At 34.7% G+C, this 72,089-nt stretch overlaps 1 protein-coding gene and 2 pseudogenes across 1 annotated transcript; 2 read left to right on the top strand and 1 right to left on the bottom strand.

The window, feature by feature from the left end:
• Positions 1–30,484: 30,484 nt before the first annotated feature.
• LOC145064485 (uncharacterized) lies at positions 30,485–31,702 on the bottom strand. Its single transcript, XM_079011927.1, has 2 exons — positions 31,292–31,702; positions 30,485–31,207 (listed from the first exon to the last, which is right to left on the bottom strand). Exons 1-2 carry the CDS (start codon positions 31,700–31,702, stop codon positions 30,485–30,487), a joined length of 1,134 nt encoding a protein of 377 aa, XP_078868053.1.
• A 2,748-nt stretch (positions 31,703–34,450) lies between these two features.
• Positions 34,451–35,901, top strand: LOC145061978 (protein JINGUBANG pseudogene; annotated as a pseudogene).
• A 25,958-nt stretch (positions 35,902–61,859) lies between these two features.
• On the top strand, positions 61,860–63,487 carry LOC145062018 (protein JINGUBANG pseudogene; annotated as a pseudogene).
• Positions 63,488–72,089: the final 8,602 nt, after the last annotated feature.

Raw genomic sequence — 72,089 nt, 5'->3', positions numbered from 1 at the left:
ACTTCTTTTTAACAATTTCATTTATTTCACTGGACTGGTCGACCTCAACATTTGTGGGGAGAGATACATATGGATGAGTCCAGATGGTTTAAAAGTTAGCAAGTTAGACAAATTTCTCTTGTTTGTTAATTTCTTGAGTCTCTGGCCCAACACGAATTTCATTACCATGACTGAGCTTTATTCGGACCACTTTCCTTTGCTTTTTAACACAAACAACCATGATTATGGACTTATTCCATTTAGATTCTTTAACTCATGACTTTGTGAGAGTAATCTTGAATCTTTGATGAGAAACAAATGATTGAAACCTTTGGATGGCGAAGACAATCTTGTGGAATTGATATTTTGTCTAGGAAATTAAGGCGTATTAAAGTTGCGATCAAGATCTGGAAAAACAAAAAAAAAAGCAGAAAAACGAGGCAATAATGAAGGTCTGAAAACCAAGATTGTTGAAATAGATAATTTGGGTGAATTAACACAGATGGATGACCGTATTCTTGCTGACAGATAGAACTACTTAATTAAATTACAATAATATCATGTTGCCCACATTCTCAATCTCAAACACAAATCATGGCATCGATGGATATTAGAGAGAAATCTAGATTCAAGTTTATTTCATTGGATCCTTAACTCCAACTTAAGGAACTCAACAATAAATGGCATTAATGTCAATGGTTCATGATATAGGGGCATCCATGTCATTTTTAGCTAATTCTAGAGCAGCCCATTTCATGTTTCTAACTCACCTTGGGCTTGAATCAAATTATTATTTTGGGTTCAAAATAGTTAAATGGAGAAGTATTAATGTTTTTAATGCTTCTTTATTTGCCTTTGAATTGCATTCCAACTTTTGGTGTTATTTAAACTTTTCAATTTACTAGAGTTATGTTTCTTTTAGTTTTACATCCCTATATAAGGAGCTCTATCTTTTAGCGGGAAAGCATCTTTTGAATAAAAAAAATTGCAATAGCTTGTGAGACTGATTTTGAGTGTTCATTCATGAAAGGCGTCGATTCTTGATTGTCGTTAGTGTGGTGTTGTTGCTTTATCACTAATTAACATTAACCTTCACCAATGTGGTTAATCTTGATGGTGCTTAAGTAGTTTATCCTTAATCTATTTAGGTTACTTGTCCTATCCTTTTTTTATCCAATTCTTACCCACTTACGCATCAACGGTTATCAGAGAAAACCTATGTTATTTGTGGTTGTGTTCTTATCAATTTATTGGCTTCTCTCTTCCCAAACATCATGGTTGTAACATCCCAATGTTAAGGTACTTCTAAATTCATCCCTATAATTTTATTATACGACATTTTGGTCCCTAAGTCCAAGAGAATGTGCTTTGAAGCCCTAGTGGCATTCTCGTAAATTTGAAAAGAGAAGTACGGCATGTGTACATGTGTGTACATGGAGCGTACTAGGGCGCGCCCTAGTACGCTGGGCGTACACTTATGTATGCGGGGCATACTAGCTAAAAAAGGAAACCCTAATTTTTAGGGTTTGGGTGGTATTTAAGCATCCTTATGGCCTTATTTCTCATCACCTTAACAACCTCCACCATCTCTTTTGTGATTATATCCCTATAATCATCTTGTGAGGCCATTTCAAGCATTAAAGAATGTGTTTGTGTGATTAGAAGAAGAAGGAAGAAGGTCACGCTCAACTTGGAGGAGTGAAGCATCTTGGATCTGGAAGTTTTACACCATTCTCCATCATTTCAAGGTATAAAGTTCATACCTTGATGACTTGTTTGCTAGATCTCATTTTTAGGTGTTTTTATGTTACTTTTGGGTCCAAAAAGTCTCATCTTGTGAATGATTTGTTCGTGTCGATTTGATTTGTCCTTTCAGACCCTAGGAGGGGTCCAAAGCCATAAAAATGAGGTCCCATTTGTTAGAAATGCTTCATGCATCTTGTAGAAGGTCTTAATGGATTATGACCTTGACTTAAGCACTTTTTGGAGCTGTAAGGTCATAAAGTTGGAAACTTTATGACTCCAACGTGTATGTGGACCTTAAATCTGAAATATGGACTTAAGTGCTTAAGCCATTAAGCTCTTAATGGAATTTGAAGGATGCGAGGCTTCATGTTCGTCATTTGTACCTCCGGAGTACGCCCCGCGTACTCGCATTGGGTCAGCCTTGTTGAATTGACTTAGTGGGTTTGACCGGTTGACTTTGACTTTGGCCAAGTTTGACCTTGAGAGTATTTTGGTATTTTGATGGAATCGGTCGTTGGGTAAGAGTAGCCGTGGTTAGAGAGCTAAGATTTGGAGTCGGGAGCTTATCAGCTTCAGTTCAATTTGCGAGGTGAGTTTTCCTCACTGTACTTACGAGTCAAAGGCATCAAGTCCGGCACATCAGATTGATATCCTGTTATGCATGTATAATTTTGTTAGTAGAGGGATGCCTTAGGTACTATATGTAATATTGTAGGATAGATTGAGGATTCTTGATCTAGGTTTTCTTTGTTTTTCCTTGTTTGGATGTGGATTAAGAGTAGGATTGTCTGCTTGGGTGTACATCTCATCTCTGAGTACATATAGGTATGCATTCCTTAGATTGTTAGTATGTTGTTATGCTTTAGTGATCTATAGATCTGTTTCACTGGTTGTAGACTATTATATGCATATATGTTATTTGTGCACATGTTTGGTCGGTGGCTAAGGCTTCACTGCTTTGTGCGTATGCCAACAGGCCAGGGTATTCCAACCCAATGGTTAAATGGGCCCGAGGGTATTCTATCCTAAGGATGATTGCACCCATAGTGTATTGGCATTCCATCCTGATGGTTGAGGGCCTTGGATATTCCAACCCGATTGTTGATTGTACCCATAATATGTTGTTATTGTATTTGTTCATCTGTTTATGTGTTGGTACTTTAGGGATCTCACTAAGCTTTGGGCTTACAGTTTTGGGTTATATTTCAGATACTTCACGTGGGAAGGCGAAGGTGTGACCATACACATCCTTGTGTTTTGATTTTATTATTTTGAGAAACTCTAGTATGGAACATGTTTGAAAACTATGTTGTTAACAGTTTATGATTTTGGGTTGATTTTAAAAGTTTAAATTTTTAATGATTTTTATATGTGTTACAATGGCACTACCTCAGGGTATTAGTGCAAAAGAAGCTACAAATATCAAACGTGATAGACTGATTGAAGAACTCCAAAGAACTACCGAAATTATAACTTAATACCTTGCAATATCGTTGGACGAAAAACCAATAAAGGTCAATCATAAGGGTCAAGATGATTATGAAAGTGGTGATTCAATCGGCCCTGATGATTCTATTTCGGATGAATATGGTCAAACTTCCATTTATAGAAGAAGGTTTAGAGGTGATCTTAGGGATTTCAAAGTATATGTTTCGGAGTTCCATGGAGGATCAAACCCAAATGATTTTGTAGAATGGTTGAATGATATTGAGAACCTTTTTGATGTCAAGCGGTATTTTGATGAAAAAAGTTACAAAGTTGTTGTTTTGAAACTTAAGAAGTATACCTTGTTATGGTGGGAGAATTTAAAAGTTAAATGAGAACAAAGTGGAAAGTCTAAGATCCGGTCTTGGGGAAACCACAAGAAACTACTCAAGGAGAGATTCTTTTCAAATTATTACAAGCATGATATCTATGTGAAGATGACCTACTTCAAACAAGGTAATCTTGGTAATGATGATTACACTCGTGTTACGAAGTGGAACTCATGAGGAACCAGAACAAACTATGGCTCATTATGCTGGATGAATAAACCATGATATTGTTGAAAAACTTGAATTGCAACCTTTCTGGTGAGGAGGTTTGCAAGTTAGCTTCTACGATTGACAATCGTGCCAAGAATAAGAAGACAGAAAGGGAAGCCCCAAATTCATTTCCAAAGTATAACAGTTCTTTCTAGAATCCTTTTTACAAACAAAAACTTTCAGAAGGTGAAATATCAATACAGGAAAAGGGTAAAGGTTCCGCTAGTGCACTGAAGAAGAAGTGCTTCAAATGTCAGGGTTTAGGACACTTTAAACTTGAATGTCCTAATTGACGAGTTATAACATTGAAAGAGGTTGAAGATGTTAAAATTATCGAAGATGGAGAATACGAGACGCCAATCTATGATGAGGAATGTTACATTGAAGAGAGAGTTAAACCTAACCAAGGGGAGATTCTAGTGACAAGTATAGCTCTCCATGAAAAAGAGGTGGATCCTAATGATGAACAAAGAGAGAAAATATTCCATTCAAGGTGCATGGTCAAGGGGAAGGTATGCAACCTTATTATGTTAGTTGTTGTTACACTAAGGTTACATCCATAGCTCTTATCAATAAACTCAACATTCCGACCGCATCTCACCTTAATCCATACAAGCTTCAATGGTTAAATCAGGGAACAAACGTGAAGGAAACCAAGCAGGTCGTACTATCATATTCTATTGGTAAGTCATATCAAGATTATATTCTTTGTGATATTATACCTATAGATGCATGCCAAATTTTTCTTGGAAGACCTTGGAAATATGATATACATGTTTGGCATGACCTAGTCTTTTTTCATGAATAAGAAAAGGTAATCCTCAAACCGCTACCATCTACCTTGCTGCAAAAGAGTGAATCGGGTCTGGTAACACCGGTGGAGAAGAATTTAGTTATTAATGAAGCACTAATGAAGAGAGCTATTTACAAAGGTAAACATTTTTATGTTTTGTTTCTAGTTGAAAATAGATTTGATGATTTTCCTTTCTATGTTGTTGTCTGTCAACTTCTGGAAGAGGTCAAAGATGTATTTCCTTTTAATTTACGTCAGCAATTACCCACACTAACAGGTATTGAGAATCATATTTACCTAATCCCCGGAGCACGACTTCCTAACAAAACATCTTACTGATGTGACCCTAAAAAGACCTAAAAACTACACCGTCAAGTCCAAAAACTTGTTGAACATGGCTACATGCATAAAAGTATGAGTCCTTGTTATATCCTCGTTTTGTTGGTTCGAAAAAAAGATAGGTCCATGATAATGTGTGTTGATAGTAGAGCCATCAATAACATCACGGTCAAATATCTCAATCCTATTACAAGATTCAAAACAAAATGTGGGTTATATGAATTGTTGGTAATTCCGTTTGGAATTTCCAATGCTCCTAATACTTTTATGTTGTTTAAGAATAAGGTTCTCAGATCTTTTCTTTGTGATTTTGTTGTTGCATACTTTGATGATATACTTTTGTACATCAAAGGTGTTGAAGAGCACAATCAGCATTTGAAAATAGTATTTAATGTGTTGAGAAGTCATAAACTCTATGGGAAATTTAACAAGTGTGATTTTATTTTCTTTTAAGGTGATATTTCTTTGTTATTTTGTATCTAAAGATAAAACTTTGGTTGATGAATCAAATGTGGCAACAATTAATCATGGCTAGTACCCATGAATCCAAAAGAGGTAAGGATTTTTCATGGACTTGCTTCATTTTACAGATGGTTTTTCAAGAATTTCAGCACTATTATTGCACCCCTTTAACTATTTTGAACCCAAAATAAGAATCTGATTTAAGCTAAAGGTGAGTTGGAGACATGAAATGGGTTGCTCTAGATTTGGCTGAAAATGGCATTGATACCGATGCATCAACCTGCTCTAGTTAGGAAGGTTTTTCCCTCAAATCTTCCAATGGAACGTCTTCAAGATATGAAGAAAGATCCCCAACAATGAAAGTTGTCGATGTATTTGTGTCCCTCGGTAACTCCATTTTGTAAGATTTATCTCCAATCCTTTTTTGCGCCTTAAATGGTCCATCTCATATTGTCATTAACTTGTTCTTCCTCATTGAAGGAAATATTTCCTTCCTTAAATGCAACCATACGAGATCTCTCAGTTTAAAAAGAGACTTATTGTGATGCGTTTTTGCCTTTTTCTTGTAAGTTCATTCAAATGCTTAATCTTTTTGTTGACTTGTTCATGAATTTTCCACATTTATTTGGTTCGATTGGTTGCATCAAAGTGAACTTCACTACCCTTAGGTAGTTGTAGCAGACCAATACGGGTGAGAGGATTCACTCCATACTTCACTTCTAACGGTGTGCATCCAATGGAATAAGTTAGAGATTGATTATATGCAAACTCGGCAAAAGAAAGTTTAAGGTTGATGTAGGGGCATCCACATCATTTTTCAGCTAATTCTAGAGCAGCCCATTTCATGTCTCCAACTCACCTTGGGCTTGAATCAAATTCTTATTTTGGGTTCAAAATAGTTAAAGGGAGAAGTATAATTTTCTTGTAGCCCAATAAAATTGAAGAGTCTTCCTAATCAGCCACATTAATGTTTTTCATGCTTCTTTATGTGTCTTTTATTTGTCGTCCAACTTCCAGTCTTTCAATAGACTTTTGATTTTCCTATATTGATGTTTCTTTTAGTTTTCGAGCCCTAAGTTGTAGCAGGAAAGCATCTTTTGAATAATAAAAAAACAGCAATATCTTATAAGTCTGGTTTTGAGTGTTCATTCACAAAAGGAGTTTAGTCTTGATTATTGTTAGTGTGGTTTTGTTGTTCTATCAATAATTAACTTAAACATTTTCCAACATACTAATCCTTGATTTAATCAGGTTGCTTGTCCTATTGTTAGGTCTATTAAGTTGCGTCATGGGCTCGGTCCATAGCCTAGTTTGAATGCCGGTATTGGGCTTATCTAGCCGTGCATTATTGTGTATTAGGGTTTAGTATATAAGCTGCATGCATGCAGACTTAGAAGAGATCGTTTTCATTGTTTTTATTTGATATAGCTTGTAAACCCTAGCTCGCCTCTACAACGGAAGTTCTTCATCGAGCTCTGCTGAGGCGTGACTCAGTTTTGAATCATAAGCATAAGTTTGATTATGTTCAGTGTTCATACTCGTATTGATCTTAAACTATTTTATTGTTTCTATCGCACTTGTGAAAGATCTAATCGATCTTAGAGTTTTTGAACTCATCAATTGGTATCAGAGCAGGAGACTGTGTAATCCATACACACCTCTTCTATCGAAGAAATTCATAGGGTTTTTAATTCCGCATTGATTGATATTTATTGAGCCGTCACTCTTTATTGGCGTATCTCATTAATTGTTAATCTAACCCTAACGAAAAATTACAAGTCTGATATTTTACAAGTTATCGATCAAAAGTATTCAAAATGTCTACGGACGATTCACAAACCAATCCGATCAACATTTCCAACAGCATAGGGTCTACAACAAGAATACCGATCTTGTATACGCAAGACTATGAAGTTTGGACGCATCACTTTGAAGACTATGTGATTGGATCGGAGGACAATGGGTATTTAATCTGGGAAGGAATCACTTCAGGCCTATTCGCTCACTCAAGCACATCAAAGATTGTTAAAACACAGAAAGAATACAATCAGCTCGTCAATGACATCAAAGACATTCCTCAGGATGAAAAAGAGAAGTTTCAGTGCAATACAAAGCTCTACGGATGATAAGGTTTGCGCTACAATAAAATACGTTTCGTTTAGTGAGTTCTTGTGCTACAGCTAAGAAGATCTGGGATAGATTAAAGGAATTATATTCCACAGATGAAGATCTAGAACACTCTATCCAAACTCTGCTGTTATCTGAGTTTGGTGATTTTAAGCAAAAGGCTGATGAAAAACTTGTCCAAACTTTCGATCGTTTCAATCATCTTTTGAGTAAGATGATAAAGCATGGAATTGGAAGAAAGGTAATAGAACAAATGGTCACCTTCATGAACGGTCTCAGACCTGAATGGATGGCTGTTGTGTCAACTGTCAAAGCTCATGAACAGTTTAAATCTTACTCTCTGGCAAAACTGGTGGGTATTTTAAAATCTCATGAAAATGCCTTATCAAAGGAAACGAATGTGGTCTCGAGTCTGGGTTCTTTAGCTCTTGTCTCCAAAGGAAAGAGTTCAGTTGAAGAAGAAGAAGAAGAAGAAGAAGAAGAATTAGATTTTGCAGATTTTGATCTAACCGGCAAAGAATATGCCATGATGGTGTCAAATCCCAGAAAATTCATTAAGAAGAAATTCCCAGCCAACAAGAACCGAAACTGGCAGGGGAGTTATAGCGCCGAAAGGATCAAGGAGGAACCGAAGATGGGATCAAAGTCCGAAGAGTCAAAGAAGGAAGCTAAAGCTGGAGGAGACTCATGATTCGACTGCCATTACTGTGGAGGCAAAAATCATTTTGCTAAAGATTGCATGCTGAGAAAGAAAGAAGAAAAGACAAACGAAGAAGATGAGGAAGCGAGCCTCCTAAGAAGATTGGATGAAATAAAGAAAAGAAAGTCTGTTGTTAATAACTCCACCATGAATGCTTTAATTGTGCAGGGTTCAAATGACAGTGGTGAGTTTGGCGGTGTGGAGGTCTGGTCTACAGATTTTGAGGATGATGAAGTTAGGAAGCCTACTCACGGAAAAACCATGATGGCAAAAGTAGAGAAAACAATGGGGAGATGCTTTGCAGTTACCGAGGGTGTGTCCCAAATGAGAGGATACACAACTGATGGAGGAGTTGAAGAAGAAAGAGATCGAGAGGACAGATGTTTCACAGCCAAGCCTGTTAGCGCTCAGATCAACGAATGTGATGAGTTGATCAAAAAGGTACAAAATATTCTTGCTTCTCTAAAAATACCTGTTAATGATTATGAAAAGGAATTAAATAACTTAAAGTCAAAATTCTCTAGCATAAGTAGTAGTCTCACCCAAACCCGTGTCACAAATTCTAACCTAACTGATCAAATCAGCAGGATTTATTCAAAGAGTGAGGAATGAAGGATGTGGATAGAGTAAAAGGAAAAGGAGTTAATTAGATCTAAAGATGATTCTATTTATTTGCAAAGAGACAATCTGAAACTTCTTAAACAGAGAAATGTTTTTTGTTTGATTTCTAAGAGACTCTATTTTAACATCACTCAGTTGCATCTTGATTGTGAAATAGGAAAGAAGATACATCGCATGATTATACCTTTCCTTGAATTAAAGGAGGATGAAATCGATGCTGAAGCCTACAACTGTGAAAGTGTTGTATCTTCTAACGAAGTGTCACCAGCGTACAAAATAGGTATGGACAAAACTGAAACCTAAATAAAGTCCAAGGACCACAAGGACATGCTCAAAAATCTGTTAGATGAAAATGATAAATTGAAACTGAGAACCGAAACTATACAAAAATTTGACTCCTTAAATGCCAATTTAAGTTCAGAAAACAAAATTGATGTTGAAAATACATCTGGACTTAATGAGGATGATGATTCGAGTGAAATTTATGTAGAAGATTTGGTAGACTGTTCTGAAATGGCTAAAAACGAACCCATGTCCCATAAGAACTTAATTTCTGAAAACTCTGTTGAGTTTGCTCGTTCCTCTACCGAAAAGTCCAAAGTTCTCAAAGTTAAAGATGTTGTGTACCAAAAGGTTCAAATTACTCCAAACCAAGTCTACACAGTCCCGGGAATCACTCCATGACAAACTACAGAGTTAACGACTATGGTAGAAGAAGACAATGCTGGTGGATGTGATGAATTCTTTTGGTCGGCTCCAATAGACAATGCAGACGAGAAAAAGGGGCTTTCTCAGAAAACCTCATGGAGAGTGAAAGGTAGATACATACCTGAACCACTGAATGAGCCTACAAGGTATGATGTGCCGAGCACAAGTGGAACCAAAACCCCTTCGGGTGAACCGATGCAAACCACAAGTGATACTTCTTCAGCAAAAAGTGAATGTTGTGCCCATACTTTGAAACGGAAGGCCAACATTCATAGAAATCCAAAACAAGTAGCTGATCGAAAGCATCAAAGAAATCTGAGATATAAAAATAATCTCTCAGAAAGAAAACGGTTTTGGAATTCCCAAAATCCTGATTTTGTGAGAATAGAAAGGAAGAACAATTCAGAAGAAAACTCAAGGAACCAAAAGAGCAGCTTCGGTCCTAACTGCAGTGGTTTCGGTCCTTCAACCGATAAGAACCGAAAGGGTAGTTTCGGTCCTTCAACCGATAAGAACCGAAAGGGTAGTTTCGTTCCTTCAACCGATAAGAACCGAAAGGGCGGTTTCGGTCCAACTTCCTACAACAACCGAAAGGGCGGTTTCGGTCCTTCTTCCTACAACAACCGAAAGAGCGGTTTTGGTCCATTTTCTTACAACAACCGAAAGAGTGGTTTCAGTCCATCATCAATCAACAACCGAAAGAGCGGTTTCGGTCCCTCATCCAACAACAACCGAAAGGAGAGTTTCAGTCCTACATCCCATGGAAAACGAAATAGCAATTTCGGTCCTCATGCCTGCAGGTCTAATCATCAAAACCAAGAATCTAATGTCTCTCCTAAATCCAAATATCTAAATTCCAGTCCTTCAGTCAAAAACCCCAGTCCTCTTAAGTCAACAAAAATTAAAGTGTTCACCATTAAAAGAAAAGATGAAACAACTTTAGTTAAACGCACATATATGGTTGATATTTCTCTTACTATTCCATGTCATGTAAAAGGCTCACAAGGACCCACGAAACTTTGGGTTCCTAAATCTGCTTAATTTTTTGCAGGTTATACGTGACGAGCAGTTTGACGAAGAATGGTACATCGATAGTGGATGCTCGCGTCACATGACAGGAAGGAAGGAGGAACTAAGAGAGTTTCGCTCTCTCAAAGATGGTGGTATTGTAAAGTATGGCAACAACTCTTTTGGAACTATTAAAGGCTATGGAATGATCGCTAATGGCGAGTTCTCCATAAGGAAGGTTGCATATGTTGAAGGGCTCCAACACAACCTCATCAGTGTATCACAGCTGGTGGTTGGTACCACATTAAAAGTATCATTCGATGATGAAGGCTCAGAAATTGTCGTGAAGAGATCAAACAACATTCTGTTGAAATCAAAACGAAAAGGGGAAATGTATCCCCTGAACCTCAATCCAATAAGAGGTAAACCAGCAGTCTGCCTGCTCACAAAGGCTCACTCTGATGAAAGCTGGTTCTGGCATAGAAGGCTTTCTCATCTAAACTTCAAGGACATCAACAAATTGGTCTTAGGTGATCATGTTCGAGGGCTGCCAGTTCTGAAATTCGATAAAGAACATCTCTGTGCAGTGTGTGAAATGGGAAAGCAGAGTCGGCAGAGTCATCCTTCTATTATCAACACCAAGGTAATAGAACCATTGGAGTTACTACATATTGATCTATGTGGTCCATCGTCCATCAAAAGCATTTGGGGAAACAAATATATTCTAGTTATAGTGGACGACTTCCAAGGTTCACATGGACCTTCTTTCTAAAGCAAAAGTCTGAAGCAACTCCAAAGCTCAAGCTCTTCATTAAACAGATCGAGACGCAACTAAGAAAGGTAGTTCATAATATAAGGAGCGACAATGGCCTGAAATTCCAGAACAAAGATTTTGAAGGCTTTCTTGATGAAAAGGGGACAATTCATAATTTCTTAGCTCCCTATACTCCACAGCAAAACGGCATTGTTGAAAGTAGAAATCGATCTCTATGTGAAGCTACTCGCACCATGTTATGCTTCGCGTCCTTGCCATTATATTTCTGGGCTGATGCAATTGCAGCTGCATGTTATACTCAGAATCGATCATATTTAAATAAACGGCTCTCAATTACTCCTTACGAGATCCTAAACAATCGAAAACCAAACGTGAAATTCTTTCATGTGTTCGGTTCAAGATGCTTCATTTTCAACTCCAAGGAGAATCGAAACAAGTTCGATGTTAAGGCGGATGAAGGAATCTTCTTAGGCTACTCCCTGAACTCCAAGGCGTATAGAGTTCTCAATAAACGCTCAAAGAAAATTGAAGAAACATACTATTTCACCTTTGATGATAGTTATGTCAAGAAATTGCAACCAACAGAAGATGCATCGCAAGATATATTTCCAAAGAATGGTCAAGTTACTATCTCAATTTCAAATCTCTTCGACCAATTCATGCTCTTGTTTGATGAGCCTCAAAAGGCAATCGAATATGAATCAACTGCAAAAGACAACAAAGTTGATAATTTGAAACGAGTTATAGATGATGCCACTAAGAAGATGGCTGATGATCAATCCAATGGAACCTAAGGTACAGACGCAAGCGAACCTTCTGGTGACCGTCCTACTGTCCAGGGGGAGGGTCCCTCTCCTCATCATGATGAAGGTTCTTCATTCCAGGGGGAGAACTCATCGTCAAATACATCAAGCGCTACTGAAATTCCATCCAATGAAGGAAGTACAAATACTGCTCCTGAACAGGATTCATTCTTCGAGGGGGAGAACCCCAATGTTGGTGATGACAACATTTTGTCTGAGCTCGAAGAAGAAGTCGATGTTGAATTGAATCCTATCTATGATCCAAAGTTTCCTCCACTTATCAAATGGACGAAAGATCATCCTCAAACTCAAATTATTGGAGAATCCTCAGAAAAGGTGTTAACTCGCTCTCAAATCAAAGCAAAACAAGCTGCCCTATTTTCGAAAGTCAAGTTTTGTATGTTCAATTCATTCGTGTCCAAAATTAAACCAAAAACTATTAATTCAGCTCTTGATCATTCGAACTGGGTTCAAGCCATGCAGGATGCGTTAAATGAGTTTGAATGAAACAAGGTATGGCGTCTTATTCCAACACCAAAGGATGCTTCGGTTGTCGGTCTCAAATGGGTATTCAGAAACAAGATGGAAAAAGAAGAGAATGTCATTCGTAACAAAGCAAGGCTGGTGGTTAAAGGATATTGTCAGGAAGAGGGAATTGATTATGAAGAAACCTTCGCTCCCATGGCAAGATTAGAATCTGTTCATATCTTTCTTGCGTACGCTGCTCACAAGAACTTTGAAGTCTATCAGATGGACGTCAAATGTGCTTTCCTCAACGGTGAACTTGAAGAAACCGTATATGTTGAGCAACCACCAGGATTCGTGAATGAGAAGTATCATGATCACTGTTATATCCTCGATAAAGCTGTCTATGGCCTGAAACAAGCTCCCAGAGTATGGTATGAAACTCTCACTCGTTTCTTAAAAATGTCTAAATTCAAACAAGGTTCGGTTGACCCAACCTTCTTTCGTAAGCGAGAAGGTAACCACCTTATGATAGTCCAAATTTACGTTGATGACATCATCTTTGGCTCCACGAATCCTAGCTTAACAGCTGAATTCCGAAAGTTGATGGAAACTAAATTTGAGATAAGCTCAATGGGTGCAATTAATTTCTTTCTTGGATTGAACATTAGACAGGGACCCGAAGGCATTTTTATTAATCAGGAAGCATACACCAAGACTTTGCTCACCAAGTTTGGAATGACGGGAGACTCCAAAGTAAAAGTGTCGGTGGCTTTTGGAACCAAACTCACACCATCATTGGAGAAACCAGCCGCTGACACAACACTTTATCGGCAGATGATTGGTTCACTGATATATCTTACCGCCAGTAGACCTGATATCATGTTCTCTGTCTGTTACTGTGATCGATTTCAAGCCAACCCACGAGAACCTCACTTTCAAGCAGTGAAGAATATCTTTCGCTATCTGAAGCGAACCTCCTTTCTCGGCCTATGGTATCCAGCCAACTCCGGATTCTTCGTCCAAGCATTTTCAGACTCTGATCTGGGTGGATGTGGATTGGATCGTAAAAGTACCACCGGAGGATGTCAATTTCTGGATGGTAAATTAGTCAGTTGGCAATAAAAGAAACAAACTTGTGTTTCGTTATCCACTGCAGAAGCCGAATATATTGTTGCAGCATCCTGTACATCTCAAGTCGTATGGATACAAAGTCAACTCCGGGATTATGGGTTAAACATGAAGAAAATCCCGCTGTATTGTGATTCTGAAAGCGCAATCAGGATTTGTCACAACCCAGTGCAACACTCGAAGACCAAGCATATCGTACTAAGGTAGCCATTTCATCAAGGATCATGTCGAAGATGGTAACATAGAAATTCACTTCGTAAGAACGACTGATCAACTAACAGACATATTCACAAAGGCCTTACCTGAAGCAAGCTTCAATAAAATTCTACAAGGCCTAGGAGATGCAAGCCGAGTCAGTACCGAAATCGCCTACACTTCCATAAAGGTAACAAGCGAAATAGAGCGAACCTATATGAACCGAACGTTCAGTCTATTTCGGGTTCGGTCTATTTTGGGTGAAGTTCGACTATGAACCGAAATGAACCGAACGTTCGGTCTATTTCAGGTTCGGTCTTTCTAAACTTTTTTTCCTTTTTTCAAAGGCATTTCAACTGGTCTCTTATGTACACTTTTTCATTACTTCTTTTCTACTTATAAAATTCCAAAAATAATTTTGTTTAAAAAAAATGCTTATAAAATCCATAAATATTTTTTTTTCTTTCTTCTAACGTTGTTTTTTTATTCTGTATAAGTATGATTCTCGAAGGCAAAGCTAAGGCAGGTAAAAGGTTTTATTAGTTAGATGTCCCTAGAAGCATGCTGATGCATGTTGACTAACGCATCGACTGATTTTGAGTGAAGCCTTAATAACATGATATATACCAATCATGTTTTCCCAATCCAGGCTATCGAGTTCACTCTAATCATGAGCTACCTTACTCTACTCAAATTGAGTTTAGAGTTTTCTGCTTGGTCCTTCTTTTCTTTAAAAAGCAGAGGTACATTCGCTTCTTATACCATCTCCATCTTCTTTCTCCATTATAATTCATTTCCTCAATATAACCCTTGAGACTCTCAGTCTTAACCACTGGGGTTTATGGTTATACCAAGTCTACGTTCATGATCTTAGTTTCATACCACTATGTACTAAGTGAAACCTAAAATTCAATACCACTAATGAATTGACGGTGAATTCAAAATTCAAGCTCTTACTTGTTACCCAATGAAATCTCTTTTTCTTTTTAGTGATCTTTATGAGATTGTCTTTCACCAAGGCCTCTCTAACCCTAAAAGATCCAGTTTAATTTTTTTTTTTTTGAGATTTCTTTACTTCTCTCGCCACTATGAAATATTTCACACCTACTTGTTCAAAAAATCACAATGATCTCACAAGTACTTCATTTACGTTTGGTCTTATGTTACGCATCGAAATTTTGAATTGAAGCAAAAGCCACCCTCTTTAACCTTTAAAAGAAGCCTTTCAAAACTTCTCAAAAAGTTATTGATCGTTATTTCATGGGAAACCACGCAAGCACTTCAATGTCTCTCTTGACTTTGAAGGAAGTGATTTTTGCCCAAAATCAAGAGTTTTATGTCAGATTACGACATCACATATAATTCCTAAAATTTTGTTTTATTTCTTTATCTTTTACACCCTTTGCACGAAATTTTTTATTTTTCCAAATTCTTGTTTTGGTATAGATAGATCATTAAATGGCTAAAGGCAGAAACATTCAAGCGTCGTGAGGAGAAACGATTGGGATAAAGTAGTAGCTGACTCAGCAGATAACCAAACGGTTTGGCGATTTGAAAAAGTAGATTTTATGAAAAGGCGTGAAAAAGGGAAACGTTTTTCTCTCTCCTACGTCATCTTCGGCACACCAATTGTTCACCCATCAACTCTGACGCTATTTTTGAGATAATCCATGATTTCAGCCGGATTCTTCTCTCTCTTCCTTGTACGTATAAAAGCAATTGGATCGGTACTCTCTCAACCTTTATCACTTCCAAAAAGCTCTCAAAGAAACCCGACGATTTTCTGCAACTGTTCATCATCTTCTCTAAGTTCCTACAATGGCAGACTCATCATCAGTTCACGACACCTCCGTTCGTCAACCCCTGCTTACTATCAAAGCCCAACAGAACCTGATCATTGATCTCACTCCGTTCGTTTATGAGCCCTATATGTTGTATGTGGTTGAGTGTCTCAAATACTCACCACTCGTCGACGCACTAACGAAGGTTGAAGTTGTACCTATGTCGTTCCTGTCTCTTGTCTACTCTACTGCATTCTACGACAAGGCTAATGAAAGGATTCACTTTGAACTTCACAATGAGAATATCTCTATCTCCAAGAGTCGATTATGTGCCCTAATTGGTCTTTCTCAAGATCCATCTTTGGTAAGCCCTGATTCCATTACCACTAGTCAACTATTCATAATGTTCTATCAGATGGGGTATACTGAAACCCTAACGACTGTCACCAAGTTCAAGAAGTCATGCCTTCCTCCTCAATGGAATGACATCTTCACGCTATTGTTCAAAGGATTTTCTGAGAGGAGTGCTGGTTCTGACGGCATAGTAGATCGATCTATTATCGCTTCATGGTATAAAATGAGAACGGGTCTCTATGGAAGGAGTTTGTACAATCGCTTCATGGTACATATGATGGTATTGGCCATAATAGATCGATCTATTATCGGGAAAACACTTTGGGTACAATTACTTACATTCATGTAGAGCTCAAAAAGTATAATATCGATCTAAACTCCCTTTTCACTTGTTATGATATTATACTTGGATGAAATGCAAATGAGGAGGGGTGTTATAGTGTCTCTTCCTTACGAAAGACAATTGGCGATAAGTTTTTACTTAGTAGCCCACAACAAACTGTTTAGAATAGTATTGCTCAAGGAAAAGTGAATATTCTTATGTAGAGAACAAGACAAGAAAGACTTACCACCTAGATAAATCTTCAAAAATTTGGAGTAAACATCAATTCGGTCCTCTAACCTCTTTGCCATACTAGCCTTGAAACGGAAGACCATTTGTTTATTGGATGTTCCAAAGAAAGATAAGAGAGGTTTGTTTATAGATTGGGACAGATGGTGTTGTAATCCGAAGTCCGAATATTGTAATGCTCTTTAATGGCCTTAGCTTCTCACTAGTATTTATATACAATTTTGACGTTAAAAAAAGGTGTGTGTTAAACATAGATATGAATGTGAACTAGAAATTATATCAAATGAATATTAATAATGTTTTTCTTTATGGTTCCATTGAAGAAGAAATGTATATGTCTTTTCCTCAAAGGTATTTCACAAAAAATGATAATAAAGTATGCCATCTTGTTAAGTCGCTTTATGGACTTAGACAAGCACCAAGAAAACGAAATGGAAATTTGACTAAATCCCTTGAAGAATAAGGTTTCCAGCAAAGTAGAAATTTTTTTCTCTTTATATTTTAAAATGTGAAAGCGTGTATTTAATATTACTTATATATGTAGAAGAGATAACTTTAACTGAAAGTATTTTCGAAATACAAAACATAAAATTATATTTGAAAACAGAATTTCTAATAAAGGATTTGGGTATCTTGAAATATTTTTTAGTCATAGAAATTGTTGATACATTAAATGGTTTATGATTTGTCAATGAAATATTATTTGGAGTTATTATTTAAATACGGTCTCTTGTCCTCAAAACATATTAATTCACCCATTGATTTAAATGCTCTACTTAGTAGCGAAGGTGAGGAAAAAATGATTATGTTTTGGTAAATATAACTAAAAACTAGTTGGAAAACTTCTATATTTGACTAATACACGATCCAAACATTTTTTTTCCAGACTCTTAGCTAGTTTATGTATTGTTCTTGAAAATCATAATCTATAACATCAGTTAGGGTTTTGGGTTATCTAAAATTATGTCCACGAAATAGTGTTTTGAATTCTTAAAGTGACTGTCTTTACTTGTGAGCATGGACATATGTTGAGTGGGGGCATATGTGTTACTTCTAGTTCTAGATGGTATGTAACTGGATATTTTTTTTTCTTACAAATTCATTGATTTCGTGGAAAAGTAATTAAGAAGCAGTCTATTATTTCTAGGTCTTCTATAGATGCGAAGTGCTGTGCACTTGTAATTACAACTTGTGAAAATGGGTTTTAAATTTTTTTTAAAGATTTAGGTTTGGAATATAAACTACCACTTAATATGTTTTGTGATAATGCATTAGCTATTTTAAGTTTTGGAAATCCTATTTTATATGAGAGAACTAAACATATTAAAATACACGTTCATATAATTCGTGTTAATGTTTTAAAAAGGGTAATTAAAATAGTTAAAGGGGAGTCACTTCATCAAATTGATGATATTCCTACAAAGTGTTACAATACTTTCTTATCTAAGTTTGAGGAGGAATGTTGAAAATGATACTCTTATTCAAACTAAACACTTAAATAACTGATACACACTACAAGAGAAAAGAGTATTAATGCTAACAAAAATCACCGCTGCTCAGCAAAGTCGCTGCTATTACCATTATCAGCGACAAATCGCCACTATTACCATTATCAGTGACAAATCGCCACTATTGCAGCACATCTACAGTTCCGTCGTTATTGCTAAAAATAACACCGCTAGTGCTCAAAATTGTTGCTAATGTATACGTCGTCGGTATTGCACAAAGCCACAAAGTCTTCTGGCGCCGCTAATGCTCATGTCGCCACTAATAGCATCCCCGCCATTTTTTTCTAAATCATCCCTTTATGGGTGTTGAAAAACTGACACATAATAATGTTAAATGAAGAAAAACCTATACCTAAAATGCAGAAAAACAATTACATACCAACATCCACTTAAGTATAAAAAGTGTTATAATACCATACATGCACCAAAATATATAACAAAAGAGTAATAAATTTATGTCATACTACAATGTCTAACAAAAAATAAAACTAATTCGACATGTCATCGTATTCATTCCCGTTGTTCCCTTTAGTATCAATTGATGCATTATTTGCTGCAAGCCATGCTAGAAGTTCCTCACTATACAACGAATCGTTAAACATTGGTCGAATATTCTACAATTATATAGTATATACCAACATATAAACTTCTAAATTGCGAACTACCAAACTATAAATTGTCGTTTACCAAACTATAAAATTACCGATTACACATACACATACCAAATACAAGTACATATATATACTAATTACACAAACACATAACAAATACAACCAATGTTTCTAGCCAATAATGTTTATCATAACAATTAAAGTGTGGATGCACAACAATAAACAAGTCACTAAGAACATTTTACTTTCACTTTATAATACTATTTTAATTAGTGTCTACTCATTCTTTCAAATTGTATCAAATAGGTTTGAGACAATAGTAACTTCTTCTAATCTACTTATTATTTCTAGCTAATGATGTTTATCATAATTTTCACAACCAACATGAACATATAATGTATATGATTAGGAATATATGCCAAATAAACATACAAAAACACACATATATACAAGATCAAATACACACAAAAATATGTCCAGGTATACCAAATACACACACAAATGCATATACATATACAAGATCTAATACATACATACACCCATAAATACCAATTACACACAAACAGACAAATGCTCACATATATACAAATATACATACATATGCAATATTAAATACACCCATAAATACACCATATATACCAAATACACACACAAATAAACCCATAAATACGGAATACACACACATATCAAATACACATATACACAACAAATTAGGAAAAAATGCACTTGGGATAGCTAGAATTTGGCCCTCTTTCAACTGATGATTATGTGGTGGTGGTGGTAGTCGTTGGTGTTGCAACATTGGTGGTGGTGTAACTTAAACAACCAAAACCAACAATTAGGTCTGTAATAAAGAAAGAGAAAGAGAAAAGAGGGACAAGAGAAGAGGGAATATACATTCGTCGACCGGAAAAACGAAAGTTATCACCGGCAGATTGTGGTCACCGGTGGTGTATATGTGCCAGGAACTTCAATCATGGGTTTGGAAGTTGACATTGTCGGAGGACGAGTTCAATCGAGATTTTGTTGTATTGTGGAAATGAACATAGTAATGTCTTAATGTAGATGGAGAGAAGTAGTTGCGACAAGAAATAGCGACGACACAAGGATTTAACGGCGACAATTTGGGGTAATTAGAGGGAATTCTTTTGCGGTTCTTATTTATGGGCATTAGTGGCGATAAAATCGTCATATTTGTGTCATCAATAATGCTATCTAAGGATCACCATTCGTTCGATTAGGTGATATAATCAATAGACGGGGTTACTTCTTGGAGCGCGACTTGGATCGCTTTGTACCACCTTCAGTGGCGACGCCACCATTAATGTTGACAAATAAAATTGTCGCAGGTAATGCAGTTTTTCTTCTAGTGCTAGTTAGTTAGTTTGATTTTTTTGTCAATGCTATCAAAAGTAATGTATTGAATATGTAATACTTTTAGTTAAATAACTTTTAGTTAAATATTAAGGAATTGTTGAAAATGAGTCAAAGTTGTACATGTTAATGATAAATGAAGACACGTGGTTTTGGATACCCGACCCGAATCCGATGAACAAATAGGACTATTAATGTTGATGCTAGCCTCATTTATGTATACACAATTTAGCATTTTTCAAATTTTCTCTCTAGTTGTACTCACTTTATTATAGTGTATCATCTTCTTCATACTTTCTAGGGTTCCTATTTATTATCTTTTTGTACTTATATTTGAGTGTAGATCAAGATGAGTGATGTATGAAGATTCTTTCTAAAGAGTGAGAATAGTTCAGTAGTAATTCTATGGATTTTATTTGGTTGAAGTATAGGGGTAATTTTGGAAATTCTAAATGACAATGTTGGGTTTGTTCCGCTTTTGACATTTTGTAAGTTTTGTTTTGTTTTTCTTTTTTTTTTTGTGTCCATTTTTTTCCTTTAGGTCGTGGTTTTAATAATATCCGACGGTTCCTAAAAAATAAAAAACCAAATCGTTCTTCAATAAAAGGAGTTGTTGATGTTGTAAATTTACATGTGAATTTGTGTTTCTGTTTAAAACCCAATAATGATTATTATTTCTTCCAGATAGCTTATTGTTGATTTATAAAATTTAGGCGTTTTTTTTTTAAATCCTAAAATAAAAATAACGTATCTTGAAAAAACTCATATGGGAACATCAGAGTGAAACATTTTTAAAGGTGAAAATGTGTTTGACAATGCTATAAATGCGGAGACAAAACAATGCCATGTTTCTAGGTCTCATATGTTACAACAAAAACTGTTCGAGAACCCGAACTAAAAAATCAATAATCATACATACTTATAAAGCTAACATTTTTTCTTGAATCTCATGCATTTGAAACCCCCATAAAAATTTGCCAACACCTCATGCATTTGAAACTCCCACACCCTTTTACCTTTAAAGTAATTAATCACACATAATCTCATTCCAAGAAAATCACACACTCTATAAGTTCAACACCTCATGCATTTCAAACCCCCATGCACTTTCACATTCATTATATATAGTTGTATTAGTACATTTTTATTACAAAAAGTCGTCATTTGGTTGAAGATATTATGATTCAAAAGTTTTCATATAGTTGAAACATTCACGGTCCAAATATGATGATTTGAAGAAATAGGTTATGTTGCATCGATGATAATTGTAATATGATTTTTTATTCAACCAAAACAAATGAAGCTTTTCTATTCTTTCTTTATATTCAATTTCTCATTTGATCTTTATATGTGATTTGTATGTATTACTCAATCTTGAATGTGACTCTCCACACATCAATGTTTTACTTGGGATATCTTTCTCATTCTTCTTTTTCAAGAAAAACATTTTGATTGCAGGTTAGTAAAGAATTGTCATTAAGTTTCTATGGTTGAATGGTGTTCAATAAAGAAAGAAGATTCAGAAAACGGATATAGTTTTTTTTTAGCAAAGTAGACGAATGTTAGTTTTTTCTTTTGATTTAAACATATATTTATGTAACATTTTTATTTATATATTCAACCACCCAATGTTCTTATTTATTTTATTGTAGTTTTTCTATTTTGATTATGTTTATTTTCTATTATTTTTTTGTTGGGTTATCCTACGCAACATATTTATAAGACAATGTTTAAAAGATAACATAATTTTTAACATTTCATATGTACTTATGATGACTTATCATGATATATTATTCATATGAAAGTAATTTATTCATATTATTATGATAATAATTATATATGACATTTACGAAAATATATATTATATGTGATTTGTTTAACATATATATGCACTTATGTATGTTATAAATTTATAATTAAATATCTTTATGTTTAATAATTGAAGGGATTAAAATGATGTATCAAAACCAATTATTTAGAATATAATAATAATAATAATAATAATAATAATAATAATAATAATAATAATAATAATAATAATAATAATAATAATAAATACACATTTCCAAGTATTGTATTCATTTGAAACTCACACTACAACTCAAGCGTTTTCTAATTTCTGTATATTTATTAGTTACAACTTAAGAGTTTTTAACTTATGATTATTAATTGGTAATCACTAAGAACTTTTTTTTTTTTTTTTATAAGGTTGTAAAGTTTTGTTCATTAAAAACATTAATGTATTTGAATAGATTTGTGATTTAAATATGGAAAGTTAATATAAATGTTATAATAAATGTTTTAATGTTTTTATGTTATTAAAAGTTGTATTATTTATTTTTTATATTTTTTATTATTCGTTGTATCTATATCTTTTTTAATACAAATGTTATAATAGATATTTTTTCTATTTTTATGTTACTAAAAGTTGTAGTTCATATTTTTATTCATACATTTTGTTACCCATTATATATAGATTATTATACGTTTGATATATAATTTACACAATTTTAAACGGTTTATAAAATTATAAAATAATTGTATATGTCACAAATACTTAAAAATTAAAACTATAATCATCATATCATATTATATTATATTATAAAGGAAACGTTTTTTTCATTCACCATATTCATTTGAAACTCCCAACTTTTCATATTTCCATATAATATACTTAATTTATTAACTTAAATATGCTATTAGTTGTAAACATTATAATAAATGGAAGAATTTTTGACTTATCAATATGATATATACTTAATTTGTTAACTTCAAAATATAGTTAAATAAATAACCTACATTAATTTATCAAATAAGCTTAAAAATTTAGTGTAAAATTTAAAACCTAAAGTAAAATATCAAATAATGTTTAAAAAATTCAATATATATTTTTTAACATAGGTAAAAGGAAAACATTAAATATAATAATAACAAAAGAACCTAAACTAAAACTGGTGAATTGAATTAACTAAAAGGTGTCTGGAAACTATATTCTAACAATATATTTTTAACTTGTATCGCGCAACGCGCGGGAATTCGCTAGTTCCCTATATAAGGCTGAAAGGAGTGGTGTCGTACTATAACCGATTGAGCTCCACCTCAGCCTTCTCCATTGTGGTGAAGTCCATTGCCAACAATAAGGAATGGAAGAATGTAGAAAAGAGGTGGTTGTCGAGTGGGGAAGAAAAAGGAAGAAAAAGGGAGGAAGAATAAGAGAACTCGACATGTATACCAGTACCGAGTTTGGCCACTGAACTCGACATGTGTTCATCCGGTGTAGGTTGAGGACATGTCGGCAATTGTCAAACTCCACCCGAGACCACTCTGCCCAACCTAAGCAAGCACGTATCCCATGTTTTCAAGAAGAATAGTCAAAGAAACCCAAGTGAAAATTGTCTTCCTTCCTGTTACTCTAGATTTCCTACTTGCCGTTTGAATTAATTAATTTATTTTTATATACTTTATAATCTTATTGATTTGATTCAATAATTTATATTAATTATTCAACGTGCTTGATAAAATTTCACAAGAACGAGTAAACTCTAAATCAAAGAAAAGAAAATAAAACTTTGCTTGTTCCACAAAAAAAAAGTCAAAACTTTAACCACGTTACTAATTACGTTTTAACATGTAGAAGAGAATTATACAAAAAATAAAAATATTACCGGCGACGCCTAAAGGTCCAACATGTCGCCGCTAGAGGTATTAACGGCGACATGTCGCCGTTGTTGGCTCGTCGCTGATGCTCCATTGGTCGCCGCTAAAGTTGTGTCGTCGCTAATGCTCTCCGTCGCCATTAAAGACATCGCTGCTATTAGTATGTATTTCTATTCATACAAATACACATATACATACATAATACACATACACAATTCATATATACATACGAAAATACATACACATACATAATACACATATACATACGTAAATACATACACATACATATACATAAAAATACATATATACATAGGATTGCACATACAAAAACATATATACATACATAAAATACATTCAAAATACACATATACATACAAATACACATCCATGTCTACAAACACAAAATACACATCAATGCCAGAAATTTAGTAAGGAGAAGTGAAAAATAAAAGGAAAATGAGAAAAATGGAGCAGAGACGGGTGAAATTGCGAAGTTTTTTGTGAAATTCCGATGAGGTCGACGACAATGGTGAGCAGGTAGAAGAAGGAGAACACAAAAAAAATGGAGCAGAGAGGGGTTTTATTGTCGATGGCCTTTAGCGGTGACGCATACTCATTGGCGGCGACACATCGTAGGGAAAACAATGCAGGGTTTTTTACGTCGTTAGATCATCTCTTAAATCGACAGATGGGATTGAAATGACATGAATCGCCAAAATAAGCCTTTAACGGGACCAGTGGCGGATCTTCTTTAGGGGCCAGGGGGCCAAGGCCTCCGTGCTTTTTGCTCTCTTAGCGACTGTGTAATATAATCAAGTTGAAAAAAATACAAGAATCACAGGTTTGCACCCCCCCCCCCCCCCAAGTTATGAAATTATTGTATATACATAAGTTAGATATTTAGATATTAACTATAACAACAAATAGCCGGTAAGTTTCGGAAGATTACTAACCAAATCAAAACAATCTTCCTTCTTTAGCAATCTGTAAATAAGGAAACAATATTCGTATTAAAATCTATAATAAAACTCAAATATTTAACGAATTTACAACAATTTAACTCAAGCTTTTAAGCAAAACTGAAAATTATAAATCTAAAACCCCAAATCTATACCGGTCGTTGGAAAAAGCTTTTCAAAACTCACCGGAAGAACAACACCGTCCGTTAAGATCTTTACCGTTGTGTACTATTTTTCAGTCGTTGGATTGTTCACCACCTTCGTATCGTACACACACACACACACACACACACACTCTCTCTCTCTCTCTCTCTCTCTCTCTCTCTCTCTCTCTCTCTCTCTCTCTCTCTCTCTCTCTCTCTCTCTCTCTCTGCTGGTGATGGGGCCTGGACTAAGACTTGACCTCCGTCGTGCACTTGTGTGCTTAGTTGGCTGCCGATTTCCCTCTCAAATGTATCATACGTCCGTCTCTTATCCATTGTCTCTTTTTATCAATATTTCTTTCTTCTCTCTCATTACTTATACCACACTCCCCATTAAATAAGATAAAAGTAAATAAGATAAAAGGAAGGAAGAAAATGTGACCTAATTATCATGACTACATAAACCTATAAAACACATAGGTAATACTTATTGATTAAGATACATATCTTTAGTTTTACTTATCAGTTAAAGTTTATTATTTGTTATGAAATCCATTTACGTATAAATTTCATATGTTTATTAATTATTATTTCATATGTTTATTAATTATTATTTGTTGATTTATTAGTAAATGTACCTAGAAACAGTAAAATAACATTTACAATCGTATATATATTTTATTTTTATGATATGAAAGTAATTAAACATATGTATACATCTATTAGTTTAGAGATAGTTTAGAGAAAATTTACAAGACTTTAAAATGCAATAGATAGCTGCATTCCACAATAATAAATGATTAAACAATCTTTTATGTTACCTATTTTGTTCATATATATCTTTGCTATATCTTGATTTTGATCCGAATAAAACTTGTTTATGTATTTTTTGTTTCAAAAATTTTATTCCGGCCCCCTAGTATTAGTGTTTGTGTTCCGCCCCTGACGGCGACGCCTTTAGCGGCGACACACTGGAGGGAAAACAACACGAGATTTCTTACGTCATCCTAGTCGTAGGATTATCTTTTAAATTGACTGATGAGATTGAAATGACATGGATCGCAAAAATAAGCCTTTAGTGGCAACACGTTTAGCGGCGACAAAAACACGTTTGTTTGTTTTTTTTTTTTGTCGTCGCTAAAAGTCTCTGTCGCCGCTAAAGGCGTCGCTGCTATTGCCGGTTATTCTTGTAGTTTTAGTAGAGTATTTAATTTTATTTTGGGAAAATGACTCTTAAGGGTAATTAATTTTTACGTTTGTACTCATTTGGTCCTTTTTTTTGTATTCAATATACCATCGAACTTGTTGTTGGTGTTTACCATAGCCCTTTTGACCGGCTTTTGACCTGTGATAGCCGGTCAAAGGGTTATGGTGAGCACAAACAACAAGTTCGATGGTATATTGAGTACAAAAAAAGGAAATGGACCAAATGAGAACAAACGCAACAGTTGGTTATCCTCCTGATTCATTTTCCCTTTACTCATTTACAACAAATCTCACATCATCTCCTACTGATATTAATGACTTTATGAGATTCATTCTTGCTTCTCTTCAAAACATAACCTACGAAAGGACATTATTCATACATGTACAACTTTGTAATGCACTTGAATATTTATTAGGGAAATCTTGACTAAGCAGGCGCATTTCATGACTACATTTACATTTCCAATAAAATGATTTATCGTATCATGGATTCTAGATAAGTCTACAAACGAGTGGAATCACAAGTGCTGTGATTTTTGAGTTTACTTAGCTTTAAGATCGAACTCATGGGATAAGATACAACATCAGTATGTACAATATTATGGTGATGTGTCTACAAAAGCAGCATGATATTGTACATATTGATGTTGTATCTTATCTCATGAGTTCGATCTTCAAGCTAATTAACTCAAAAATCACAGCACTTGTGATTCCACTCGTTTGTAGACTTGTCTAGAATCCATGATACGATAAATCATTTGATTGCAAATGTAAATGTAGTCATGAAATGCGCCTGCTTAGTCAAGATTCCCCTAATAAATATTCACGTGCATTACAAAGTTGTACATGTATGAATAATGTCCTTTCGTAGGTTATGTTTTGAAAAGAAGCAAGAATGAATTGTTAGTGTTTATTAACTTATTCTATATATGCGGAAGCTTTCAAGACCAAATCTTAAACTTGAATCTGGATAAAAGAAAATAAGTGAAGGAGATTCTGTACCTGCTTCCATTGAAGCTTTTGGATCTGAAGAACAAGCTTGGTTTTCCAGTTGATCTCAAGACAACTCTAAGAACCCTTTGCACTCAAGAAAAACGAATTTGTGAATTAATTTCGTCCCATTTGATTTGCTCCTCATCACATATATTTATAGATGAAGATAAACCCTAATGTGAGAGATGGAAGGGATCTTGAGGATCTTGAGTCAAACCGGAACTCAAGCCACAAATGGTAAGTGAATATCGGTCCATCAACAATCTTATACACTTGCCATAATATTTGGATTTAAATGATAACATATATATGTTCATTTATAGAATGGTCCCATGATTTTCTAACAATCTCCCACTGGACCATGAATATATAAATGTACATATAACCATATTAGCGCTTTAATGTATGTTATCATGATATTGGTACCCTTAAACAGTCTTGCCCATTAATCATAACTATATAGGATCAATGCGGTCTTTGTTACAATTTACGTAACTAAACCATCAATGGTCACATATATAAGTATAACTAACGACATAGATTAAACATGATGCGTGGTCACAAAATCAAAATTGATTTCCGATGAGTTCTTCTTTAACTTGAAGTGAGATCAAACTTCAAATAAGTGCAACTAATAATGAAATTTACCGAATTCTTAAGTCTGTACAGAAAAAACATAATTGTTCCTAAACCAAAATAAAGCACCCAAAAATAAATTGTAAAAACTCCCACTAAAACAAAATATCATCAATATTTATCACACCCATGTGTGTAGTATGCTCATGAAAGACCTTGAGAGGTAATCCCTTCGTTAGCGGATCCGCTATCATGGAGTTTGTCCCGATGTGCTCTATTGCGATTTTTCCATTTTGCACTCTTTCTTTAACAATAAGAAACTTAATGTCAATATGCCTTGACTTTGTGGAACTTCTGTTGTTGTTAGAATACAACATTGCTGACTTATTGTCACAATACAACTTTAGTGGTCTTTCAACACCAATAATACGCAATCCTGTGACTAAGTTCCGCAGCCATATTGAATGATCTGATGCCTCGAAACATGCTACAAATTCAGCCGCCATGGTGGAAGAAGTTACTAAAGTTTGTTTAGCACTCTTCCATGAAATAGCTCCTCCTTCTAATAAGTAAATGTAGCCTGATGTGGATCGATAACTGTCTTGGCATCCAGCAAAATCATAATCAGAATACCCAATGATCTCCAAAACATCTGATTTCCTATATGTGAGCATGTAGTCTTTTGTTCTCTGTAGATATCTCAAAACCCGTTTGGCTGCTTTTCAATGGTCCATACCTGGGTTGCTTAGATATCTTCCCAACATCCCTACAATGAAAGATATGTCGGGACGTGTACACACTTGAGCATACATAAGACTCCTAACAACCGATGCATAAGGAATCTTCTGCATCTCTTTAACTTCAAGGTCATTTTTAGGGCATTGATCGAGACTGAATTTGTCTCCTTTTGAAATAGGGGTGTCTCCTGGTTTGCAGTTTTGCATGCCAAATCTTTCAAGGATCTTTTCAATATAGCTCTTTTGTGATAATCCTAGAATTCCACGAGATCTGTCTCGTTGAATTTGGATTCCTAATACAAATGAGGCTTCCCCAAGATCTTTCATCTCAAAATGCTTCGAAAGAAATTTCTTGGTCTCATATAAGACCCCTAAATCATTGGTGGCTAGTAATATATCATCAACATACAAGACCAGAAAAATATATTTACTCCCACTGAACTTGTGATATACACAATCATCTACTATATTTGCCTCAAAACCAAATGAGACAATGATCTGATGAAACTTGTGGTACCACTGGCGGGAGGCTTGCTTGAGTCCATAGATAGATTTATTTAGTTTGCAAACCATTTACTTTGATTCTTTCGATACAAAGTTTTCTGGTTGCACCATGTATATAGTTTCATCAATGTCACCATTGAGAAATGCTGTCTTAACATCCATCTGATGTAACTCAAGATTGTAATGTGCAACTAGTGCCATGATCAACCTAAAAGAGTCTTTTGTTGAAACTGGAGAAAATGTCTCTTTAAAATCAATTCCTTCCTTTTGAGTATAGCCCTTAGCTACAAGACATGCCTTATGTCTTTCCACATTGCCTTTTGAATCCCTTTTGGTCTTAAAAATCCATTTGCAACTAATAGGCTTCGTACCTTCAGGTAATGGAACAAGATCCCAAACTTTATTGTCTTGCATGGACTTATACTTCTCGTTCATGGCATCAATCCACTTTTGAGAATTTGAACTTTGCATGGCCTGAGAGAAGTTGATTGGATCATTTTCAATCATTCCATCTGGTTCTTCATTTTCTTGGAGATATACATGGAAATCCGAAGGGATTGCACTTCTCCTTTCTCTAGTGGATCTCCTAAGTTGAGGTTGTTGAGGTTGTTCATTATGAACAGGAGAGTGAATAACATTGTCTTGTTGAGGTTCCTGAATTACTTCTTCTCCGACAGGCACATTAATTTGTGTATTGTCAAAAGTAACAGTAGGAATCGAGATTGATTCCTCCTCAAAGACAATGTCTCTAACCTTATTTCTCCCCCCAAACTCAACATCCTCAAAAAACGTTGCAGTTCCTGTTTCAAAAATTGATTTTGTTGCAGGATCATAAAACTTATAACCCTTGGATCGTTCAGAATAGCCAATGAAGTAGCTGCTAACGGTTTTGGAGTCTAATTTCTCTTCATTCGGCCTATAAGGCCTTGCCTCAGCTGGGCATCCCCAGATACGATGATGAGTTAAACAAGGCTTTTTCCCTGTCCAAAGCTCTTAAGGTGTTTTAACAGCTGCTTTAGTTGGTACTCTATTAAGAATGTAAGTTGTAGTCTTAAGTGCTTCACCCCAGAGTGGCTCTGGTAAAGTAGAATGACTTATCATACTCCTTACCATATCCTTAAGAGTTCTGTTGCGTCTTTCAGATACCCTATTCATGCTCGGCGAACCTGGCATTGTGTACTGAGGGACGATTCCACATTCCTCTAGGAATTTAGCAAAAGGTCCTGGACGTTGTTCACCTGATCCGTCATATCTGCCATAGTACTCACCACCACGGTCAGATCTTACACATTTAATCTTTTTATTAAGTTGGTTCTCAACTTCGAGTTTAAAAGATTTAAACACTTCCAGTGACTAAGATTTTTCATGAATAAGATATAGATACCCATAAAATGAGTAATCGTCTATGAATGATATAAAATATTGTTGTCCATTCCATGAAGCCGAAGGGAATGGTCCACAAATATCTGTATATATCAATTCTAAGACATTTGAAGACCTAGTGGCATCTAATCTTTTGGTTTTTGTCCGTTTTCCCTTGATGCATTCAACACAAATTTTTAAATCTATGAAGTTGAGGTTACTTAGCACTCCATCTGACACAAGCCTATCAATTCTCATTTTTGAGATGTGGCCTAAGCGTTTGTGCCATAATGTTGCTGATTTTCATTATTTAATTTTCGCTTAGTACCACGTGAATCCACGTGCAAGGTTTCATTATATGAAGTAACAATATCAAGCATATATAACTTATCACAATACGTTAGAGAACCAGTACCGATAATATTTGAATTTAAAGACAAACTAAATTCACCATTTCCAAAAGAACAATAATAACCAGATTTATCTAATTTAGAAACAGAAACCAAATTGCGTCTAAAAGACGGTACAATGCAAGTGTCTTGAAAATCCAAATAAAAGCCAGTATCTAGTAATAAAAGAAATGTGCCAATTGCTTTGACTTCAACCTGCTTTCCATCACCCACATAGATATATCTTTCAACATCATTTGGTTTTCGGTAGTTCAGGCAACCCTGCATAGAGACACTTATGTGAGTAGTAGCACCAGAATCTATCCACCAAGTATTTCTAGGTACAGAAACTAAATTAACCTCAGAACAGACCAAAGCACGGATTATACCTTTCTTAACTCGCCAAGCGTGGTATTTTGGACAATCCGGCTTCAAGTGACTAGGTTCTTGACAAAGGAAGCATTTAGGAGGTCCCGATTCCTTTTTCTTTTGATCATTGCCTAAATGTTGTTTCTTTTGCACTGGTCCCTTAGTAGCAGCTTCTTTTCTCTTTCTTTTGCCCTTGCCTTTAGAGGTACTAGCAAAATGAGCACTTTCAGTTGTTTCCTACTTCATCCTTTCTTCTTCTTGCACACAAAAGGAAATGAGCTCATTAAGAGTCCATTTATCCCTTTGGCAGTTGTAACTGACCTTGAACTGATTAAATTGTGCAGGAAGAGAAAGCAATACCAAATGAACTAGAAAATCATCAGAAATTTCTAGTTTCAATGCCTTAAGTTTTGAAGCAAGATGAGACATTTCCATGATGTGCTCCCTTATGTTTCCTTTGCCTTTATACTTCATTGAAATCATCTTTTGCAAAAAAGTACTTGTTTCAGCCTTATCTTTTTTTGCAAAACGTTGTTCAATTTCAGCAAGAAAATCTTTAGCATTAATAGACTGCTCGTTTGCACCTCTAAAGGCTTCTGGAACGCCGCGCTTAATGATCATTAGACTCATGCGATTTGAGCGATCCCATTTTTCAGCATCCCTTTTATTTTCCACTGAACTTGTGGCAGTAAGGATGGGTTGCTCAATCCGAAGTGCAAGGTCAGGATCCATGCAGCCGAGAACTAACATAATGTTCTCTTTCCATTCCTTGAAGTTAGTCCCATTGAGAACTGGAATGTGATTCAAGTTGGAAGATATTATGCCACAATTAGCATTTGTGTATCTCAGAACAAAATATTAATTAGTTTTTATGCTCATTAAACCACAACTATATGACATCACAAGGTATCAACAGAACATTAATATCAAGTCTTTGAACAACAATATTAACTTTTTTAAGAGATATCTTGTTATAGTAGTAAAAATATTGACAATAAAACATGTTAATTAATAAGCCTCTATTTGGATTGACTAATTAATCACATGAAACCCAAAAATTATCATATATTTACCACTATATATATGTATGTTTATCCGACCAAATATTAACCTACCTTTGGGTCGATTAATATCCGCATTGACAAACACATAAACCATAAAATTTAATAATAATATTTGACAATAATTCATCTCGTTTAACAAGCCCCTCTTTGGATTGACTTGTTAACGACATGTAACCAAAAATAATTGTCGCATATTCATTATCATATACGTGTTTATTCGACAAAATATCAACCTACCTTTGGGTCGATTGGTATCCGCAACAATAAACACATAAACCGTAATATTTAGATTCTTAGAAAATTAATTTTCTAAGAAAATAAATAATGTCACAACTGAATTTATTGACGAACCATAAAAAAAATGACCGGGTAAAAAATAAAATACAGATTTATTAACTTGAACATGACAATAATAAACTGCTATTAAATTGAGTACTTTAAAATAACCATGCAGTTTTAATTTACACAATAAAGCCTTAAACAAATAAAACGCTAATAACATAGAAGTATTTTATTTATTTATTTTTCTTTTACAACGATACCAAAATAAATTAAACAAATAAAGTTGATTTATCAATGAAGGTATTCTATGTATAATAACTTAAAAGAGAATAAATGTTGCCGTTATTTTAATAAGATCGAATATTATACACAAAAAAATAATCTCACTGACAAATCTTAACCAATTACCTAAACAATATTAGTTTTTCACGCAGGACAATATTATGAACCATGAATTTCGCTAAATAGTAAATTCAACCAAAACATGAACCAAAGTCTGGTTATATATTAATGAAATTTAGTGCATATAGTACAAGTTTCAAGCATTGAATGGTCATTGTCAAAATCAATAATAGAAAATTGTTTATTGACAATTGAAAAACAACGTCAGAAAGCAAGCAGAAAAGCAAATGGGTTGTCAAACAAAGTTGCTGCATTGAGTACATACAGTAATAAAATATTTAACGAAGCGTGCGATCTCTAGTACAAATATAATATCTCACACCCTTCTTTCAATCAACAGTCAAGAAAAATCAAGCATATGATGAAATATATAATTCACGACGTAATGAAGAAGAACCGGGTATGTTTAAATATAATGTTATAGATCTTAAACCAACATAAAATTTCTAGTACCAAATTCGAGAAAGCTCTGATACCAATTGTTAGTGTTTATTAACTTATTCTATATATGCGGAAGCTTTCAAGACCAGATCTTAAACTCGAATCCGGATAAAAGAAAATAGGTGAAGGAGATTTTGTACCTGCTTCCATTGAAGCTTTTGGATCTGAAGAACAAGTTTGGTTTTCCAGTTGATCTCATGACAACTCTAAGAACCCTTTGCACTCAAGAACGAATTTGTGAATTAATTTCGTCCCATTTGATTTGCTCCTCATCACATATATTTATAGATGGAGATAAACCTTAATGTGAGAGATGGAAGGGATCTTGAGGATCTTGAGTCAAATCGGGAACTCAAGCCACAAATGGTAAGTGAATATCGGTCCATCAACAATCTTATACACTTGCCATAATATTTGGATTTAAATGATAACAATATATATGTTTATTTATAGAATGGTCCCATGATTATTTAACATGAATCTCATAAAGTCATTAATATCAGTAGGAGATGATGTGAGATTTGTTGTAAATGAGTAAAGGGAAAATGAATCAGGAGGATAACCAACTGTTGCGTTTGTTCTCATTTGGCCCCTTTCCTTTTTTTTGTATTCAATATACCATCGAACTTGTTGTTTGTGTTCACCATAACCCTTTGACCGGCTATCACAGGTCAAAAGCCGGTCAAAAAGGCTATGGTAAACACCAACAATAAGTTCGATGGTATATTAAATACAAAAAAAAGAGGGACCAAATGAATACAAACGCAAAATTTAATTACCCTCAAAAATCATTTTCCCATTTATTTTTAAACAAATAATGAAAGAGAACATCCGAATGAAGTTTAAGGAGTTTTGTTTTGTTACGTTGCAACGTAAACACGCTATCAGAAAAAATAATATCTCATTATTTAGATATTTTGGTAAATAAATAAATGATAATTACAAAATTGAACTTTAAGTCTTTAATATTCGACAACCCTAGAGCCTAGGCTAAAGTTATTTTTTATCATTTATGGGGCGCACATAAGTAGAAAGACTTTATTCCATATATGCTAGGACACGTGTGGGATCTTTCCACTAATGGTAAACCTACTTTTAGCCACCCAATCTCCAGCTTTTCAGTTTTCACACCCTCGCAACACAAATCCAATTAAATAGGACTCTTCACATTATCTTTCTCTTTTTATATAGAAAAGATACTCTCTCGTTGTTCCTTTGTCATCATCAGCAAAACATAGACAATCTTTCTATATATAAAAGATACTCCCTCGTCTATTTGACTATTTCAGCTTCCTTCAATCTATCTATTCAACTTAAACAAAATGACGAAAGAAATGGCTGGAAAAACCTTCTTTTCGAAGAAAAACAAAGTCCGAAATAAACTCGCCATTCTCCTTCACAGCTCAGAACCAAACGTTTTCATCACCACCCACCATCAACCAGAAAACTCCGAAAATAATTTTAATCACCGCAGTAGCAACGCCTCGTTACCTAGCCCAGTCTTGTCTTCATGTTCATCACCAGTCTCCTTCATGTCTCCAATCAACCATATGCCATCACCCTACTCCGAATCTCCTTGGACACTTCCACATGGAACCAATGGCGAAGATGGTATCATATACAACACTGGCTTGATCGGATCTTTGATACGTGAAGAGGGTCATATATATTCGTTAGCATCGTCCGGGGATTTGTTGTACACAGGTTCGGATTCTAATAACATTAGAGTATGGAAGAATCTAATGGAGTTTTCCGGTTTCAAGTCGAGTAGTGGATTAGTGAAAGCAATCGTCGTTTTGGGTAATCGGATTTTTACCGGCCACCAGGATGGGAAAATTCGGGTTTGCATGTGTTTTGATGAAGAAAATGGGCTATTGTATTCTGGATCGTGGGATAGAACAATGAAAGTTTGGAGGATTTCGGATTTGAAATGTTTAGAATCTGTAAACGCTCATGACGATGCCATTAATTCCGTAGTTGTTGGGTTTGACGGTTTGGCTTTTACTGGATCCGCCGACGGGACTGTGAAGGTGTGGCGGAGGGAGTTCGTCGGGAAGACCAAAAAACACCTTTTGGCTAACACTCTTTTGAATCAAGACAGCGCTGTCACGTCTGTGGTGGTGAACGCCTCTCAGGCCACCGTGTACGCGGGATCATCCGATGGACTGGTGAACTTTTGGGAACGCAAGAAGCAATCGTTGTCACATGGCGGAGTTCTGAGGGGTCACAAGCTTGCCGTGCTTTGTCTTGCGACTGCCGGAAGCTTGTTGTTGAGTGGGTCGGCGGACAACAGCATCTGTGTGTGGCGGAGTGAAGGTAGCGGCGTCCACACTTGTTTGTCGGTCTTGAATAGTCACACTGGTCCGGTGAAATGTCTCGCCGTTCAGGATCGGAATGAGGATTATGATGATGATGATGATCGGAAAGATGAAGAATGGATAGTTTACAGTGGCAGTTTGGATAACTCGTTGAAGCTTTGGCGGGTTTCGGAACTGCTAGCCTGAAACACGTAGAGATCCATGATGGCACGTTAACTGCAAGAAATTTTGTGTTTTTGTCGATTGAAATGACGAACATCACAATTTGGCATTTCGGGAGAAGAAGGAGAGAAGGTTTGATCAGATATTTGGTAGTCTATAAATGGTGATGAAGATCGTTCACCATTGTGTGTGTATCTATATGTCTATATGTCACATTGTGTGTATCTGTATCTCTATAGTCACCAACATAGATCCAAGAAATTGGGAACTGCTTATTAAAATATCTACTTCTGTGTTTTTGGATCTTTTTTTCTCTCTCTCTATGCTCTCATTTCAAAACAATCTACTAACCAAAAGTCTCCTAATGTTATTTAGAATTCCCAAAGTAATATTTTTTGAATTAAAAAGTACACTCGCTAAAATTAGAATTTTAATTTCAACAACAGAATTTTGAGAATAAAAAAAAAAAATAGCATCCACTGTCGTCATTTAGACACAGAATTATGAATAAATTTTTGAGATTATTGCCGGTTTTGATTGCCCTACTTATATTAGTGCTTGAGTGCATCATGACGCCAACAAGAGTCTTTGTGGTTTGTGGTCCTTTTAGAGTGATTTATCGTTAAATATAGTCATGGATTTTTCAATGAATATGTCGATTCATCATACAAAATATCTTATCTACTTCTATATTTTTATTATATTTTGTGTGCTACTCGCATTCGTTCTTATATTTCATGTAAGGCGATAAACCACAATTACTTTTTTTAACAGCTAGACTTTAATATAAACTCAACAACAAAATATTGGAGTTACAAGTTACAAGAAGGGGTTGTTAGCCCATGCCTCCCATAACAAATCTCTATCCCATTTGGCTCTACTCTTAAACCATAAAAACGCCAAAGCTTTAACCTCATAAACTAAAATATTTGGTCTCTTCCCTTTGAAAACTAGATCATTCCTATACATCCAGATCCATAAAAATGCCCTTGATGTCACTTTAAGGATTTTTAGGGGTCTGGCGGCCATATACCACTACAAGGAAAACGATCATTAGCGGCAACAAAAGTCGCCGGTAATAAGTCAAGTTGTCGCCGGTAATAAGTCGCCGCTAATACTTCGTCGTTATTGATGAACTTGTCGCCGCTAATCATAGATGTCGCCGCTAATGACAATGTCGCCGCTAATGACCATGTCACCGCTAACGATAGACGTCGCCGGTAATTACAATTTTCATTTTTTTTTTAATTTTTTTTTTTTGTAATTAACGATTTTGGTTGTCGGTAATAATGTACTCGGTAATTACATAACAACATTCGATTAAATATAAAAAATAATAGTGTCGACGTTAATTACAAAACAAACATCCAATTATAATTAATTAAATATCAAAAGTAATAATGTCGTCCGGTATTAGTGTCGCCGGTAATTACAAAAAACAACCAACGTTTTACAATATACCAAGTAGCAAAGCATCACAACGTATGCAAATAAAACTCATCCTGACCTATATACCATCATCTTCATTCTCATCGTTTCCTCGATTATTTTGGGATTGAAAAAACGAATATAGCTCATCACTACATGTCGGGTCGTTCAACATTGCACTAAGATTTTCTAACTACATAATTAATAACAACATATATAAACTTATAAGTTAAATTATCAAACATAAACAAAAACTATCAAAATACATTGCTATTTTTAAACTAAGACAAAAAACCAAAGTACGTTGTTATTTTTTGCACTTGGGACAAAGACCTAATTACCAAACTTTTTAGCAAATAATCACCACAAAACCAAAGTAGATTGTTTTACCTGTGATGGTTGTGATGGTTGTGGTGATGTTTGCGAAGGCTGTGGAATCGGCGGGAGAGCAGAAGGTTTACGGCCAATGCCTCTAATATGGCCACGTCGCTCTCCTAATACTTTCTCAAACGCAGCTCTTTCTTGAGCGAGTGTTAACTCACTTTCACCTTGAGTTTGTTCTAACAGCTCTTCAACTAACCGATTCTGTAACTCCAAAAGTGAGTAACAATTAAGTATAAATAAACATTTAATTATATGATAAAATTATAATTAAATACTTACATATTGTTGTTCCGCCTCAACATAACAAATACACCATTCTTATCGGTATGAGCTTTGCGAAACGTTTCCACTCTCTGAAGGTTATGTTTAACTTTAAAAATTAGATTATATTTTAAATAAATAATTACATGTATCGTACGTTACCTTCTTATAGCAAGTACTGTTATATGAGCTCGACCCCCCACGATTCACATTTGTTTGCTTTTCACGGATTTATTTGTTCCTTTTTTAAGCAATTGTGTGTTCGTTCGTTTGGAAATACTCAACTGCTTTCTTCCAGTTATCAACTTCCATACCCTTTTTCAAGATTTATAATTTTCGCTTTGCCTCGAACTTTCCTTCGTGCATGTTGCTCAACTACAAATGTAATTAAAAATTATTAGAAACGGTATTTAATTTATAATAATTGAACAAAAATAGTAAATAAAAATTCATAATAAGACTTACCGTCCTGCTCGTAATGACCAGCACCTCTACCACCTGGGAGAGGTGGGTCCTCAGCTCCATCACCCCCATGTCCACGACCCATAACAGCAGCCATGGTATACACAAACAAAAGCCAAACTGACAACATTTCCTGAAAAATTATAAGATATACAGATACAATTTTTATTACAAATACACATTTAATTATAGCATTCATATATAAGTTTTGGAAGTTATTGGTTAATATATAAGTTTTAGAAGTTATTGGTTAATTTGGGGTTAGTTTGGGAACAAACGAGAAACTAAATGTATTCGTATATAAGTTTTTAAACAATTTTATTACATTTTTTGTTTTTTTTCCAATTATAACAATAATTTATTTTTATTTTTATTTTTCAATTATAACACTGTAACAAATACATATAATTTCATATATATACCACACATATAACAAACATACGTAGATTCACATTCACACATAATAATATCATACTTATAACAAATACATATAATTTCATATATATAGATAATAACATCATACTTCTATCAAATACTCATATACCACATATACATCAAACACATACATTGAGATATTTACACCAAATATATATAGATTCACATACAAATATCAAATATACACATATGCCAATTTTCACATAATTTATACAACCACACATATTTTGGAATTAAACTCAATTTCACAACAAATAGAAGTAAATAAAACCTGTGGTGGCGGAAATCAACGAAACTGATCCAGTGTTGGCGGTAGTGGCAGGTTGTGGTCGGGAACACAGTCAAAAAACTACAATAAGTTGAAAAAACTACTAAAATTGATAATTTTTTTTGAAATTAAACACTACAATAAGCTTAAAATCCATGTTACAAGAGAAAAGGGAAAGGAAACTAACCTGGAAATACCTCTCAGTCGCCGGAAATTGAGTAATGTCACCCGAGAAATGGTCCTCACCGGAAAATACAGTCTTCGCCGGTATCTTCTTGTGTGGCCGATTCAGCCACTGGAAAATTAGTAAGGTCGTCGTTATCACCCACTTAATTGACGAGGATCAATGGAAGTAAGTAGAAGAGGGAGGTAGAAGAGAAACGCAGCAGTAGCGAATGGAAACAAAAGAGCAAAAGGAAAAAAAAACGTCAATTTTTTGGGGTTAATTGTGTCGACCTTTAGCGACAACACCTTTACCGCCGACGTTTTGGTATTTAGCGATGACTTAATATCAATAGCGGCGACTCTCCAAAGGGAATTATTGCACCCGCGTCATTTTTCGATCTTTAGCAACGACATCTTTAGGTCTTTAGCGGCGGAAAAAGTAGCCGGTATTGATTTTGTGTGTTCCACGAGCACCCCAGTCGTTGGATTAGTAATACGATCGGGCGGTTCTTGTTTACCAGAACGTCGTCAAAGTGTGGATCCGTGTCATGGACCTTTAGTGGCAACACCAATAGCGGCGACTTTTCAATACTTCTATCAAATACTCATATACCACATATACATCAAACACATATACATTGACATATTTACACCAAATATACATAGATTTTCATACAAATATCAAATATACAAATATGCCAATTTTCATATAATTTATACAACCACAGATATTTTGGAATTAAACTCAATTTCACAACAAATAGAAGTAAATAGAACATGTAGTGGCGGAAATCAACGAAAATGATCCAGTGTTGGCAGTAGTAGCGGGTGGTGGTCGGGAACACAGTCAAAAAACTACAATAAGTTTAAAAAACTACTAAAATTGATAATTTTTTGAAATTAAGCACTACAATAAGCTTAAAATCGACGTTACAAGAGAAAAGGGAAAGGAAACTAACCTGGAAATGCCTCTGGAGAAATGGTCCTCACTGGAAAATACAGTCTTCGCCGGTATCTTCTTGTGTGGCCGTTCAGCCACTGGAAAATTAGTAAGGTCGCCATTATCACCCACTTAATTGACGAGGATCGATGGAAGTAAGTAGAAGAGGGAGGTAGAAGACAAACGCAACAGCAGCGAATGGAAACAAAAGAGCAAAAGGAAAAAAGCGTCAATTTTTTGGGGTTAACTGCGTCGACCTTTAGCGGCGACACCTTTACCGACGGCGTTTTGGTATTTAGCCGCGACTTAGTATCAATAGGGGCAACTATCCAGAGGGAATTATTGCACCCGTGTCATTTTACGATCTTTAGCGACGACATTTTTAGGTCTTTAGAGGCGACAAAAGTCGCCGGTATTGATTTTGTGTGTTCCACGAGCACCCCATTCGTTGGATTAGAAATACGATCGGGTGGTTCTTGTCTACCAGAACGTCAAAGTGCGGATCCGTGTCATGGTCCTTTAGTGGCGAAACCAATAGCGGCGACGTCGGCCTTTAGCAGCGACTTTTCAATATGTCGTCACTAAAAGTCAATGTCGTCGCTATTGGTATTGCCGCTAAAGACTGTATTTCTTGTAGTGATAGTAAAGGAAGAATTTAATCTCAAAAGTTCGTCGAAGGAATCATTCATAACGAGAAGATCTTTCCACCAATTGAGAAGGTGACCACGTATCTCTTTTGCAGTTGAGCAATTGTTAAAAATATGAACCTCATTTTCCTCAAAAGCATTGCAAAGGGGACAACAAATGGTGGGAATGTTAACCCCCCTCCGAGCAAGGTTGAATCTGGTGGACAATCTCCCAACGCCAAGTGAAAACATTTATCTTCCTAGGAACCAGCTTGGACAAGATGGTGGGTAGGTTAGTGCTCTCGAATAACTTATTGTCAATTTCCTTCCTTAAAGATGAGACTGTGAACTCTCCTCCCCCATTTAGGCTCCAACACCAGTTACTCATATTCGAGTTCACTCTGGTGTTACCATATCTATAAAAGAGGTTGATTAAATCTATACTTAGATGTTTCATGTCGATATTAATGTTGTTGATTCTGCCCCAAACTGTTGTCCTGCTATGGGTAAAAATTGACACTCCCAACCCTCCATAATCGCCATAAATACATTTAATCACTCTTTTCCAAACCGAGTTCGTATTATCCTGAAACCGCCACCACCATTTCGATAACAGAGCAAGGTTGAGAGCTCATAAACTCTGAATTCCCAATCCTCCGAGTTCTTTGGAGTTCATCGTTTTGTCCCATGCAATCCAAGTTATGCTCTTGTTACCCGAAGTTTTACCCCAATGAAAACTATTTCAGATACTTTCGATCTTTGCTAAGACTAATTTGGGAACTTTCTACATCGAGAAGAGAAAAGTACCAAGGCTACCAAGGACAGATGTAACAAGCGTTAACCGACCTCCAATAGAGAGGGTTCTTGCTTTCCACATCGAATGTTTATTGTTGGATTTATCGATACGTGGAATCCAAGAAGACACTCCACCCAACTTTCCTCCCACCGTCATTCCAAGGTTAGATAATGGTAGATCACCTACAAGACATTTGTACCACTTAGCCATGGAAGAGACTTCCATTTGGGGGACACCAATACCTATTAACTTGTTTTTTTGAAGTTTGACTTTTAAGCCGGAAGCAAGGTGGAAACATGTAAGGATTCTTTTATGATTTTTCACATTTTCCCTAGACCATTTGTTTAAGAAAATTGCATCTTCCGCATATTGGAAAAGGGAAACACTAGGACCGGAGTTAGGCATCACAATCCCCTCGAAGATACCGTTATTAGTAGCCTCATCCAACGCCACTCTGAGACCCTCGGCGGTGATGATGTAAAGAAAAGGGGAAAGAGAATCACCTTGTTGTATGCCTTTTTCCATGAAGAACTCCTTCGTAGGAGAATCGTTAACCAACACCGATACCTTTGAAGAAGAGAGAATAGCCCTTATCCAAGTTCTCCATGTAGCCCCGAAACCCTTTTGAGTCATGACGTCTTCCAAGTAACTCCAACTAATTGAGTCAAAAGCTTTGTCAAATTCAGCTTTGAACAAAAGAAATTTTTCTTCCTTTTACTAGCCCATGAAATAATTTCATTGACTACCAAAGGACCGTCCATGATGTTCTTACAACTAACATAAGCCGATTGCTCGCATCTCACCACAGAACCAATAACCTTTTTTGAGTCTACTGACAAGACATTTGGAAATAATTTTGGTGATGCACCCAATAAGATTAATCGGTCTGTATTCAGTGAGGTTTAGAGGATCTTTGGATTTAGGTATAAGAGATATGAAGGAGGTGTTGCTCCCTGAGTTTAGGACCTTATGTTGTTCGAAAAACTTGACCCCTTCCACCACATCATCCCTAATAATGTCCCAAAAAGTGTTTATGAACTTGAATAAGAACCCATCCGGGCCTGGACATTTGTCATTCCCACAACCCCAAACAGCACTTTTAATCTCATCCATAGTGAAAGGTTCTTCCAAGAAAGTACGATCATGGTCCTCTAAAGTATGAAACTTAGAGCTTGTAAACTGTGGTCTGCATGTAACATTTTCTTTGAACTTGTTTTTAAAGAAGTTAAAAACCTCATTTTTAATTATATCCGGATTAGAGATCCAAACCCCGTTTTTTTTAAGCCATTGATGCGAGAATTCTTTATATTCATGTTCACTAAGCCGTGAAAGAAACTTGAATTTTCATCCCCTTCAAGCACCCATTTGCACCTTGCATTTTGCCTTAAGTCAAGCAATCTGCTATTTTATAAATCTTGAATTTTTAGAATAGTATCTGATCTTTCTTTGAAAGACACGTCATCAAGCCCAATGACTTCCGCTAAGACATCTAAAGCAACAATTTTGGTCTTGAGAGTGTGAACTTCCTCCTCTCTCTTTTTGTTGAGAACAAAACGCCACGCTTTTATGTTCTTTTTAAGGATTCTCAACTTCCTCGACAACCTCACTATCTTAGAGAAAACTGTTAACCTAATAGTAAGCGTTAACCAAGAAGTCTTGACTATGTCCGAAAGGTTGTCGTCGAAGAACCAGGAAGAAAAGAACAGGAAAGGAAACGGACTGAACTCAGGGCTATTGTTGTTTAACAACACAGGACAATGATCTGAGTTTAACCACGGTAGGGCGAGAGTGCTGGAATTAGGCCACCAATGAAAAAACTTGTCAGAAACCGATCAAGTTTGCTGAACTTCGAGACCTCCTAATTCATCCATGTGTACTTCCTCCCACCAAGATGGAGTTCAACGAGACCACAAGTAGCAATGAAAGAGTTAAAAACATGAGCACCTGAGATTGAGAAAGAATAACATTTCCTTTTCTCCATGGACCTGACTTCCTTAAAATCGCCACACATAATCCAAATCCTCTCTGAATCCGCATCCATCAAGGAAGAGAGGTGATCCCATAAGGCTACATTTTCTTGATGATCTCGTGGGGCATAAATATTGATCAAACCACATTCCACTTTGACTGCTTTCCAAGTTCCTAGGATGGTAAGGAACCTTCTACTTCTTGTAACTGAGCCAATTTCAAAATAGTTAGGATCCCATATGGTCAAGATACCACTAGAGTTTTCGGTCGATCCCACATCAGCCCACATGAAGAACCTATGTCCCCAATGTGAACGAATACATGCATCATTGACATTTTTACTTTTGGTTTCTTGAATACAAAGGATATTAATGCATCATTTACATTCTCACTTTTGGTTTCTTGAATACAAAGGATATTAATTTTATGTTTCCTGACCAAATCCTTGACCCAATCTTTTTTTACCTCCTTGCCTAACCCATTAATGTTTAACGAGAGACTTTTAATCTTGGAATTGTAGTTGCACCTTGCTCTTTCATTACCTCATGAATCATATTAGAAAACCCATCCATATGAAATTCAATGATGTTATCGGTCTCAATAGTTTCACGCGTTCAGGCCCGGCCCAATACATGGGCGAAATGGGCAAAGGCCCAGGGCAACATTAATGGAGGGGCATCAAATTAGTCTAGTAAGCAACTATATGTATATGTGTTTTGGCCCAAAAAATTTAGATAAATAGTCTTTGTGCAAGGCATGTGATCAGAGAAGGAAAAAGCAAAATAATTGACAACAGGAAAGGCACGCAAGGTGTATTCGTAAGTGTGATTGGCTGATTACCAAGAGACGCCTCGAAATCCAAAAGTTGTAGAGATCGAGAAGCCTCTTAATCAAATTCAAATCGACTGAATCTGTGTTTTAAATCTAATTTCTTTTTTCATTTCTTCTATTCTCTTATTCTCCAATTTGTGATAACATTCGTGGCTTTTGTAAGTATATGGCGATTTCTTTTTTCTGATTTGGTGATTCGTTGATTCGTGTTTGAGGTATACTGATTTGGGGATTCATTAATTCGTGTTTGAAGTATATTGATTTGGTGATTCCCTGATTCTTGTTTGAGGAATATCCTAATCTGGTTTGGTGGTTCCTTTCTCTTATTCTTCTAAGCTAATAACTATTCTAATTTGGTATTTTCCATTTCCCGATTCGTATGTTAGTACACTTGGAGTTCGAAGTTGGACTGTTGGAGACTAGGAGATCGAAGCCTTCATTTCATATTTCCTGTTTTGAAAGAGTTGCAAACTAGAATTCGAGGCCTTGTTATTTAGTAATTTCCAAATCCTTTTTCTCATCACTTTTCTTATTCCCTTTTAAGGTAAACCATACATTAATAAGTTGAACTTTTGAATCTATGTGTTATGTTTTATGATTTAGGAGCTGGAGGTACACCAAATACTAATCAATTGAACTTTCTGATTAGTTTGATTCCTAATTAGGAGGCAGCATGCATATAACTTTCGATTGTTGTTTGTTACACAATAGTTATTTTAAAAAGGGTTCTTACTTTTTATTTTATTATTCATTTTTCAGATTATTTTGCAATTTTGCATATTGATAGTGTAAACAAAAACATAAAATTTGGATATCTATCTTTGCTTAAATACTTTTTTTTGTTAGAAATCAAAACGTTAGTAAAAATAGTTCTATTAAACTGATTAATAATTTTAATGATCCACCTAATACTTCTAATAATCTAATTAGAATTTTCAATTATTTGGTTAATAATTCTAGTTATTGTGAAAATAATGAATATATGGATAAAAGTTAAGCCAAATGAGTTTAATATTTTTTTTTTTGCAGAAATTTTTTGTTGGATGAAACGGACAAAGATGAAGTTCATGAATATCTATTCAAATAATGGAGTTTTAGAAAGATTGAATGAATTAACGCATTCATGTATTGAAAGTCAATTTTTACAAAGTTTTAATATATATATATATATATATATATATATATATATATATATATATATTTGTATGTGTTGTCTATTGTATGGTATAAACATAAGGGCATAAAATTCTTTTTTCGCCCTGGGCATTAAAACCTAATGGACCGGCCCTGCACGCGTTTCATAACTAGAACATAAATGATCAGTTGAACTCTCTCCAGGGGCGGATCCTTGTAGGGGCCATAGGGGGCCATGGCCCCCTTACTTTTCAGCCTATATATATATATATATATATATATATATATATATATATATATATATATATATATATATATATATATACACACACACTACTAGAAAAACAGCCTTTTACGACGCTCATTGCGCGTCGTAAAAGGCTCAGACGACGCGCAAATGCGCGTCAAGGAAGGCCCTGTCATAAAGAGAGACGACGCGCATTTACGACGCTCATTTACGACGCGCAATTACGACGCGCGTTTACGACACGCAATACGGTATCAATGAAGACCCTGTCATAAAGGAAGACGACACGCATTCGCGTGTCGTAACCTTACGACGCGCATGTTAATGACACGCAATGCGTATCAAGAAAGACCCCATCAAGAAAGGCCATGTCATAAATGAAGATGACACACATTTTTGCGTATCATAATTTTAAATGTTTAAAAAAATATTATTTATAGATTTACTTATTTTCAAATTAAATTTGTATTTAATGTTTCTGAAGAGAAAATAAAATATCATATACAAAAAATAAAATCCATTGCATTAATTTAATGTCATACAATTCTATTTCTTACAATATATAAATTTCCATCTAATCTACTATGTACATCAAATTCCAACTAAGTAATGTTGCATCTTGCCTTTTATAATTCTTTAAGACTAATGCTCCAAACAGCTGATTATATGGATAAGCATTTGTGCATTGGCTACATCCCGGTTGCTGATATACTTCTACATATCTTTGCACCACATAAAACTAGATCATACCTTTGCACCACATAAAACTAGAAGATGGAGAGAGCTAGACTCCATATCCTTAACAGCCCCACCTAAGGAGATGGAGTGATCCTTTTCATTTTGATCCCATTCTTCCAAATAAGGGAAAATCAATAACAAAATGAAAATGAAAATGAAGTGAATTGACATTCTAACTTGTTTCTTGAGGATAGAGTGCAACTTTAAGTCCTGATTCAGCTGTTGTATCTGTAATCTTTTGGATATGACTGGATGCCACATCTTTGAGATAGTCACCCATGCGTGTCTGAAAGAAATTGTAATTATTTCAGATAAAAGGTACATAAATTAGCACTATAACTCTAAACAAACAAACCTATGTCCCTGTAGCTCGGGACATTTTTTCTTGCTCCTGAAGATCCATTCGAAAAAGATTTGTTTAATAATATATTAAATCTTAACATATTAAATAAAAACAATAAAAAATAAAATTAAATAGACCATACCAATTTCCCTGAAATGACACAAAGTGATTCAGTCTCTACTGCCCTGCTTTCCCTACAAAGTTAATCTCAACAAGTAGGTTTGGTTTGGATATATCTCTTTTTCCATGAATCTGTATAGTATAATTGTTCTGAAGTGTTGTTTCTTGTTTACATAATACCTTAATTGGTTTCTGCAATCCCAGAATTGGTGCTTTCTGTCTCTGAATTTAATCTGCTGCTAGTGCTAGATGATGATGTCCAACAGCCTGAGCCTGAGAATATAAACAACAGTCTATTGTTCATATTAATTATTTATCTTTTGAAAGGCGATAACCTGCCTATCTGTAGTAATACTTACTAGAGGTAGAGGTGTTTGGCTTTGGAAAGAGCATTGTCAGGTATTCAACTTTTAGGCTGCATCTATTACACTGTGCAGGAGCCATTGATGTCTGGTCAGTTGGTTGCATCTTCACGGAGCTCATGAACAAAAAGCCTTTGTTTCCTGGTAAAGATAATGTCCATCAAAAGCGCATATTAACAGAGGTATGTATATGTTATATGTATATTTTTACTGGTGTAGCCTTGTTTCCCTCCAAGGGCAAACCAGAAAGTTGAGTTTTCAGTTCCTTCTTTAGCAAATTTCACAGTGGCGCCAGGCTGGACAACAAGACAAAATAAACTTAAATTCAACCAAAACAAGATACGATACGATTCAAACTTATCATCAAAAACTCAATCTTCTGATAAAATGTATGTCATTGCATATAACTGCAAATGGTGATCGATTGTTGCAAGTATGTCATTGCATATAACTGCAAATTCATCTTCTATCATAAAATGTATGTTTCTTTTAAATATCACAAATACTTTGCTAAATAACCTTTGTGATTTTATTTTTTAAAAAAATTTAATATCATCAGGAAGGGTGATTACTTTCGTTCTTTTGTATTTAAAAAATTATTTTTAAACCAATCAGGGCATCCCATACCTTCAAAAATCCGGCGATTTTTGCAGCTATGTTGTGCTGTTCAACACTACTCTGGTTTCCATGCCAGGTGAACAATGAAGAACCAGATTGAAGAAGAAAGCATTCATACGTATTCAGTTGCAGTAGAACTTTTAGCCAACTTTTTGAGCCCAACTCCTTGTTGCTTTAACAAAGCTAGTAATATACAAAAATAACACTGAAAACTTCATCCCATTTGTTTTCATTCTCTTTCCATAAAGGATACACCAGTAAAAAAGCAGCAGGCGTTGACTTGGCCATCAAACCCATGATTTGACTACATCCCAGTAGCTGATATCCCTTCTACATATCCCTGATATAATACATGTCTTCTTGTTTTAACTCCAATATGTTGTTCAAGATATTCCTGCATAGATACATGGGGTGAGGTTCAAACTGTATGTAGGATTGGATAATGGATAATGGATAATGGATAATACAAGCATCATCATCATATGATATGGTATAAAAGAATGAAATCTAACTTGTGTGTAATGAGTGTCCAGATCAACAGCTGCCCTTTGCTCTGGAGTTTTGGCCATCAAGAAACGCATTGCAATGGATAAGGTTTGACGATCAAACTGCATCAACCATTTTCACCATAGTAGATGATGATATCAATAATCAGTTAAATATATATTATATTATTTTATTAAAAACAAAAAGAAAAAAAGGTGATCTAGGAAGGAGTGGCATGAATTAATATTTTATTTGGTTATGTTATGCTATTGCCACCACCTCTGCTGATTGGTCATGATGTAAACAGTAAAAAAAATACATACATACTTCTTTCATACATATTTTTTAGTCTTTTTCCATATTGTTGTGCTTAATCTGTATAGGAACATATAGGAAAAACCCTTTCTATTAATTAGATACAACTTTGCTGAAAGTAGATCACATAGGTGTATGGATTCAGAATATTCCAATGGCATATTTGATTTTGTCATTGTAAAACTGTACAACTGGTGTTTTGTTTTACCTATACATATTTTTGTCATTGTAAAACTGTACAGCTGGTCAGTGATGATCCAACTGCCAAAAGCTAATAAAAATTAATGAATAAATTTTATGCTTTCTAAATGAGTAGATTAAGTGCCTCATCACCAGGCCTCAAGAAAGCAAACAGGGCACATGTAATGGCATGGGTGCCTGAGAAGAACTGAACTAAAGTTTGTTAAGTAAATTGAGAACCTAATAAAAATGGTGGGAAGAACAAATTAATGATTAAAAATGGAAAACCTGTTAACAAACAATTGTTGATTCAACACCAAAATTTTCAACAAAATCTTGGTCTAGGGCTTCTCTGCCACCTGCTTCCTGTCTACAAAATCTTGGTCTAGAAAAATTTAGCTGGGAAAAAAAAAAGGATTTAGCAAGATAGGGTTCTGGTAGAAGAATGAAAACATAGGGAAAAAAATCAACCGAAACACACCTTAATAAGAAATAGTGCTTGTAAATTAGAGCAATAGAAGAAGTAATCCTAAGGTCGTCGAACCTGATGTTGCCGGCAAGGGGAGAGGAGGTGAGATCTTGTAGTGATAGTACCTGAAGGTTTCTAGTTCGAATGATTTGGGCTCTGTGGAACCTTGATGCGAGGCCAATCATAAAGCATCCTAGTGCTTCGTCACAGTGGAAGGTGCGTTATGAGTGTCGATTCGCTTATGTGGCGAAGCAGCAGCAGTGGTGAGAGTTAAAACCCTAACTCGTCGGTTAATAGAGAACAACATTACATGCTTCCTTCTGCAGACATTTACCCCAATTTCCCCTTTCATCTCTCACTCTAGAAACCCTAATCCCTCCGCCACAATGAACACCATTACAGTTTCCACGGCGCTTTGAAAGCCCTACCCTGAATCTCTCGATCAAAAGCTACTAAACTCCACAACCTGCACACACACGCTGACCATGCTAGATCTACCACCGGAAGCTTTTCGAAGATCGTACGCGGGATATATTTACAAATTAAAGCCGCAAAATTGGAATTCATCGGAGATATGGTGGTATATGACATCGTCGGTAATTGACGACGCCGTGGAAGAGGATGAGGGGTGTAGGGTTGGGGTTTGTTGTTGTTGGAGTTATTTGAAGAAGCGTATCTAGAAGGAAGCAGGTCAAGGAATAGTGCAAGAAAACTGTTGGCGAGTATTCTCAAGAACAACAGAGAGATGAAGAAGGTGAAATTACAGCAACGATGAAGTATATGAATGGAAATCAGAAGCCCTTTTTCTTGATTGAGATGATGAAGACGAGAGATGGAGATGAAATCGTAACCTTCGATCTTTGATTGAGAAGTTGCACAACAGTGTGAGGAGGATGAAAGATGCGTGAAAATGCTTAGGGCAGGGAGGGTAGCGGGCTTTTCTAATTTGTTGGCTTTTCTTTTCCCGCTTGTAACTAAGGAATGCGCGTTCATTAAAAGTATAAAGCGACACATATAAAGGGCGCGCATTTAAGGTACAGCGCCCATCTGTTTTTTATTTTTTTTTTCTTTTGACACTAATTTAAAGGCACGCAATAATGCGTGACCTAAATCCTTAAATTTTCTGAAGAGATGACACTTTTTTAATGTCACTCTCGTTTGCGTAACATAAATTAATGAGCGTCGTAAAAGGCTATTTTTCTAGTGGTGATATAAAAGTTATATCTTGGATATTAAACAAAAACGAAGCCTTGGAGACTCTGGAAAGGAACTGAACACCACAAAATAAAAAACTAGAAGTTTTGTGAATATCTAGAAGTCCTAATTTCAAGTAATCACGATCCACCAAAAGTAAAATGTAAAATGTCAAACTATTTGATAATAACTGTGAAAGAAAAGAAAAAACTAAAATGTCTACACAAATATGACTGAATGTGCCGCCATTCTCCATCTTTGTTGATTTCATCTCTGGTGTTGGTATCACTGTGAACCCAACCTTCATTAGTCGTTGAATGCTATCACTAGTTGGGTTCTCAGCCTCTGCGTCGACGAAGATTCACTTTTACCGCTCCACTTACTTGTAACTTCAGACTTGTTCGTTGTATCTTGTTCCACTCTCGGTGGTTGCTTAAGTTTTTTTATGGTATAGTGTTATTAAAAGGAGTCAAAGACTACAATACATTGTGTGTGTTTGTGTGTCTCTATATGAATTGTCTTTTCTATCAAACACTAGGAACTATAGACTACCTTAGGTATAGTACCTGTAGCTCAGAATCACTGTATCCTTTATTAGCCTTTTGGAATAGATGTGTGATAGTATATATATATATATATATATATATATATATATATATATATATTTGTTACTAATTTTTTCAAAACATATAAGATAGTGAGGTATCTTTATTAACAAATGTATAAACCATTAGTCTTGTTCATTTTTATTTTTGTATCAGTATATTGTTTTACTATTTAATTGTGTAAGTTAGATTTGAGGAGAAATAAAGAAATAGTTTATTAGAAAACCGTTTTGAGAAAAATCTTTATCATCAAGGTATTTTTTCTAAAAGATAATGTTAATATATTATTATAGATTCATTAAAATAGTTGTTAGTTGTTTGATAGTTTAGATTCAAATATCTAGTTCGTAATTGTTAGAAAAATGACTAATAAACATAATGTATAAGAATTTTTTTTGATATTTTATAATCCAAAGAATTTATTAAACCAGTTTATATTATTCTATTTTGAAGTTTAGTTTCGGCCCCCTCCGACTTTAGTGTTTGTGTTCCGCCCCTGACTCTCTCCAACATTAGCTAATGACTGTGTCATACTTGTACTGCGTTTTATACAGGAGTTGGCAGAAATAATTAAATTTTTTGAGTCGGATGAGCTATCAACATCCCTAGGTGAAGAGAAAGAAGCCCATGTAACTCTCCCTGAAAGGAGAGCATATTTGCAGCATGTACCATTTTTCCTGATTTTCCTTCGACATTCACAGGGTTGTGCAAGAGTTCTCATATTGTGTTGTCTTCTTTTTTTTTTTTTTATATTAATTCTAGCATCTTTCTTGTTCCATGTAATATTAGACTCTGAAAAAAGATCATCTTCATCGTTGAAAATCGCATCTTCTTCATCGATCAAAAAGTGGTCATCTTTTCTTTCTGAGTCGTTGAAAATCGCATCTTCTTCATCGATCAAAAAGTCGCTGCACAACCAGACTCAGTAACCGGGTTTATGTTGTTATTTGATTCGTTTACGTCAGCATCACCAGATAGATCCAGGAAGATTGTGTTCAATATTAGGTTCCATGTTAATACTACCTCCCACCAATTTTTCATGGCAGCCGATGATGTTATTTAGTTGGATAAAATTTTAATAAGATAGTTTTGATGTGCCACTATATCATGTTTTTTTGTAGTATGTTATATGTGTCACTATAGAAATTAATGTATATAATGGCACTTAACATTTTATGTCATTAATATTCATAACTAGCATGGCATAATGTCTTAATATCCACTGAAAGTTCTATTTTATTAAGCTGTATAGTATAATTACTACAATAATATGAATATTACAAAAATGGTCCCTAATCTTTTATCGAAATTAAAACTTTGGTCTATGTTTTGGATATTTCTTATAGTTGTCCAATGTTTTTTTACATTAATTATAAAATTTATCCCATAATTAATAGTTATACTATTTCGCTTTTAATCCCCTAAAATAAATGATTGATTTTACATATCAACATTTTCCAAATATAATTTTATCACTTCCTATATTATAAACTTTATAGTCCCATTCTCTCTCTCTCTCTCTCTCTCTCTCTCTCTCTCTCTCTCTCTCTCTCTCTCTCTCTCTCTCTCTCTCTCTCTCTCAAAACCCTTCCCAAACAACGATTCAAACAATGGATACAATCAGCTATTTAGCTTACACCACCGCCCTTGCTCCACCACCACCATCGTCCTTGTTGCATCGATGCTGTCATCCCATTTGTCCACTATCTTTGTCGTATTCGTCCACCATCACTGCATGCTCCATCGTTATCGGCTTATTCATCCACCATAGTCTCGGTTATTCTGCTCACCTAAATGGTTATCGATTTTTTTCCCTTGAAATATTTGATTTTCGATTCTACTCTATCATGTTTGCTTGTTATTCTTCCTTGACTTGTGCTGATTGATTATTCAGAAACCGAACAAAATTTGCTTTTGATATCAATAAACCCTATATCAATTTTGAATTCTAATGAATGTTGCACATGCTATTTTAGCGATTATTTGGAGTATTATTCTCTTTCTTTTTGGTAATCATATTGATTTTAAACTGTAATCTTCTTTCATTCTTCAACAATGTTGCATATGTATGCCACATGTCATTTATGATTTTTTTTAACTTACTTTTAATTTTAGGAATCCATTATTCAAATTGTTCATGTATGGAACTATGATTTTTTTTAGGAATCTATGAACCTAAAAGTGGAAAGCCATCTAGGGAATTTTTAAAATTGACAAACAAAGATTTTGTTTTGTTTGAAGGGCTAATCAATGAGTTCAAATCAACTGCCACTACCTACTTCTGTTCTGGTTAGGCTTGGTTTTTATGTAGGTGTTTGTTAAGCTAAAGTTTAAAAAATAGAATGTATCCATGTTTTCACCAATGTTTTAAAAACCGGTTTGAACCGGCCGGTCGAACCGGTTGGACCGGAAACCGGGGAGGGAACGGTTCAACTATCACCGATTTTACATTGATTTCTGAACCAAATTCAACCGGCCGGTTTTTAGAAAAAACCAGTTGAACCGATAAATCCGAATAAAAACACATGGAAAATAATTATTTACATAATAAACTTTGGTATTTTTTTTCAAGTATATTTAGTTTTCTCTAAATAAAAACATATGTTAAATGTTATAAGTTTTTTATGTGGTTGTATTTATCTAAAACTATATTTCGTTTCGGTATTATATTTTATTTTCTTTTTAGCGTATATGGATTAATGTAAAACACTAAAACTTATGGTTATGTGTTATTTTAATGTATTTTGATTCATTTACAACTTATTTTTATGTGTATTTTTAATGTTTGAACTTGTAAACATCAAATTCATAATTTATATATGTATGTATGTGTAGGAAAATAGAAAAAAAACATGAAAAATATAGAAACCGGTTCACTCGGCGGTCGAACCAGTTAAACCGGTTGAACCAGGAACCGGTCACCATACCGGTTCAACTAAAAAACCGGTTTTTAAAACATTGGTTTTCACATTTCTACTGTTTTTCTTTATAGACAAAGAACATAAAATTAACGTACTAAATGCAAGAAATCCACGTCCATCCGAGGTGGACAAGAAGCTTGTTTCCTTGAAAAGTCCAAATGCAGTTAATACTCTCGTTCTGGAGTACTATGTGAGTTAAAGTAAAAATAAGATTTATTTTTTATTATTGTATTACATATAAAATATGTTAGTCATTACAAAAAAAATCGTCATTTTATGCATTTAAATAATCGTTTAGAGTTTTTAACTATTTTATTTTTCTATAAAAATCATTTTTCAAATACCAGATTTATATTTTATTTAAATCAAATGTACATGAGTTTCAAATGGTAACAAAAAAATATTTAGTAAGTGTACTTGGTTATATATACTAATTAGTTTATAACTCGTGTAAACCGCAATTACTAAATTAATTAAACTTTCATAGTAAAAATTCATACTTATTAATCAATTAATTTAAATAAATAATTTTAAATAAATTATTAATTAAGAGATATACCCAAAATTTAAAGTTATTTATAACTTCAAAAATAACATTTAATTAAAAAAGTAAATGTTTTTGTAAAAAGTTTAAATTATATTATTTAAAACTTTATCGTCATTAATTGTGATAGTGATTTGCCTAATATATCTTCGTAACATGTGTCATAATATTAATGAGTTTAAATTTTAATATTTAAAATTTTTATCGTCATTAATTGTGATAGTGATTTGCCTAATATATCTTCCTGACACATGTCATAATATTAATGAGGCGTTGTATTAGAGTGACAAATGTTCATAAATAAAACATTTACAATTTAATTATATCATTTTGTTTTTTTAAGTTGGTTAATTGTCCATTTTAAATGTAGATTCGTGTTTGAATTAAATATTTTCCATCAAATCACATAAAGATCAAATAATTAATTACAACCCATATCAAATTATTATAAAATCCATAAAGTGTTATATCTTTTATTTAAATGATATTACTTTTTAAATTCTTATCAGATTCATAAATATATAGAAGAAAATGAAAAAACTATTTTCAGATCTAGTAGTTAAATGAGTCTAGATAATTATTCATGAAAACAAACATTAAGCTACTATATGATCTAATATCACAATAACCTAAATAATTAAGACTTCCATATCTTAAGAGTATCAAACATAAAACTAGACTGTATAAGCTATTTCATATAAACATTCAATACTGATCAAAAACATTTATCAAATCTATCCTTAACGTTAACATCTCTAAACCTGAAAACAAAATTATAACTAAAAGATCTTGTATATTTTCTATTTATAATTCAGGAAACTATGAACAACAAAAACCAATGGTAAGATCTGAAAAACAAAAACAAATTGTGAACATCTCAAATTAGAATAAATGAACCAACATACAAAACCCTATCGTATACAATATATATCTAAATCTGGAAGAATAACTACAAACTGTAGCTGATCAAGAAGCATAAATTTATCACGAAGATGTGGTTGTGACAGTGATGGCAGTAGATGTGCTTATTAGATCTAGGGTTTCTTTAAGAAAACACACGACCTGCATCAATTCAAACAAAAACAACATAAGTCAACCCAAAATGGCAATTATTGAACAAATCAACCGAAAATGATAAAACATTACAAAAAACTTGATTGTTGTTTTCAGTTCTATAAATTTGTAATGTACCTAAAAAAACAAAACAAAAATAAATGCAGATTTTCATACATGTTAGGAAATCAAACATTTTATAAATATTTCTATAGAAAAAACATAAATCAAATAAAATAAAATTGAAACACTCAATATAATATGTTAACAAAGATGAAAACCTATATATCACATCGGTTGGAAGCCTACGAGTTCATTTGAGCCCTAGCACGTAAAATCAAAACACACTACAGGTTACGACACATGAAAAAGTAAAGAAGATGTTGAAACCGGTCTCCAGATCCACCGATTTCATATATTTGTGGTGGTAAGGTAGCTCAGTTGTTTCCGGAAGGAGTGTGACGATTCGGGAAATAGATTTGACGATGGTGAAGCGGGAATGATTGAAGGACGCGCCGAACAGTATAACCTCAGTTAGTGGTGGCTATGAGGAAGGATTTGATCGTTGACTTTGGTGGTGGCGTAGATGCGACAATGTATTCATAGATGGCATTAATAATAACTGGTGAATGGGAGTATGAGGGTTGGGTCAAATGGAATCGTTGATGTATGAATGAGATAGCGGTTGAACCTAATCAAAATTTTAGGGTATCAACATAATTATATGTATGTGAGTGTTTATCCGTGTGTACGGTGAATATTAAACACTCTATTTTGATTGGTTGTAAGCAAGTCAAACGGATCACCAAAAGTACAATCCTCACCGTCCAATCTAGATTCAAGGGTTTTGATTTATTTCCTTGAATTTTAAGATAGTTGTTATAAACTGTAAAGGGCCCACCTTTAGAAATGTTTTATAAAATGGTATATTGTAGAGTTGGGATATATATATATATATATATATATATATATATATATATATATATATATATAGAGAGAGAGAGAGAGAGAGAGAGAGAGAGGTGTAGAACTGGTCTACGATCACTTTTATTTATAGTAAAGTTGTGGACTGTACGCCTCGTAAATTGTGTCGTGGCTCCAACTGGGTGTTGCCACCTGTCACTCCCTCGCTTGGCCATGTTATCTGAAATCTTTGCGAATCAATGTTAGTGTGCGCGCCGCGCATTGCTGGTGTACTCACAAAAAAGATTTTGTAAAATTTGTATCTTTTATGTGCGAGCTTTGATCTTTACCCTCTTTATACCCATGTGATGCTCTCGAGTAGTACTACAACTCTTCTTTAGGTTGTTTTGACAAATTTTGACTTCTATCTTTTGGCCTAACGGGGGTAACCATAAATGATTTTACAAAAATCAAAACTTACCTATACGGGCTCTAATCTCGACATTTTTCGTCTCAAAGTTATTATATTGAAGAGTACTGTGACTTTCCTTTTTGGAACATTAGTCAAAACTTAATCGATCTCTTCGTACTATTTTTACACCGTAAAAGTTAATTACATGGTTGATATAGTAAAAACCATTAGTTTCTTGTACGATATCGGATTTTACAAAGTTTCTATTTTTGGAATCGCGTCGTCATGTACTTCCCGAATATGTTAACCATTTCTTAAGATGACACGACTTTTCGCGCACCTATTTTTTAGTCTATTTGTCACATTATTCATATATTTAAGGGCGCATTTGAATATATTTATCGACATAATATACTACTGACGTTGCAACCCTATTACATTTATTTATCTAAACTAATCCCTAACGGCGGTCGGTGACGTTTTTTCCTCAGTTGTCACATAATAATTGGTAAGTAGAAAGGAACAATTGGGAACATGATATTTGTTAACATTTATGGTCCATAGTCCCCATGGGAAAAAAGGATGTGGCAAGAATTATTAAGTTTCAAGCAAGCTAAACTTGGAAAGTGGGTGGTGTTCGGAGACTTCAATGTGGTTAGAAATAAAGAAGAGAGATTCAATTCTCAGTTATGTCCTTCTAGTGCCTTCGCATTCAACCGATTTCTACATGAGGCTGAATTGAAACACTTTAACAAGAGAGGTGAAAGATTTACATACATGAGTTATGTTGATGCCAAGCTAAGAAAATTAGACTAATTTCTTGTATTTCCCAACTTCTAATCTATGTTCCCCTTCAGTTCTGTCACAACACACCCTAGAGAAATATCCGATCACAGCTCCATCACCTTTATTTTCTCAGTTTCGGACTTTTGACCTCCTCCATTTAAACTCTTCAATTATTAGCTGTTGAGAGAAGGTTTTGATCAAATCATAGTTGAAGCCTACACTTGTGTTGTTGGTTATGGCACCCAAGGTTTTGATCAAATCATAATTGAAGCCTACACTTGTTTTGTTGGTTATGGCACCCCTGATTTATATCTACCGTCCAAACTTAGATTTCTAAAGGGGGATATAAAAAGTGGAGAAAATCTAAAGTGCAAAAAGGGAAGTTGGATTTGACTAACCTAAAAGACAATGTTGCCAACATAGAGAAAATTGCAGAAACACACTTTCTATCTGCAATTGAATAAGAGAACTGAACCCATGGAATAAAAAGAAAATGAAAATGGAACAATTGGCGGCTTTAGACTTAAAGAAAAAAATCTAGGATCAAATGGACGATTGATGGCGACAAAATCACAAAATTCTTCCATGGATTATTTAATAGTAAAAACAAGGGAAATATGTTAAGTGGACTTATGCTCAATGCTAGGTGGTCATCAAAAGTGTGTGAGATAAGAGAAGAAGTATACAAATTTTTTCAGCACAAAATTAAGGAGCAATGGACATCTTGACCAAAACTTGTCAGTCCACAATTCTGATCCATTCTCATGATGGACGCCATCATAATTGAATCCCCTTTCACTCCAGAGGATGTAAAAAATGTGATTCGGGAATGTGGCAGTGAGAAAACGCCCGGACCAGATGAATTTACGTTTAAGTTCTTTAAAACCTTTTGGAGCACTATTAGGGATCTCGCTCTAGGTTGCAACTCATCATTCATTATTCTTGAGCGTAAAATCAAAGACTCTCCGACCCTAAATGAATTTCATCAAACAAGTCTTATTTGATGTTTAAATAAAATAATTACCAAGATACCTGCTACAAGAATGAAATATGTCATTGGTGGTATCATTGGAGATGTCTAGGCGACATATGTGGAAGGTCGGTGTATCCTTAATGACCCTCTAATGACTAACAAAGTATGCTCATGGGAAAAAAGAGTAAAAAGGACAATCTTATTACTCAAGGTTGATTTTGACAAAACATTTGATTCAATAAATTAGGAATACCTTGATTCCATTCTTTTATAAATGGCATTTGATAATAAATGGCGCTACTGGATTCATGGGTGTCTAAAATCATCCTATGCATCATTATCATCAATGGAGTGCCGAAGAAAGAGTTCGATATACCTAAAGGTGTATGTCAGCGTGACCTTCTCTCATCTTTCTTGTTTTAATATCTATGGAACGGTTGAACGTGGGTCTTAAATCGGCATGCGAAAATGGAATTTTTAAAGGGTTTAATATTCCAAGAGATGGAACAATGTTATCCCATCTATTTTACGTTGAAAATGCACTTTTCATTGGTGAATGGACACACTCTAACCTCAAAAACCTTATACATATCCTCTATTTCTTCCATGTGTCCTCCGGTCTTAAAATGAACTTTCACGAATCAAGGGTCTTCGGTATCAAAGTAACCAATCAAGAAACCACGAACTAGGTAAATATTTTGGGATGCGAGGCAGGGGCCCTCCCCTTCAAATACCTTGAAGATCTGGTGGGAGGTAATATGAATCTCATCAATAACTTGAAACCCTTTATTAAGAATTTTTAATCCAAGCTTTTGATTTGGATAGCTAAAACACTCTCATTCGGTTGTTGACTAACACTAATACAAATGGTGTTAAGAAACCTCCCCACTTACTATCTATCTCCCTTTAGGGCTTCGTTGGGGGTTGATAGATGAACTGGAGAAAATAAGCATAATGTTTTTATGGGATGGACAAGAAGAGAAAAAGAGAATACATTGGGTCTCATGGGAAAAGGTCATAGCATAAAAAATGATGGCGGTTTAGTGGTGGGTTCTTTCTGTTCCTTGAACATTAGTTTACTTGTGAAGTAGTGGTGGAGACTAAAAACTGAAAATCACTCTCTATGGACTCGTTTAATAATTAGAATTTACAACCTACTTGGTAAGCCTTATGATTACCTTGAAAAACAAAACAAAAGCAGAGTATGTGGAATAATATTGGGAGTATAAAAAAGGAGCTAAAAAAAGATGGATTAATTATTAATGACATTTTCAAAGTAGTGGTCAAGTCAGGTGAGAAAACACTATTTTAGTATGATACATGGATTAGGATAAAAAATTTGAAATTGAAATATCTATCTTTGTTTGATCTTGAATCTTGCAAAAGATGTATTGTGGCTGATAGAATATTTGCATTAGGAAATTCGTGGAACTGGAAGGCTAGTCTTGAAGCGCATGGTTTAGCCCCACAACTTGGATTGTTAAGTGGCGACCTTTTATCCACTCACTTTGAACAGACACCTGATTAATGGCATGTATACTGTTAGTAGTGTCAGGCAGAGAATAGATTAGTAATCTCACTCTATTTCTAGTACTTTCATAGTTCTTTAGTGCAAAGTGATCCCGATTAAAGTATTGTGTTTCATATTGAGATCCTTACATGGTAGAATACCATTTGTTGTTGCTCTTTGTCAAAGAGGTATCCAGGTTGACACCTCAATCTATGGATCATGCATTGGTAAGTAGACTAAAGAGTGTTGATCACATTCTAATCGGTTCCTTATATGTGGGCTTAATCTGAAAAAAGATATTCACCTGGTGTGGATTGCTACATGTAACAGTAAATAGTGTTGGAGAACTACTTCAAGTTGCAGCATCGTGGGGCAATATCCACAAAAACAGGAACGACTTTCATTCATATGTTATGGTTTTTTATGGAGCATCTGAAGAATCAGGAATAAAAGATTGCTTCAACAAGAAGTCAGCTCGCCATCTAATGGAGTTGAATGCATTAAGTCTATGGTAGACTTATAGATTAAACACAGAGGTAAAGGTGTAATTTGTAGTTGGATCAGCGAGTGGTTGTCTTCCTTTTTTTTTTTGTAATTTCTCAAACACTCCTGTATCACTATATGTAGAGTTGGCAAAAATCAATCCAACCCAATAATTCAATCCGAACCTAACCCAAATTTAGCGGGTTGGGTTGAGCTTTACAAAGTTAAATGGGTCAACCTAATTAACCCATTTAATTAAATAGGTTTTGTTAGGTAAAAATTATCAACCTGTTTTGAACCCGTCAACTCATTTAACTTTAATATATATTTAATTTAATAATTATTTGAATATTATCATGTATAAATGAAAGTATGAATTTATAAAGTATAATGTTGTAATATAATTTATGTTCAAAAAAATTCAATCATAATTTTCACTCTTTTTCTAAACACTGACAATATTAGTCACTCTTCAAAATCACTTCGAAATTAAACATTTTTAATGTTATTTGAACAATTTATATGTATTTTTGAATTAAGATTATGCTTTTATCATACTTTGAAACTTTATTTACGTTTAAAACTAATTTATATGATATAATCTTTAATTAGATGTTTTTATTTTAAATTAGTTAACCCAAGTTTAACCATTTATATAGTAGATTGGATTAGAAACTATATAAACACATCAACCTAACTATATAAACACATCAACCTGGTGGGTTGATTAAAAATATTAACATATTCATGTTTGGTTTGGTTGCAGTGGCGGACCTTAGTGGGATATTTGGGGTCACGGGGCACTGCTTAATTTCCGGGATGCAGTGTAATTTTTTTTTTTTCCATTAGGTGTACCCGGTTGAAGTACAAGTGACACCCCTATTAAAACAGCATGCGTCCGCCACTGTTTGGTTAGATTGAAAACTTTTAATAAATGGATTGAAAACGTTTAACCCTATTCCATTTTATATATATATCATTTACAGTTTCTAAATCAAAAAATAAATTAATAATAACAAATTCAACGTGGTTAATATTCGACAAACCTAGAGCCTAGGTTAAATTTATTTTAGTTATGGGCGGTGAACATAAAGAAAAAGCTAGGACACGTGTAGATCTTTCCAATAATGGTACACCTACTTTTAGCCAGCCAGACTCCAACTTTTCACACTCTCACAGCACAAATCCAATTATAAATGTGATCTTCACATTTTCTTTCAAACATACTCTCTCGTTTGTTCCTTCATCATCATTGCAAAACATACACAACTGTTTCAGCTTCCTTCAGTCGATCTATATTTCAACTTCAACAAAATGCCGAAAGAAATGGCTGGAAAAACCTTCTTTTCGATGAAAAACAATGTCCGAAAGAAACTCGCCATTGTCCTTCACAGCTCAGAACCAAACGTTTTCATCACCACCCACAAACAACCAGAAAACTCCGAAAACAATTTTAATCACCGCAGTAGCAACGCCTCATTACCTAGCCCAGTAATGTCTTCATGTTCATCGCCAGTCTCCTTCATGTCTCCAATCAACCATATACCATCACCCTACTCCGAATCTCCTTGGACTCTTCCCCATGATAGCAATGGAGAAGATGGTATCATCTACAACACTGGCTTGATCGGGTCTTTGATACGTGAAGAGGGTCATATTTATTCGTTAGCATTGTCCGGGGATTTGTTGTACACAGGTTCCGATTCTAAGAACATTAGAGTGTGGAAGAATTTGATGGAGTTTTCAGGTTTCAAATCGAGTAGTGGATTAGTGAAAGCGATCGTTGTTTTTCGTAACCGGATATTTACCGGCCACGAGGACGGGAAGATTCGGGTTTGGAAGTATTCAGATAAGAAGAAAAAAGCTTACAAACGGATCGGTAATTTACCCTCGACAAAAGATTACATCAAGAGCTCTATGAACCCTAATAATTACATTGAAGCAAGACGACATCGTAACCTTCCATGGATCAAGCATTATGATCTTGTTTCTTGCATGTGTTTGGATGAAGAAAAAGGGTTGTTGTATTCTGGATCGTGGGATAGAACAATGAAAGTTTGGAGGATTTCGAATTCGAAATGTTTAGAATCTGTAAATGCTCATGACGACGCCATTAATTCCGTAGTTATTGGGTTTTACAGTTTGGTTTTTACGGGGTCCGCCGACGGAACGGTGAAGGTGTGGCGGAGGGAGTTCGTCGGGAAGACCAAAAAACTCCTTTTGGTTTCCACGCTTTTGAATCAAGACAGCGCTGTCACGTCTGTGGTGGTGAACGCCTCTCAGGCCACCGTGTACGCGGGATCCTCCGATGGACTGGTGAACTTTTGGGAACGCAAGAAGCAATCGTTGTCACATGGCGGAGTTCTGAGGGGTCACAAGCTTGCAGTGCTTTGTCTTGCGACTGCCGGAAGCTTGTTGTTGAGTGGGTCGGCGGATAACAGCATCTGTGTGTGGCGGAGTGAAGGTAGCGGCGTTCACACTTGCTTGTCGGTCTTGAATAGTCACACTGGTCCGGTGAAATGTCTCGCCGTTCAGGATCGGAATGAGGAATATGATGATGATGAAGATCGGAAAGATGAAGAATGGATAGTTTACAGTGGCAGTTTGGATAACTCGTTGAAGCTTTGGCGGGTGTCTGAACTGCTAGCCTGAAAAATGTCACTATTAAAAGTTAAAACCAATGTAGAATGGATACCACGCCGCCTTCTGGAAGTAGTGATCCATGATGGCACGCTAACAGCAAGAATTTTTGTGTTTTGTTAGTTGAAATGATAAACTGCATTGGGGAGAAGAGTCAAGGAGAAAATATTTGATCAGATATATGGTAGTCTATAAATGGTGTTGAAGAACGATCACCCGTGTGTGTATCCATATCTATATATGACACATTTTGTGTATTGTATCTCTATATGATATTATTTCAGTCCCAAAATTACCCAAAATTATTGTCGCAGATAAAAAAAACATATAAATTATAAAAAGCAATTATTACTTTTGTCTTTTTGAATAAAATTACCCTCTTGCCCTTTTCTAAAACTAATGAGAATGCATTTGTAATTATTCAAGTTTACTTTATTAAATGTTAGGGGTAATATGGTAAAAGTGTATATCTATTTTTGGTAATGGACAATAATTTTGGGACAAACTAAAATAATAAGGTGAACAATAATTTTGAGACGGAAGGAGTATGTATCTATGTCTGTACTACTGTGTTTCTTGAAGTTTTTTTTCTCTCTACATCTCATTATATATAAAATCAATCTACTAACCAAGATTAGTCTCCTACTAATACTAATATATAGAATAAGTGATAAAAACAATATTTTTGAATACAAAGTCTGGAAATTAACCATCTAAATTATTATTTTAATTTCAACAACCGAATTATAAAAATAATAAAAAAGTAGCATCCATCGACAAACAAATCACTATTAGAAAAAGGCTTTTCTTGACAGATGAATTACGACAGATAAAAATACATGTCGTAATTTTTTGTCATATTTTAAAGAGTAAATTAAAATGATTTTTATCTGTTAATACTATAAGAAAAAGTTAGTAATCGCAAACAATAATACAATGATGCTATGTCGACAAGTACATGAGCATTATATAATATGAAAAAAAAATTAAAGCAGGTTTAAAGGATGTGAGTTAAATATTAAAACCAATAAACCATTAGATTAGTGCAAAAAAAAAATAAAAATAAAAAACCTAATTACAAAGCACGGGGGAAAACCTGAACAGTCGAACCAATTTGAAAAAGTTCCACTTTGGTGTGAGGAAAAAAAACAAAAAGATAAGTGTTTGGAAAAAAATTATATTTTAGTGAAAATTCTAAAAAAAAACCTTAAGAATAACATTTCTAGTCGGCAGGTTAGCATTATTTTTGTTTGTTAACCTATAAATAATAGTTATTATATATAAAAAACGATGCATGGTAGAAAATCTCATATATAAAAAGGAAAATTATGCATGATAATAGCTAGCGAAACACCAAATTTTTAAATGAAATAAGTGTTTGGATGGTTCGTAAAAAAATATTTAAAAATAATAGTTGAAGAACCGTTTCTATAACAAAAAAACTAAAAGAGTTGAAGGATCATTTCTACAACTTGCAAGAATTTTGAATAGCAAAGAAGAATGCATTGCTATTTCAGTAATGTGGATTCCAATTACAATAAAATGAGACGTTTTTTTTTAAAAGTATTACCTCCTAAGAGCATTACTTTTTTTTAATTTGCAGTATTAGGCTACAGTCATCACCCCTCTCGCCAAACACTCGCTACCAATATTTACACCATCTCCTATGAGTCTCTAAGGGACTCGCCAATGACGAATCGCAAATGTAGTAGCAAGAAGAGAGAGAAGGAAAAGATTAGTTGTGTTTGGTTGGGGTTGTTTTTATTTATTTATTTTTCAAAACAAAACCTATTAAATTTCTCTCACTATCACTCCCTACCTTCTTTAACATTAGCAATATAAAAACCTATGTGGCAATAAAAAATCCTAAATGGGTCGCCTAAACAACATATCCAAATTCCACTAAATGGGTCGACCCTAAACCGCATACCCTAATTATATGGATGAATCCTCCATTTACTCTATCCAACAATCTGATGTCCTAATCGATCCCTATTTGATCGAGTTTTATAACCACATATCAACTGCCGCCAGATCTGATACTTTCGGACGCTAGACGATAGTTGATCACTATAAGGAACGAGGCCTATACCGCTAACTTTTTCAACACCTATGCCAACGACATGTCGTCGGTAAAACCTATACCGACGACTTACCGTACAAAGTCGTCGATATAGCTCAATCGGTAAAAGTAAAAAATGTCGTCGGTATAGATCCACCTATGTAGACGATTTGTCGTCTATAAAGGATCGTTGGGAAAGATTTTCGAGGTAAAAAAAGTTTTAGTATAAATCTATATTGACGACATGTCGTAGGGAAATGTTTCCAATAGTTTTTACAGTTAAAACCTATACCAACGACATGTCGTCGATATAAGGTTTTTTTTATTACTTTTCAAATATTTGTTATATTTACCAAACCTGTTATTTAAAACAAGCCAATACATATGCAGTGTATATGCAGAATAATATTAAACATTTTATAACCATTGCACTTCAAAATCTACTACATATAAAAATAACAAAAAAAAAAACAAGTCTTCATGTTCAAAATAACAAAAAGATTAATCAAAATCTTCATTATTCTCGTTTCCTTAAGCTTGTTGGTTGGGTCGGGCGTATTAATTTTGGGTTAATCAAGAACATCATGATCTCTCGCATTGTAACACTTCCCATATTCATGATAATTTTTGTTTCAACTACAACAACTCTTTGGTGTTAAAAAAAAAAGTGAAGCAACATAGCATTGGTACCTGGAGTTGTTCATGGAGTGTTTAATTGTTCTAAAATAGAGACAAACCTAAGAAGAAGCAATGTTTATTTAACGTTTTTGGTTAATTACCTTGGAAAGTTAACCAATGAAAAGATGAATCGACCAATAGAAGAGGAAATAAAACATAATTACATATTTGCCCTTTGGTTTCAGCAGGAATTGTTACAAAACCAAGAACAGAACTTCTCAAAATTATATCCCAATCATATATTGACAAATCGATCTGTCAAGAAATGAGTAATAGTTAAAATTCAAAAAAAAAAAATAATAACTACATAAACTATCTGTGTATATTGTTGTGTGGATAAGAGTTAACATTACATTTACAGGAAGTTCATCCATAGAAAAAATTGAATTCCTCTCCCCACATTGGATTTCTTCAACCATGAACCACTGATTTGCAGATTAACATAACTAAAATTGGTCTTAGCTATCAGATATAAGCAACCACTATGGCTTTAAAGTTAAAATGTGTAATTACAAGTTACAACTTAATGAAAATCAACCAAATGTTCCTATGATTTATCTACATTGCTTTTCTATACCACAACTGATGATTGCGTAAGGATCTGACATGTCATTCAGGTTAGCACCAATAAGATTTTTAAATGCTAACAGTTGCGCCTTCAAAACACAACATATGATGCTACAAATCAGCAAGAACAACTTAAAGAAGCAGGAAGTTAGGTATATATACCTTGATTACATAAGTAGAGCTGCCATTAGAGTCACCCTTCTGTTGATCTATCTATTCATAAATATGGAGTGAAATAAAAAGTATAAATATGTCCCCATACAACACCATCCACAATATAATCCTAAAAATCAAACAAAAATTGAAATAAACTTCAATGATAATGATAAGGAAAAACTTGGTGAGGAGGGAACGATTCCAACTAATCCTCTTTTGGAATAAAACTCACCCAATCTTTCGATAAAGTGCTAAATAAAATGTCCCTATACATAAGAAAAATAAGGATGAAATCACATGAGCCACCTGTGAAATCTGCAAAACCAAAATTAAAGATGGAGAGATCTCCAAAATACATGCGATGATGACGATCAGAAACAAATCCAAAGAGAAATGAAACTTGGATGATAACCATAAAGAAATTCAGTGGAGAAATCCTATAATGATGAACTATAATAGATAGCCCAATTGAAAAAACTTACAATCATGAAATCGTAATCATACCTCAATATGACCGGTGTAGGTAGCTGTAGAGGCCGATGGTAGTGAAGAGTCAATGATGGTGAAGGCTATGAAGGCTGCAACCGGAAAAAATACCCCAAAATCAGAGGTGAAAGCTGCAACCAGACAAAAAAACTTAAAACTAGAATAAAAACCTAGACCAATCACAAAATTAGGAAGAATAGAATGATCAAGAAGCATACCTACTAGTTGTCAGCGAAGGGGAGTGACCGGAAGAGGTTTGATTGTCGACAAAAAGAGAGAAGGAGAGAAACTTGGAAAAATGAATGCAGTCGTTGACGTCTCTGGTCTTAGATGGGGCTAAACCCTATACAGACGACATATCATCGGTATAAGATACCAAAGACGACATCATTTTCTTTAATTGTTGAAATAAAAAAAATAGAGGGTTTTGCTGGCGATAAGTCGTCGGCATAGCCTTTTCACGAGGATTTCCAACCTGGCATAGTGCACCATAGAATAAAAATAAATGTAAATTACATTTGACATGACATATATCGACGACATGTCGTCGGCATAGAATTTCAAAAAGACCGCATAAAAATTTCCATTTCACATCGAAGTTGTTCAGACAACATGTCGTCTACATAACGTTTCCGGTCAAACTAAATTGGTCAAAGTTGGCAAAAGCTAAGTCGACGACGTGTCGTTGTTATAGTCTTGCTTTTAGCAACGACATTTGTCGTTGAGATAGGTGTCGTCCACACAGATAGTTATTCTTGTAGTGGATGTTGAGTTTCCGACACCTGATTGTGTAACTTTTTGTTTAAAATAAAATAAATAAAATAAAATAAATGAAATAAAATGAATAAAATAAAATATGTACATAAATAATAAACCCTAAAACACCGAGATGTATTTTATATTTTATTTTATTTTTTCCTTAAATCCATAATAATTTATCAGCTTTAGCCATAAGAAGTTAAATGGTATAATTTCTAGAATTTGGGGTCTATATTATAATATTAGGACTTGAAATGTAAAAGATTTTATGAAGCAAAGGCTGTTTAGTAATTATTGGATATAAATTGTAAAGGAATTGTGGAGGCAGGGACCAATCTCATTAAAATACATCAAAGTTTGGTAAAACATAGACTTGAATGCGTGATTCCTTACCCCTCCCATTTCTATAGTGCAACACCTGAAAACCCTACCCCTACAAGAGTCTTTCACCCACCACCTTAATCCCGGGCATCCCAGCCATCGCCGACCTGCTGCAGTGAATAACAGTTGCTGCCACCTCTGTTCCTCGTTGCACCGAACCGTCGAGCATCGCGACTACCTTCCCTTCCGGCGAGAACGAGTGGCGACCGTGAGTGCGTCCGCTGCCACCTTTCCTGCATCTTCTTCTTCTTCTTCTTGTTTCTGTCACCATCTGCAACCGTAACATGGTAGTTGCCGATGTTGCTTCGACTTCCCCTCGCCTTCTTTATGTCTTGTAGTAGCTAGCCGCCGCTGCCGCTTGTACAGCCCTCTCATCCGCTATTCGCTACTCTGGTCGTCGTACCACCCCCGAAGAGGAAGACACCAAAAAATATACATCTAGTTTCATCGTAGCTTTCATTCCATAACACACTTGTATATGCATCTGTCTATGATTCAGTTGAAAAGGATTTGGATTACACACAATACAAACACTCCAGTCTCCATTATGTGTAATAGTTTGTGTGAATTGTTTGATTTAACAACACACATAATATGCATCTTCCTTAATGTGTGACCTAAAACATGACTTGAATTGAGTGTATGTTCTGAATATGCTTATCATGTGTTTTTAAATTTTAAACCCCTCTATTCACCATCATTATGGTAATATGCTTATCATGTGTTTTTAGATTGTCATGTAGGCAACATCTGAGCTTATAAATGCTAGTTTGGAGCCAACTCTTGAACAATACAGACCCCCCCCCCCCTTTTACAGGTTAGGCTAATTGATAGTATTACCATTTGCATTTATCCTTTCATAGTAAGAAGATTCCACATATTATTGAATCTTAATTATCAATTGTTTATATGTTTAGGAGTTTCTATTGTTGAAAATGGAGGTGAAAGAATAACTATGGAGTTGGAAATGAATTGGGATGGAAACCCTAGTATAATACTTGATATCAAGACTAGACTAGGAGTTGGATTGCATGTGAAGGTAACTTAATTTGCCTATATGTCAAGGGTTATTATTGGAATTTGGAAAATAATTGGATTCAACTTTGTTTACTATTAACAACCCATATTCTTTAATCTTAATCTCTTTTGTTGTTCATGCGAAGAATATTGCATTCACTGGGGTTTTTAGGTTGCTTTTTAAGCCTCTAGTATATATAAAAGCACATTGATCCCAACAACATTGCATTTATCCTTTGAACCATAGCTAATTATTTTAATACTCTATAGTAATTTGTATGAACATTATTAAATATGTTTTTGTTTCTAAAATTTGGATTTGTTATTTCAGGGTAAAATATGTTTAAGGTTATGAAGTAGTTGTTGAACATGTTTGTGCTGCTCGTGGGAATGCTAAGTTCAATGGTCTACACTCTACACTATGACACATTATTCCAAGGCGATCTTAATAAGGTCAGTGAAAGTTTTGGGAATGATTTCCCAAAACCAGATATTGTCATATCAGGTTTTATTTTAATTTAATGACTTAATGTGTATGAGTAATTCTTTTTCACTTAATGTATAAATCATGTCTAGGTTAAGCAAGGGAGAGATCTTTATGAATTCAAAGGATAAAATGGTTGTTTACTCGTATGTTAATTGCTTAAAGATTTGTGAAATTGAGTTTATGAGGTTAGTAAGATTAATTGTAGTCTTATATGAGAAGGATAAGCGGTCATTTACTAATATTCAGTCCAAAAAAGGTTTTTATTTGTAGGTTTAAGTGTAAAAAGGCGACATAATTCCATTTCTTTGTTACCTATAGTATCCTATTTCAATTTCTCTTTCTACTACACCATTGTACATTCAATCTTTTTCTTATTAAGGCATTATAGAAATCTAACCAATTATAGCATTGTACTTTCAAATTTAACTTATTAAGGCATTATACTTTGAGAAATTTATCCAATCATAGCACTAAAAATGTTTCATATTTTGATGTCATTGCTATAGTTGGGTAGATTTTTCATACTATAATGTTGTAATGGAAAAATTGGATGTATGATGCTATATATAATAGAGATAACAAAAAAATTACTTTGGTATTTCTTGCATTTAACCATTATGTATTCCACTCTTACGGAAATGACTTAATGAAAAAATAAATGTGACAACCTATGTTTAATCTATCTTGCCTAGTAATTACCCATAAATAATTTGATGACCTTTTACTTCCAGCTTTTTATAATATCTTTGCTTAATCTTTTTTAGGTATCTTCTTCTCTTAGATGAATCCACTGATGCAAATTTCATTTTTGCCCTTTAGATTCCAAATATACTGGGCAGGGGAGCTTTCCAAAACCTAAATCATGGTCTTTAAGGGCTTTACATCTTATAGTTGGTGGAAGGTGTGTACAAAAACATGCATATACTAAATTTCTTACTATTAATTCAACTTTCTATTAAAAGATTATAGTGTTTTTTTAATTACAGGTTTTGATGGGGAGGCTTTTAGAAGGTATTTAATGAATATTTTAGTTTTGAGTTCAATTGTTTTTATATAGTTTTGAATTTCACATGATGTCTTATTGATTTGTTCTTTTTTTTTGCCATTTGTAGATCGGAAATGATCTTTCTGAATTTGTTAGACCACTGATTTTGAACCAGCTATTATCGGTGTGTTTGTTGTTATTTTCAAATGATTATTCCTTTTTTTTTACATTTTGAGTAATAGATTATTTGTAGTCTATGCAAGAACTCGGTACAACACAGATTGGTTACATCTATGATTTCACATTTTCATTAGAGTGATATAGGTTCTATAACTTTTTCTATATGTTTATTATTCTTCAATAATTTTAAGTTCATGTTTACCTTTTCTTTTTCCCAATAAGTGTGACAATCCAAGTTGTCCCGTTACATTTCCCCGTTACCGTTAACAGAATAATCCAGTTTATAAAAGTTCCGTTAATTAGAGGTTGTCAATTAAATAAACATTTCATTTGTTTATATTTAATATGTCGTTAAGTCGTGATAAAAGGGAATAAAAACACATAATACACATTTCCATTTATTTGGAAAATGTTAAGTTTTATTATTACGACCACTAAGTCGGGTGCGACCAAAAGCCCCGTCTAACGGCAGTATCGGGTAGAAAATCACTGAGCTCCAACTCCCACCCATATATAAGGGGCAGTAAACTCCATTTGGAGCTTTTCCACCCTCTCTCTCTATACTCTCTCTCTCTCTCTAGACTCGTTTTCGCCCCGAATCCACAACCAAACGCTTCTAAATTGTAAGTCCACTTATCCTAGCTTGTTCTAAACATATTGATTCATGTTTATAGCTTAGAATTGGACTTAGAACATGTGTTTACGGCCAAGGAGCATGCTTGGGCCGTAAACACTTGATAGATGAGTTTTTGAGCAATGTAACCCCTCCAAACCAACCTTGGGACTTAGATACGACCTTAGGGCTTGCAAATCCAGAATTAGAACACCCTAATCATGAATTTTGAGGAGCAAATAAGATTTTACGGCCAATGAGTGTGCTTGGGCCGTAAACCCCTCAAACATGGGGAGTAAACTCATTTTTACATGTTCAAAATCCATATAACTCCACCAATAGCCTTGGAATAAATCCTAGAATCATCTAAAAATAGTTTAGGGACCTTAAAAATGTCAAACACCCTCCATATAGGAGTTTACGGCCAAAACTTCCAAAGAAATAGTTCCAGGGCCGTAAACTCATAAAAACATGTTAAA

Source organism: Lactuca serriola, chromosome 7 (assembly GCF_051521515.1).
Source record: "Lactuca serriola cultivar US96UC23 chromosome 7, Lser_US96UC23_V15, whole genome shotgun sequence".
Lineage (NCBI taxonomy): Eukaryota > Viridiplantae > Streptophyta > Magnoliopsida > Asterales > Asteraceae > Lactuca > Lactuca serriola.
This window is presented reverse-complemented; position numbering and strand designations above follow the sequence as displayed.

What these genes read in the sequence shown, in the direction of transcription:
- LOC145064485 (XM_079011927.1), bottom strand. Translation starts at nt 31,702, where the DNA reads ATGGATCCTGACCTTGCACTTCGGATTGAGCAACCCATCCTTACTGCC. An exon ending in CACAATTTAATCAGTTCAAG is followed by an intron (nt 31,208 to 31,291) that starts GTCAGTTACAAC and finishes AGGATGAAGTAG; the next exon opens with GAAACAACTGAAAGTGCTCA.